General features: G+C 31.3%; 1 protein-coding gene across 1 annotated transcript; it reads right to left on the bottom strand.

Annotated features, from left to right (window-relative positions):
- Positions 1 to 16,470: 16,470 nt before the first annotated feature.
- Positions 16,471 to 53,249, bottom strand: LOC140440748 (uncharacterized). Its single transcript, XM_072531121.1, has 4 exons — positions 53,094 to 53,249; positions 32,975 to 33,249; positions 28,623 to 28,658; positions 16,471 to 16,900 (listed from the first exon to the last, which is right to left on the bottom strand). Exons 1-4 carry the CDS (start codon positions 53,167 to 53,169, stop codon positions 16,580 to 16,582), a joined length of 708 nt encoding a protein of 235 aa, XP_072387222.1. The 5' UTR covers positions 53,170 to 53,249; the 3' UTR covers positions 16,471 to 16,579.
- Positions 53,250 to 72,089: the final 18,840 nt, after the last annotated feature.

Raw genomic sequence — 72,089 nt, 5'->3', positions numbered from 1 at the left:
TCAAAGGAAAGGATAAATTCAAATACCTGGGGTTTATAATCACGAAAAAGGCAACAACAGAGGAAGAAATTACACAAAGATTAGGACAAACAAGAACAGCAATCCGACAACTTAACTCAGTATGGTGGGATAGACACCTAAATATGAAGACAAAAACGCAGATTTATAAAACATTAGTGCGAAGTATTATGACATACGGGGCTGAAAATTGGATCATAAACAAGAAAAACAGCAGTAAGATAGTAGCAACAGAGATGGAATGCCTGCGAAGATGCTGCAGAGTAACAAGAATGGATAGGAGTAATGACGAAATAAAGCAAAGAACATCAATAGAAACAGACATACTAACATATATAGAACAAAAAAGATTAAAGTGGTATGGACATGTAAGAAGAACTAGCGACAGCAGATGGATAAAGAGAATAACCGAATGGAGCCCCATAGGAAAGAGGAAAAGAGGACGACCCCGAAAATCCTGGAGGAACGAAGTAGATGACGCCATGAGTAAGAGAGGCCTAAACGATGGAGAATGGAACAACAGAGAGAGATAAAAACGGTTGAGCGAGGGAAGGCAGTAAATACTGTAGAATCCCTAAATATATATATAATCTATGAAATAATTTTCAGTATTTTTTATATTAATATGTGCTTTAAAAGCTAAAGATCTTAGAAACTTCCTCTGAACACTCTCCAATCCATCAATGAATACTTGATGAAATGGGGACCAAACAACAGAGCAGTATTCAAGACCTGAGCGTACCAGAGAACAATACAATAATTTGAATACAATAGGTGAGAGATCATGACTGTTACGATAAATAAAACCAAGATTACGAAATCAGGTTTCCTTAATTTTAAGAAAATGGCTTCTAAATGTCAATGCACAATCCAATAATACACCCAAATCTCTTATCTCAGTAACTGAATCCAAGAGTAGATCATTAAGAACATATCTATTAGCTATTAGATTATTTATACGACCAAATGAAATACAAGAATATTTAGTTGTATTTAAGCTTAAACCATTTTGTTTTGACAATAAAAATATATTATTTACATCATCTTGCAGGAGATCTCTATCCGATTTATTATGTATACAACGAAATAACTTAAGATCATCAGCAAATAATAGGAAGTGTGAGTTTTTGATAGCCTTACCAATATCGTTAATGAACAATTTAAAAAGCAAGGGACCACAATGAGAACCTTAAGGTACACCAGAATAACAATGGAATTCTTTTGAAATATAATTGTTAATCCGAACTTATTGTGTACGTCCCATCAGAAAACTTTTAATCCAATTCACAATGGTGTCACCAAAGCCAGATGCATGAAGTTTGTGGACCAAAAGATTATGATTAACCTGGTCAAAGGCCTTTGAGAAATCAGTGTAAACGCTGTCGACCTGAATTTTATTCCCAAATGCACCCAGCAAGTATTGTTGGTAATTGACAAGGTTTGTTACTGTTGACTTCCCGTTAGAAAATCCATGTTGTTCATCAATAATTATGTTTCTGCAAGCCAAGGTGAGATTTATCGATACCAATTTATCAAGAAGTTTCGGAATTGATGATTAAATAGTTATACCTCTATAATTGTTAACACACTCGCGATTGCCAGATTTATAGATAGGAGTAAGAAAACTATTTTTTCAATATTGTGGAAATACAGACGATGACAATGATAAATTGAAAATTTGTTGTAAAGCTTTACAAAGGAATAAAAATGCAGTTCTTAATAAGTGCTGCAGGTATACCATCAGGTCCTGAAGAATATGTAGTTTTTAAACTCATAATCCGCTCGAAAACATCAGTCAGACTAAACTTCAGAATCTGAAAATCCACACTATAGTCGAATTTAAAATAGGGATGTTCACTAATTTTTAAATATTGTTAAATTCAATGGATTATAACATATATAAAAACATAGCAAACATAAAATTGTTTAAAAATATGTATTTCTTAAGATAAATCAATTCTTAATTTCAATTCTGATGGAGGCTAGAAAAACGGCTCCTCGCAGCGAGGCTGCGGTGTGTGACGTCAGCAGTCGTATCGACAACTTATTTTGTATACGTATTTACGAAGTGTTACCAGTTCTTTAAGTATTTAATCACCGATAATGAAGCCAAATAAGTGGTGTTTTGTTCCTGGGTGTCTAAATACATCTAAAAACAATTCTGAGAAGATTTTTATTACAGTTCCAAACAATTTAACACCATATTCACATAAAATTGTCAAACCACAGGTTTTTATATCTGTACCTCGGAGGGATACAACACTATGTCCATTTTTTCAATTTTGACACTTTTACAGACTAATAATTAACTTTTATAACTTTATTATTTAAAGGAATAGAGTACGTGGCCCTAAATCATTTGCTGATAAAGAAAGTGACCTTTAAAAGAACACCAAGGCCATTTTTACTTAGAGGGATAAAACACCATTTATGGTGTGTTTACAGTGGTTTGTTACTAATAATAAGAACAATGAACCATAATTCTCGTAGGAGAAAGATTCTTGAAGTACCTACTAAAAAGTTCTGCGAATTCTTCTACTGCATTTACAGGTAAGCTACCTTTTTGCTCATTATTTTTAAATTATTAAAAAGCATAACCTCAAAAGGGTAATGTAGTGATTGGATACCAACCTTAGACTAGCAATATTATTAAATCTTTTACAACCAATATTATACGCCTTGTTTAATTTCAGAATCAAATTATACAACAAGCAATGATGTTTTAAATAAAGAGCATGTTATTAAAGATGCCTTGAGTTTTGATAACGAAGATCAGTCTGATATAGACAAAATTTGTGATAAACTATTCGTAGTGGAAATGAAATAAGATCTGCATTACTAAAATGGGCAGATACCGTCATTTCTTACAGTAACATAGAAAAAATCCTACTATGGTCTTACAAATGTTACGGCCAGAATAAAAATGTTACCATTTTTGTTTAAAAAGTAAGAAAGAGAAAAAACAACATTTCTATTCACACGCCCTGGGACTGGCAGCAGTTAGTCAGACAAACCTACGATTTTAAAAATTTAAGGTCTTTGTATGATGTCAAAACATCTTAAAATCCGCCTTTGATTAATAAAAAAGAGACATTAACAAACAACAAGTTCTTCTGTCAAACTGTGTTAAACTGCAAGTTAAATAAAACAGCATTGGAACTCTGTTTTTAAAAAGTAATTTTCATGACGAAAACCAGGAGATTGACCTTGTTAGGTTTCGAAGGCGACACCTTACATTGCCAAAAGATTTGCAACTGGTATCACAAAGTCCAATACTTATATCACAACAAAAGTATAACGATCTATTGGCATTACTGTCATATGTTACTACATTTTGCCATGATTTTTATCAAAACTTAAAGCATACCTACTAGTAATACTTATAGTGACTATCCAGAAGGAGACTTACTTGAGGATGACTGAGTGGTTTGTACCTAAAATGCCATTTTGGTTAAATACATAGATGTATTATTTGTATTTGTAAAGGTAAATTGTATGGTTAAATAAATTTTATCAGTAAAAGTCAAATAGGATTGTAGTTTTTATTGAATACCCCATACTAATTCTTACAGTACAATAACTTTATTAGATGGATACAACACCATGTCCGTTAAAAGGGTTAAAAAACACAGGAACAAATTTGTTTTTAATTATAACAAATGTATTATGTAAATAACAATAAACAGAATGTTCTATTAAAATATTGTTTTAATATATCAATAAATAGCTGCAGCAATAATACTTTTTGGTAAAGTAAAGTTTTAAAAATGAACATAGTGTTGATTCCTTCTGAGATACAGTATTTGCATTTATTTTTTTTCTAACTTGCATAATAACTGCCTTTTCTAGTTTTTCCCTCTCTTTGTAGCAAACACCACTTATTTGGCTTCATTATCACTGTATAAATACTTAAAAAACTGGTTACACTTCGTAAATACGTATACACAACAAGTTGTCGATACGACTGCTGACGTCACACACCGTAGCCTCGCTGCGAGGAGCCGTTTTTCTAGCCTCCATCAAAATTAAAATTAAGAATTGATGTATCTTAAAAATTATATATTTTTAAACAATTTCATGTTTACTATATTTTTATATATTTCATAATCTATTGAATTTAAATGAATTTAACTATATTTAAAAATTAGTGAACATTCCTATTAGGTACATTATACTCACTATTATTATATGCATATTATAGGCAATAAGATTAACTATTTCATCACCATTCTGAGCTATTACATCCCCACCTTTATTAGACATTACATTAGGATAAGCATTAGACCCACGTGTAGTACTAACATACCTCCAAAAAGAGTGGGGATTACTTGAAAGATTTGCTTGAATATTCTCTAAATAGTTCTTATAACATACTGCTTGTAATGATTTACATCTTTCCCTTAACATCGAAAATTCCTCATATGAGTTGCCTGAAGCTTTAAAATTCCTGTGAGCTATTTTTTTCTGTATGACAAGCTCAATTAATTCTCGCGAAAACCAAACTGGAATGTTTAATGATTTAAACCGTTTGATAGGAACAAACATATTGATGGCATCATATAAAATATGGTAAAAATTTTCTAGGCAGCAATTTATATCTAATTCATATAATAACTTGTTCCAAGAAATTGAAGCTAAATATTCATTTAAAACTTACATAATTACATTTTTTAAAATCATGATAGAAGACATCAAATTTAAGAAACCAATTTAAATTGGCCGCATGTAACAATATAGTATAAGCTGTTGCGAAGTATTCAATAGAATATCAGTTGAAATCGACACAACTGCATCCATCTGAGTACCGAAAACTAGATATGTGATGTACTATTGTGACACTTCATCACTTTTTTCCAAAACTAGTTCTAACATAATAATTATAAACTTGTTAATATTAAAAATCAATTATTACTAAATGAGAACGTGTTTACTCTTCAAATGGTAAAATGAGGCTCCAAAGATAGTAAATATAATTATTTTGAAGGCTGTATATAAAAATATATTGTTACATTGAAAATGAGATATATCAGGGAAGCTTTTGAATTAAATGGGGTTCTTTATGCTCCAGAGAACTAAAAATTTTATAGAGACTAATGTATGTGCACCCTTAAACAATACCCTCCAACATCCTGTAGTATCACGAAATTGTCGTCTTTCTCATATATTATTCATCAGCGACTTTATTAAGAACATCACTAAAACACTTGGAGTTAGACATGCCGGACGTAATGTTTTAAGACGCTCTCGCAACCGGAAATAAGTTTTCTTCTTTGTTCACTTCTTCTTTTCCGTTTTGAGGCGAGATGTGTTTAAAACTAAATAGAGGTCTGTAGAGACTTTAGGCTTTCTCGAAATTTGCAAGTCTCATGAAGCATGTTTATTCAAAAACTTGCTGAATTCGCGCCAACGAGAATTACAAATTTTGTCGGAGGTGGCATTAAAATATAAAAGGTAAAATATTTGCTGGTTTTCATGATGTTGTTTTACTTTATTTTATACAAATAATCTAGTAACTTCCGGTGTATACAAGAAGTAACAACAATATTACTATTTCTGTTTCAAGATTTTATAGTAAATCAGATATATATATATATATATATATATATATATATATATATATATATATATATATATATATATATATATATATATTTATATTATGACATGTTCTGTAATTATTTTAACATAATTTTATTTAAGTGTTCATGTATATGTGTTTTAAAGTGTTTTAAATATGTATATATGTTAAAGAACGTTTTTTTTTTTAAACAATTTTGGATAGTTTTCGCCATCATTTGTAGGGGTCAAATAAGTTGCTCATTTCATTTAATAAACATCACGAGAACTAACCTCAATTAATGTAAGATGCAAAACAATTCTTTTTCTGTATTTTGTACTAATTTTGTTTATTGTAGCACCCTGATGATGCAAATAAAGATTTGCGAAAGCTTGGTTTACTAAAAAGAGTACTTCTTTGTCCTATCTTCCGCTGCACACCCAAATATTTGAGTTTTTATTCTATTTGATCAGCGTTGATGATAAGCGTTTATCGCTTTTTCAGTATATATATATATATATATATATATATATATATATATATATATACAGATCACGACATTGTTTTATTGACCATATAACACAATGGCAATCGCTGAGACCTGTTACACGTTTCTACCTTTTTATTAATTTCACAGTAGGTACGAATTGTCGTAATTGTCACATTGCCATTAAAAATTTCAAACGAAGTTCTGAAAAAATAAACAAATAATTCATAAAATGCCTATTACGTTGTATACCGTCCAAGAAAAAGTGCAACTTGTAACATCATACTTTGAGGGTAATTTAATACGCAATGTAATTGATTTATTTATTGTTGCCTTCGAAAATAGACTCTTATCAAGTGATAAAACAGTTAAACATAACATTAAACATTTTTAAACTTCGGGATGTGTAAACAGTTGTAAAAAGTGTCATGTATTAGACCTGTCAATGAGAAGCGTCAAAACAGGGATATTGATATTTGTGCTTTTGTGGAAGCTAGTGAACCCTGCAATAGTGTACAAATTGCTAGGGAAGTTAACGTGAGAGCTTAAGCTGTCCAGCGAGTTCTCAAAAGGAATAAGTATCACTGTTTTAAGGTACAGCCAACACAAAAACTGTTTCTGGAAGATAACTTTAGGTGGATGGAGTTTTGTGAATTTATGTTAGATAAACAGAATTAAAATAAAAAAGTACACTTTTTAAAAATATTTAATTTTCTGACGAATCTATTCTGACTCTATCATTACATAAAAAAGACAATCCATCCGTTGCAAGGTAGTATTCTCTAAAAAATTAGTACCTCAGTGTTGCAGTGCGAACGCAGCACCTGCAAAACTTAAATGTTTGGAATGGGATGTTAGGTGACAATATAGTCGGTCCATTTTTTATCGATAGAAACCTAAACAGGCCCCAATATTTACAACTTTTACAGAATGAGATCATTCCGGCAGTTCGACGCCTTCCGTTAATTTTCAGGAGGTTTATTTCCAACAGGATGGGTGTTCGGCTCACAACTCTAGAGCAACTATTGACTTTCTCAATCAAACGTTTTCTGATCGAAGTATATATGGTACAACTAAATAACCTATTAGATCCTGTGACTTAGCGCCTAACGATTTCTTTTTTTGAGGTTTTCTTAAAGAAAACATTTATAGGCATCAGTTTGAAAGGGCCACAAACCTAGTCGATTTAAGGGCAGAAATACTTTATTTCTGTGCAAGTAGTACACCAGCCCTACTCCAAAATATAAGGAAACAATTTGTATGACAGATTTGGTTACTGTTTAGCACAAGGAGGTGAAATATTTGAGCGCTTAATTCATTAATCTGCTTTCCTAATTTTTTTTTTGTTAGGTATATTTTACGAAGTTTGGAGGTTCTTAATTAGGTAGTATTTTTTATGTTTAAGTTTGGAAGAATTGTATTGTTTTTTTTATTTATATAACAATGATTTTATTGTTATTATCTAAAAGTACAATCGATTCTTATTCTGGTTTTTTTTCTTCTTTCTGGTCTTATTGTTATTATCTTTGTCCATAAAATTTGTACAATTTTCAGAGACAATAACATATTACTTATTTACTTACTTAGGTATTTATTTGTATTGCTATTAAGGCTAAAAAATAACTAAAAAATTAGTTTAAGAGCATTATAATAAATATACTCTAGAGGTGGGATTCCAATAAATCTTAATTCATATGATCAACAAAACAATGTCGTTATCTGAATATATATATATATATATATATATATATATATATATATATATATATATATATATATATATATATATATATATGAATACAGGGTGGTCCTTAAGCAATTGTACAAAAAAAACATTTATGTATAAAATTTTAAAATTTTTGATACACACTTTAATGTAGCTGATAGAGGGCGCTCATATGCCACATATGTGGCATAGATTTTCGTTTATATTTTTTGTTCGTTAAGTTAGCGCTATTTGTATTAAAAAGTAATAAAAATACACTATTTCAACAAAAAAAAAAATATACTTATTAAAAATCTCAAAATTCAACAGTTTTTGAGATAATCGCATTTTACAAATCAATTGCATAACGCTGATTTATCGCAATTACTCCAAACAACGAATGAAAAATTGACAAAACCATCAACACATGAATTTTTTTTATTAAATAAAGGAAATAAATAAAGGAAAAGTAGAATACCTTAATATTTTTTTACCAGTAGGATAATTAATAAAGTGTTATAGAATTTGACAATTTAATTTTTATATTAAATTAAAGTCAAAATAAAATACATTTTATTTATAAACCAAATTAAGAAATACCCAGTTAAAATGAACAACATTAAACTTTTTGTCATATAAAGTGTTCGTTATGTCCAGCATTTTCTTCGATGCATTTATCAATTCGTTACATTCCATTTAAGATCGTCTCATAATAAATAGCATTAGTGGTTCAAAATAAACTTCTACATAATTTAATTATTTGGTGGCGACTGCTTATGGGATACTTGTTGACAGGCTTTTTCATTGCCTTCTATATACAAAAATCTAGCGGATTAAAATCTGGACTACGTGATGACAAAGAAAAATTACTACTAATTTACCAAGAATGTGTACGCCGTAGAAAACAAAGAACAAAGAACAAGAAATATGGCTGAGTAAATTTTAAACAAAAATTACCGGCGATATTGAGTACCAGTTACCCAGTTAGGCGCGTGAAATTTTTTTAAATAAAATTTGTATCAATTCGACGGTAAAAATTCGATATTTTTTGATCAAAATGTCCTATCGACAAGTGTGTAGCTTTCGTATTTAAATTTTGCATTTTGCCTGAAATAAAGTCAGTTTCTATAAATCTATTATAAATTAAACGTTGGATTAAACGTTTTTGCCATTTTTTATGCTTCTTCAATCAAATCATCACGTTGACATTTGAGCATCAATCAAATGTCAACGTCAAAATGTCAAACAACTTCTATTGATTGATCGCTACGGCATTTCTATTGCTAGAGCCGAATCTTTAAAAGTCAGAACATAAAATTTTGATTTTGAGTTTTGGCAACAAATATGAGGCATTTGAAATATGCCTAAGAAACGCCAAACTAAAACTTTCACATTAAAAAAGTAGAAGTTTTAACCGTTTTAGATCGTTTTGTAATGTGAAAGTTTAAATTCAGCGGATTTTAGGCATATTTCAAATGCCTCATATTATGTGTTGCAAGAACTTAAACGAAATTTCATGTTATAGATTTTGAAGATTATGCTCCAGCAATGAAAATTTCATATTGACCGATCAATGAAACTAATCAATTTTAATAATCTCATGAGAATCGTAAAAAATGGCAAAAATCGCGTAACGTTCATTAATTAACAGCTTTATTGAAACTGACTTTATTTTGATTTTTGTCTATAGAGTATACTTTGATTAAAAGATATCGAATTTTTACCGTTGGGTTGATACAAATTTTATTTAAAACATGTTCACGCGTGTAACACATTCAAAATTGCAAGCCGCTTCAAGCGGCTTTGTTGCTCCAAGAGAACGGTTTACCCTACAGAAAAAGTGCTAATAAACATTTTTGTTTAAAATTATTTAAACTACATTTATCATTTAATAGTTATTTAACCAACAAGTGTATTAATAAGGGCGATTAACAATTGAGATATATTAACGCGCGAGCGAAGCGAGTGCGTTAATGTTCGAGATTGTTAATCGCCATTTTAATTCACGAGTTCGTTACCAAACTTTTCCGTCGACCGTACTTTTCAGAAATAAAAATATCTTAGTTTAAATTTTTATTTACTTAACAATAAATAATGACATACAATTACAGACAGTACTTACAGCGGCTACTTCGTTTTAAATAATTTTTTAGTGGGAATATAAATGGGTATGTTTGGTTGCCTACACCACAGGTAACTGCCAATCTCAGAGCGTTAAATGTGGTTAAATTAATTTATACAAGCAATGCATGTTGTATTGCCTATAATGAAATCGTTCATTAATAGAAAATCATTCATTAATAGGGGTCATTAATCAATGATTTTGAGGGTGTTAAAATTAATCATAAATGGACGGTCGATGGAAAAATATTTTTTTCACGGCGTACTGATTCTTAGTAACTAAATGTTTTATGTCCCTTTCCCTAAGAGGGTAGTCGTTATGGGGAAGCCCGGGAGTAGGAGTGTTAAAATTTTTTACATCTTTTTTGGGGTCCCAAAATTGACATTCCCAGCAAAATTCTGCTTGTTATTTCCAGCAAAATTGATTTTATTTGATGTAATCTAATGATTACATCAAATAAAATCAAACAAAACATTTAGCAGCGCTAAAAACACAGGTTGTGGTATAACATAACTATTTTAAAGCTGTTTTATAAGAATACACTATTAATTAATAATCGTAAGGTTTTAAAGTTTAGAATCTACTGTAACTTTTTGTACAATTACTTAAGGACGACCCTGTATATTTCTCATCGACTTAAATACTGCCATAACCCCGAAAAACGCAATTTTACAGGAGATGCGAAACAAAGTTTGATATTTTCTTCTAATTGTTAATTTCGCGCTCTCACAACTTACCAATGCTAATTTTTTGCCTTCGGTTTTATTCAAGGCTGTTATACATTGCTTTATTGACAATGGGACAATGGCCTTAAAGAATTTGCTAAAAAATATATTTTTGTGGGTTATGACACTATTGTCCAATGTATTTTCCTCTAAAAATTGGTATAGAATATCAAGTTTATAATGTCAACTAAAAAATATTTTGCTTTTTATAATAAAATTTATTCTTTTAATAATTACAAAGAACAAACGACAAGATAAGAACGACTTAAGGAAACGACCATTTTACAATCTCCTCTAAGTTTTAAACATTTATTCGAAAACTGGCTCATAGGTCAAAGGTATTGCAGGTGCCTTAATTAAATCTCTTATATCTTTTATCTTATTAGCATCAATAGACATTCTTTTTTTATAGACTGGCAGTAAATTGAGAATTTTCGAGGGGACCTTATTGGCTCTTTGGCAAAAAGTAACTTCTTGCATTTCGTCCTCGTAGCTTGTGTTTAAGTGAAAAGAATTCCTTCGGGACTTCTCAAACCTCATCATTTTAATTTCAGTTATTTTGTGCTTTTGGCCTGATTGATCAATCTCAAAATTTGATCCCACTGCTTCTGAAGACTTTTGAAATCTAGAAAGTCTTTGTAAGACAGTTCATTAATAGTGAACTCTTTCCCTCGTTTTGTTAATGTCCTTAAAATTATGACATATTGTTGTGGTATGAAGATGGGTCCACTTCTCAAGGTCTTCTTAATTTGCTTTTCAATGACAGCATGAGCGGCGTTCCCCTCATTTTGTGTGTGACAAACAATCAAAAAATTATGGTTGATTGCCTTAACCTTAAGAGTTTTTACTGCATAAGTATACATTGATAATATGTACCTGTTCTTGTTTTGGCCACAACAATTAGTACGAAGTAATTTCTAAAGTATCATTATCTACCTTTTTTGACAACTTTGTGAAATAATTAAAAACACAAGTTGCTATTTCGTTAGCACCTCGCATACCCTCGCCTTGGCGCCAAAAGTAACAAGTTGTGTTTGAATTATTGATATTAGTTACAGTGAAATTGTAACAATTAAGTTTTGACTTATAGTAAAAAAGAGAAACATTGCCAATGGGACATGGCCTAACCTTTTGTAAGTAATAGCAGCAGACATAGCCTTCGCTTTGTTCTTGTCTATCTCTTTGGCAATCCTGCTCAGCACTTTTTCGTATTGATGGTTTTCATAATATTCTTAAATCTCTTGGTCATTTGGGTCATTTTTAAGGGCTTCACACAGACTACATTGGTCTTTTTTGGAATGAAGAAGGAAATGTTAAATTCATTTCGAAATATACGTGAAAAAGTAACCAAGGAGGCAGCTTCTTCCCCTTCTTTTTTTTTCATATAATAGTCACGGTAAATGTCAGCTAAGCTTTTGCCACCATCTATAAATTCTCGGGTAGACTTTGCCCTGTTATAGCGACTCTCGATTCTTGATATCTTCTTTATGAAATCACGTACAGAATCTTTAACTTTCGGGATAAAAGTTTTATGTTTGCCATGTCCACCCCTTCCTTCTGGCTGCAGAAAGCCCATATCGTTTGTTTGTATCGGGCGATCAACTTACAAACTCTAATTCTCACCCCTGCTACTTGAAAGTGAAAGGAATTGTTGGCACGCCTTGGGTTTTCCTTGTTGGTGAACCGGACTTTTGGGACAATTTGGTCCATGGAACTGGAAATATAGTTTCTTTGTGCTTGCAAGACCCCATATCTCAGTAATTTTGGAAAATATTCGGTCTATCGTTATGGCTAATGCAAGATGGACAATTAAATTTGCAGTTTTCTGGACATGGAGGTAGCATATTTCAGGCTTGTACAACTTTTTTGCTAGTTAGAGAAGAATATGCTTTCTCTTCGTTTCTCAACTTTTTAACAATGTCCCTCTTAAGTGGAGTTTTTTGCTTCTTTTTTGTACATTTCACAGGGAAGTCAACTATTAGTTTGACTTGAAGAGTCGGTGGTTGACCTTCTTTGACCAATCTCACTGTCGGGAATATAATTAGGGTCGGCCACTGAGTCGTCACTATCGAAATCAGACTTTTCAATACGATCGGCTTCAATTTGGGAAGTTGTTGGTAGATCCTTTTAAATTACTACACTTTGAGAGGGGTAAGGTAAGGCATTTTTCAAAATATCATCAGGTATACAGGATCTATTTAAGGTATCAGTCTCATTACGATTAGCCAGGTACTCATCGTTCTCTTGGACTATACTTTCCCCAGATTGGGGAAGAAAAGATGTGGAAGGCTTAAAATAACATTGAATAACAGCCGTAGTTTCGTTACAGTCATTGTTTTCAAACTTATCAATATGATTGGCTTTAATTTGGGAAGTTGTTGGCACACATTTTGAAAGAATAACACTTTTTGAGGGGAAGTACATTCTCCAAATTGGCATAAGTTACAAAATAACTATTTAAGGTATCAGTCTCGTTACGGTTCGTTGGGTACTTATCGTTTTTTTAAATTAGGCTCTCTCCCGATCGCAAACCTCATTTTCAATTTTTTTTTTGTGGTATGGCACTATTTCAGTCGATGAGCGATATATATATATATATATATATATATATATATATATATATATATATATATATATATATATATTGTTATGGATCAGTTTATCGATCAGAAATAGAATAAAGAGTTTTTTTATTATTTTAATATACCGCGGGCATATAAGTTAAAATACAACCCTGTACTTATTTGTAATAGACCATAAGAGAAAACATTGTTCCGTGAAAGACTGAGTGAATAGTGAAAGGACAATGGAACCCGTATAATTATATATTTAAGGAATAATTTTTGTAATTGTATTTTGCGGTGGACATTTTTCGAAAGTAAATAAGAATTAGATTTAGATATGAGATAACAAGAATTTGGAAACTTATTTCTGTTGAAAAAGGTAAAATTGTTAATGGTTTCTGAAAAGTAATTTGAGTGAAAGTAGTTTATTTGTTTTAAATATCATGTTGGTAATTTTCTAAATCGAAAATAAGTGGAAAAGATGAATGCTTATGATTGGTTAAAAAGGAATGGTGGAAATGAGAGAGTGGAGAAGGTTGTCTGGAGAGATTGAAAAGATTATTATGTTACCGGCAGACCAGAAGAGAAGACGTGTTTTCGTGTAGTTAATCTGAGTGCCAGTGTTTTCGTTTGATAGTGAAAAAGGTGAAAGCTGAGAGCAGATCAAAATCGAGAAGATTATTACCTCTTTTGAGTCTGCATAGTTCACGAGATATAATTGAGAAAGAAAGGAGAATTTGTGAGTAAAGAGTACCGGTCAAAAGAGGATTGGGCTTGTGTTTTTTCGGAGGAGTAGTTTGCTGGTATGCGGTTTGGATCGATGCTGAGAACGGGAAAGATTTGATGGTAGCCGGACATAACCAATCAAGGAAAGAACTGTGGTTTGATCGAGAGGAGACATCATTGGTGTAAAAAAATAAAGGTCAGTCAAATAATTTGAATGAAAGAAAAATCGAAGATATTCTAAAGATAAAATCAAATATAAGCATACGAACTAAGATTCCAAGTTTCAAAGAGTTATTTTTTTTGTGAATAAATTATATTTTTATATGGTCATTTTTTTTTAGTAGATATTACTATAAAACAGATCAATAGATAGTTTGTAATTATAATTAAATTTAGAGTATAGGAGTTTGTTGGGAAAGATAATTGCCCACAAAAGTTATTTATTAATATTCATCGTATTGCTTATTGAAAATAAATAATAATTTGTGTGCATATTTATGTTGTTTTAATGTTAGTTCTGTTTCCTGTTCTATCCCAATTATGAGCAACTAGGAGATACTGAACCCACTAGAAGAGATATATAAAGTAAACTGATTAAAGTAAAATTTAAAAGGTACCCTGAGAAATTTTAATAGTAATTGATTTGTATGACTCTGCATAAATTAGTGAATTAATTAATTAAATAATTGGAATAATTAAATTAGTGTTAATTAATAATAAAACATCATAAAGCAGATCACAACAATATATATATATATATATATATATATATATATATATATATATATATATATATATATATATATATATATATATGTATATATCTTTAAGGTATATGACCGTTTAATTTAATATAAAAAAATGTGCACTCGTAAGTGAATGGGATGTTTTCGGTCAATTTGGAGATAAAAAAGACAAGAGTTGTGCTACTTTACCTTTATTGAAGACGTTTCGCCTATTGTTCAATAAGCATCATCAGTTCATCTAAAAGAGTGTTATTAGCGATACATCTAATATGAAAAAACAATTAAGTAAATGATCTTACCTTTAAAAGATCTGTAGCATTACAATGTTGTTATTGCAAAGAAACATCAAAAAATTAATATAATAAATATAACAGCAAAAAATATAGAAACATAGAACGCTGGAAGATTCCCAATTTAACTAATTTGTTTTAAATTTCACTTTTGAAAACATTGATTGATTAAATCTATCAAAAAATATAATTGTCAATTTTGAATTGTTATATAAACAACGGCACGGCTAGGGTTCTTGACTGTTATGATCATATCATGAAAATGAAGTATTTGAAAGCTCGACTGTCAGAAATGACAATCAGCTGGTGAGATTGAAGGAAAAGTTTTATAGATGTCAACATAAATGTTATGATATAATAAAAGAAGTTGAAGAAGAAAACAATAATTAAAAGTAGAATACGGAGGAATCAATTTTGTAGTATTAGTGCATGGTAAATTTGGCTTAAGTTGCTGATATCAGTTCTCTTATTTAATGCATTAGGTTGTTTCAAAATATGACACATCTCCATAAATTGTCTCTTATTAAGGTTACGTTCTCTACAGAGAATTCTAACATCATCAAAATTAACAGTATGTTTGGTGTTGATTGCATGTTCTGCAAGGGCACAAGTATGTTTAGAAAGTTTAATGTCACTACGATGTGAAGTAAGGCGTCCTTTAAGGGAACGGCCAGTCTGACCAATATAACATGCATCACATTCAGAACAGGGTATGTGATAGACTACATTCACTTGCACCCTAGCCCTAGTACAGAACCCTAGCCGTACCGTTGTTTATATAACAATTCAAAATTGACAATTATATTTTTTGATAGATTTAATCAATCAATGTTTTCAAAAGTGAAATTTAAAACAAATTAGTTAAATTGGGAATCTTCCAGCGTTCTATGTTTCTATATTTTTTGCTGTTATATTTATTATATTAATTTTTTGATGTTTCTTTGCAATAACAACATTGTAATGCTACAGATCTTTTAAAGGTAAGATCATTTACTTAATTGTTTTTTCATATTAGATGTATCGCTAATAACACTCTTTTAGATGAACTGATGATGCTTATTGAACAATAGGCGAAACGTCTTCAATAAAGGTAAAGTAGCACAACTCTTGTCTTTTTTATCTCCAAATTGACCGAAAACATCCCATTCACTTACGAGTGCACATTTTTTTATATATGTATATATATATATATTCTTTTTTCTTTTTTCTTATATATATATATATATATATATATATATATATATATATATATATATATATATATGTATATATATATATATATATATATGTATATATATATATATATATATATATATATATATATATATATATATATATATATACATATATATAAGGGCAGCTGTAGCTACCTTCGTGGTTACTTGTATTTCGATATAATTTTTTTTTATTAAATTTAGTTAACTCGAAAGCAAGATATCGATATTGTCATTTTATTCGGTTTTCTTCTATATGCTTTTCAATAAATTTAAATATATCTCTTAGGCGTTAGTCAGAAAAAACAACTTGACATATATGAAATCAAGAATAGCTTTTATTGAATAAAACAACTGTGTCAAATTATATAATCATTAAAAAAAGCTGTTACTGTCAGTTATCTAAATTAAAGTGAACATTTAAATTATGGTTTAAGATGAGGTGGAGGCGGCAAAAACGGGGGTCGTCCATCTCCTTGCCTTAATCTCTCCTGCATTTTTTGACAGAATAGTTTGTCTTTAATTTTGTCTTCAGGGCAATTTAGTTGAATATTCTTAAATATACAAAAATCTGAGACCATTCCGTCAGATTTGCATTTACCGGTTGATTTGGTAGCATTCTTTATATCTGCTAGACAATCGGCTATAATTTTGTCTTGAACGTCAGCTAGATACTTAACATCCGCAAGCTGTGTTTGAATATATTTGCCATATTCTTCTGGCTTAATATTTCCGTCATCATCAATCTAAAATAAGAAATAAATATTATTTTCACTAAAAAAATATTAAAATTCAATTTGATAACTTTTTGATTTTAACGCTTAGTTAGTCCCGTGGATAACAAGCATGGAAAAATTGGAGTATGTCGTTAATGTTGCAGTTCAGTTGGATAATTATACATCCATGCATTGCTTCACCTTATAAAAAACAACTCTTAAACCAATCGCCGTTTTTCGGAGGGACAAATTTCATCTGTTAACCGACACAGTCGTGTCTCGGTTAGGGATAACTTCAAATACTCCATGGCCAACACTTTTGTGGTTGCTGTGTGTCGAAGAAGACATCGTTTTTGATAGCGGGTGCTATCATTCCATTAAAGTAAAATATAACCTACACGTTTGTTGTCAAAATGACATTGCTGCTATATCGTTTACTGGTATATGAATTTTGTTACGAATTTTTCTTGTGTGCTGAACTAAGTATTTCATATTGTGTCGTAATTTAAAGTTTTAAAAAAATATTTTACGTTAATATAAACATTTATTTTAGTCTATTGACTATATTATATACAATTATTTATTTTTGTTATCATTAGTTGATAAAGGTGTCTATATACAAGGTGGTCCAGAATTATGTACATTAATTTCTAGAGCTCATAGTACGTCCAAAAAATTTCATGTCACCACCTACCACATCCTATATTAATACAGGGTAGTTTTGGAGGATAAGTGGGGGTTATTGCGTCACATGTTTTTTAATTTTTACATATTTTAAAAAAATATTTTAAAAATTGTTTCATATTTTCACCAAAAAGGTGCTTTTGTAATATTTCTATAGATATCACCGTTTTCGATTTATTTAAACTCGAAGGTATACATGTATTTTATTGTAATCGTTAAATTTCTTAATATTCATCAAGTACCCTTTGGAATTGACACTTGTGTTAGCAACAACACTTTAATCTTAAGTAGTCTATTAATTGTCAGTGACGTTTAATAACAATTAAATTATTTTATCTACACTTTTATTGTACTCGACAGTGAAATTTGTTTAACACGTCTCTTTTGCTATATTCTTAAATTTGTTTGCCCGCCATATGGCACACTATTCAAATTCTGAGATGACAGACATACTTTTAGTATTAGGGGAATGTTCGGGAAATGCTGCTGCCGCTGTAAGACGCTACAGAGAAAAGTATCCGAACAGAAATATTCTCAATGCCAGGACTTTTGTAAGTACTGAACGACGACTGAGAGAAACCGGTTGTCTTCAAAGAAGGAATACAGATGCTGGTCGTCGTAGAGAAGCAAGAAATGTTCGCGTTGAACAGCAAATATTGGATGCTATAATAAATGACCCCACAATAAATACACGCAGGTTAGGATTAAGAACGAATATTTCCCATCAAAGTGTTTTAAGAGTTCTGCATGAAGAGAAATTACATCCTTACCACTATCGACAAGTGCAGGAATTGTTACCTGACGATATGCCACTTAGAGTTGATTTTTGTGAAGTATTGCAAAATAAAGTTCAAACTGCACCGAATTTTTCAAGCAACATTCTGTTTACAGACGAGGCCACATTTACAAGGTAAGGTATGTTCAATTCTAGAAATATACACTTCTGGGCTGAAGAAAATCCAAGGGCTACAATGGAAACTCACTTCCAACACACGTTCAAGATAAACGTTTGGGCAGCTACTTTAGGAAATAGTCTCATAGGATACCACTATTTTCTCGAAAATTTAAATGGTAACATGTATTACAATTTTCTAGACAATATTTTACATGATATTTTGGAAGATATTCCATTACAAAGAAACGAAGAAACATGTTTTTTATGCATGATGGTGCTACACCACATTATACAAGAATTTGTAGAAGGTGGTTACATGAATATTTCCCTGATAGGTGGATAGGCGATTCATTGGCCTGCTCGTAGTTGTGATCTTAATCCAATGGACTTTACAGTATGGAGTTATTTGAAACCAAAAGTGTATAACACTCCAATTAATACAGTAAATGAGTTAAGAGACAAAATTGAATAAGTATTTACCGATTTACAAAACGATCCAGTAACATTAAATGGATTAAGGCGTTCGCTAAATAAAAGAATTAGATTATGTATTCAACAAAATGGAGGACATTTTAAACAGTTGTTGTGAAATATTATTTTCGCCATTAATTAAATGTTAAGTATTAATTAAGTTTTCCATTAATTTGTAATATTATTACTAACACAAGTGTCAATTCCAAAGCATACTTGATGAATATTAAGAAATGTAACGATTACAATAAAATACATGTATTCCTTCGAGTTTAAATAAATTAAAAACGGTGATATCTATCGCACACTGGACACTGACGCAAGCCACTGAAAAACGAATCGAAGCCTTCGAGATGTGGATATACAGAAGGATACTAAAAATATCTTATGTGGACCATGTCACCAACGTTGAGGTCCTACAGCGCATTACAAAAGAAAAAGAAGTGCTTAATTTAATTGTAAGCTTGAGTACCTCGGCCACGTGATGCGGAACGGAAAAAATATCGAATTCTTCAACTTGTTATGCAGGGTAAAGTATTTGGCAGAAGAGGACCGGGACGCCGTCGTATCTCGTGGTTGAAAAATCTCCGACAATGGTTTGAGATGACCTCAGCGGAGCTGTTTCGCAGAGCAGTCAACAAAACCATGATAGCCTTGATGATCGCCAACATCCGGACCGGATAAGGCACTGAAGAAGAAGAAGATATCTATCGAAATATTACAAGAGCACCTTTTTTGCGTAGAAAAGTCTAAGGAAACAATTTTTAAAATATTTTTGTAAAATATGTAAAAATTAAAAAACATGTGACGCAATAACCCCCACTTACCCTCCAAAACTACCCTGTATTATTATAGGATGTGGTAGGTGGTGACATGAAATTAATTATCCTAATGTCTTATAATTACTCCCAAAATATGAACTCCGTATTCAAAATCGTTTGGAAGATATTTGAAAAAATAAGAATTTCAATTCACCCCTTTAAAGGGTTGTATCTCCCTTATTATTCAGTTTTATAAAAAAGTGTACATAAAGAAGTACCCTTATTTTTGGACGTACTATGAGCTCTAGAAATTAATGTACATAATTCTGGACCATCTTGTATGAGCCGTCTAGTTTTAAAACCAGACAAGTAACGTTTTTAAAATTGTTCAGGAAGAAGGAAAAACTTATAACTAGCTTGTTTTCTATTTATTTATTTTTTAAATATTTTATATAAATTGGTCAAAGATGATTACATCCTTAACTGTGTTTTTAATTTTTTCGACCAATAATTAGTTTTCGAAAAAAAAATAATAAATTTTGGATTACCTTGGTTTTTAAACCAACTTTAGTAATGCATCTGGTTTTGCAACCAATGTGGATCTATCTTGTTTTAAAACAAAGTGTAGCTGATTTAAATGGATTTGAAACTAAGTATCAAGAAAAGTTTTATGCATAGGTTTAAGCTATTTATAATATTAAATTATTATATTAAATTATTATATTGAATTATTATTTAAAAAAAAAAAATAAAATAAAAAATAATCACCTTATACGATACTTTTGTAATATTCAAGAGTGTCTAAAGACCTCCAATCTTCTCCGAAATGTTTTTCCAGTAACTTTCTCACATCTGTGGCTTTTAGCTCGGAAACTGTTCCTGTTTTTGTAGCAATAGGCCGAAAATACTTTATACCTTGAAAATTACTTCCCTTTTACAAAATTGCTTGTATTGGCAAAAATCTGGTCTTTAGTTAACGTCTCCTTTGATAAGAGCATCATTACCCTTAAAACTTAGTTTAAAGTAAAACTTTTCGAAGGATTGAAGTGGAAGTGCCACTGGGCAGGAGGTCGCACCACGTCGAAGTTTGATTTCCAATCATAGTTTAAGTCATACAGTGGAATCACAGTTCCATAGTGAGGAAAAACTTTAACGTATTCAGCTAGTTCAATGATCACTGGTTTTCTTCTGATCTCCTTCTTGATTCTACCAAATACCTCTATCGGATGGAAGAAAACTATAGCCCACTATGGTAAACACAAACTCGGCTCTTTAAAAAGTTGCAGGAGCTTTTTTCAACGGCCAAAACGCTACCGTACTCATCATAAACTAATTTTTATTTTGCCCTTCCAAATCCGTCGGAGACAAGGCGGATAGTTGTCACAGTTTTAGGAATGTTTAATTTCATTAGCCAATCAAAAACAGCAGATGCTATTTCATTTTCATTTTTTTCATGTTGGTCTTTTGTCCAGTTAAATTGTAGATGTAGAGTTGTCTTGAGTAATAAGCGCTTTGGTCTGGCACTTTAGATAAAACTTATTTTTTTTACAATCGAAGGACACCGTCAATAAATCGTCCCGTTTTTCTTTTAGAAGCTAATCCCAAGTTAAAATTTGTATTAAAAACATATCTAAAATACGATTCTTTTACCTGGTCCTTCTCTTGTGTCTCACCTTTGTAGAAGCGCCACATTTTCTTAATGTTCAGATCTGAAGTCAAATACTGGCGAGAAGTAGTTTTGGACATACAATAGTGGCTTTCAAGTATAATAAACTTTTTGATAAAAGTAATAGCTGATGCTCTTTCTCCTAAAAATAAAATGAGCTTCCGATTCCCGTCTCTTTTTTCTTGTGGTAGATCATCGGTGTTAAAGTTTCTGGTTAGAACATCCAGCAAACAATTGGGCTTGATTCTCAATGTATCTAAAAACACCTTTATACACACACGGACTCTTTTCTTTAAGGACTTTTTGTACACAAGGTAATTAGCACTTATCTTGTTTTGTTCTCTTGTATCGTTTAAGATTTTACAGAATTTTGGTTCAAACGTCTCTTACTACTTTAAAATAAACGAGTTTTAATATATTTTTAACTCGTTTGATTTTTTTATAGTTTTGTAAAATTGGCTATGAAAATATCTTTGGTTAGTGTATGTAAGTTATTGGCAGTGATATGCCTTTCCCTCCATTTCGTTATTGTAAGTCATTTTCTTCGGCAATCCATCTTAAACTTATCTGTACAAAATACCTTGTTGTAGTTGCCATACACATCGGTTTACGCCCAAGTTTCAAAAAACTTTTTTTTAAGTAGAATGTAGAATGTAGAATGTAGAAAATGGGGCGGCCAATAGAGCCTGATACACTGCGACCTTTGCAGATCTATTGTGTTTCCCCCTTATTTTAAAGCACTTCATCTAGCTTGGTCCTCTTAATGAGACTCAACAGCCTTGATAGTGGCCTTTTCATGAAGCCTGGTGCTTCCGGTTTTTCCTCTCCGAGTTCTAGAAACCGCATTCGTGCGAGACCTTCGCAATGGCACAGAACGTGTAGAGCGGTTTCCTCTTCTTCCAGACAGAAACGACAGGTGTCCTCTTCTGTCAGGCCTATGAGACTCAAGTGTCTATTGAGTCTACAGTGCCCAGTGAGCAGACCCACTATCATTCTGACAGTCCTGCGTCTGTGCGAAAGTAAGTCTGCTGTAAATTTAGCCGAATGTCCTTTGATGAACTGTTTGGCCTGCCTCTGTCCTGGTGAGTTGTTCCACCACTCAAGAGACTTCTGTTGCACCCATTTGTGTATGGCTGCCCTTTTTATCGTATTTGCGATTCCAAAGAAGGGTTCCGGACCAACCAGTGGCGTAGATGCGCCTTCTCGGGCCAATTCATTGGCCTTCTCGTTGCCACGATGACCCTTATGTCCCGGCACCCAGGCAAGTGTCAACATGTTTTGACTTCCCACCTGAGAGAGGACATCCAAACAGTTCCATACCAGCCATGAATCGACCTGTACCGAACTGAGAGCCTTTAGAGCCGCTTGACTATCCGAATAGATAACGATGGAGTCGTTATCTACATTTCGGCCGATTAGTTCCATAGCGCACCTGTGTATAGCAGCTAATTCGGCTTGAAATACGGTCGCGTATGTTCCTAGACATACCCGGACTTCCGTCCTTGGTTTTATGCCATATATTCCAGCCCCCGTACCTGTATCCGTTTTGGAGCCGTCCGTATACCATATTGAGTTTGCTGTTAGCGGCGGACCAGTTTCCCAGTCCTCTCTTTTTGGTATTGTAATTTGGAAATTTTTGTTAAAACTATACCTCGTAACCATTCGGTCTACAGGCATTCCTAGAACGGGGTCTGCCTTTATGTCCTGGTATAGCCTTAAGTTATCAGCTCCCTGCATCATACTTATTGGAGCTTGGCCTTGGATCAACCGATGTACTGTTGATCTGGCTTCACTATGTATGTATATATGCAGAGGTGGTAGGTTTAGCAGAACTTCTAGCGCGTCCGTTGGGGCTGTTCTCATGGCTCCTGTAACACTCAAGCATGCAAGCCTTTGTGTGCTACTGAGCAATCGAATCGCCCCGGACTGTTGCGTTTTGTTCCACCACGCCACTGAACCATAAGTTATCATGGGCCTTATAACCCTTGTGTACAACCAGAGGTTCATTTTAGGATTTAACCCCCAATTCTTTTTTTTTTTAAGTAACCGACGTTTTATTTCAGATAAAAATATGCTACCCATAATAATAAATTATTAATGCCATATAAATCGATTAAAAAAAACTTTAAAGCCTAAAAACGAATGAGGCTCCTTTTTCTCTCATTGACTTCAGGCCACGACCTTAATTTGCAACTGCATAGAACACAAAGTTTTCAAAGGAAATAAAAAGTACAGTCTTCAATAGCTTTACCTTTGCCTCTCTTCTAACTGCCAGGTTCTTATTTTTTCTTCCTGGCCAAGTCAGAACACTCTTCAGGTTGAGTTTTCATCAAAAAAAACCGAATAAAACAAAACAAAGCTACAGAACAAATAAAAATAATACGAAAATACGTCTTATCTCGATAATAGCAACAATGCAACAATAACCATATAACGGAAAGCTAAGCGACGTTTGCGACCCATCTCTGCGCTGCGGCTAAAATCCCTCCCTTGAGCGGATCTACCTGGTTTTGTTGCAAACTTTGAGACTTACCTAGTTTTGAAACGAACCTTTTACTTTAGCTAATTTATTCGAATAGGATTTACATTGTTTTGAACATTCTTGACACACATATGGATCCGTATTTTAGCTCAAACCAGGATGCACCTGGTTTTGAAACTAGACGGCTCATATATTGTTGATAATATTGTTTGGCTTATTTTGGCCTTTGGACATAGGCCTCCTCCAAATCAATCCAGTGTCTTCTATTTTGCGCCACTTGCTTCCAGTTGTGTCCTTCGATCTTCTTAATATCATCAGCCCATCTCATTTGTGGTCTTCCTCTGCTTCTCTTTCCTAACCATGGCCTCCACTGTTGTATTTCGTGGTTCCATCTCTTATCCTTCAGTCGGGCATTGTGTCCTGCAAAGCTCCGTCTTAATTTGGCAGCATGTTCTCCTGCGTCTTTTACTTTCGTTTTGCTTCTAATCCATTTGTTTGTTTTTTTGTCTATAAGTCTCACCCCGAGCATTGATCTTTCCATCGCTCTTTGTACTTTTACTATTTTATCCATATTGGACTTGGTGAGTGTCCACGTCTGTAAACCATACGTGAGTATAGGGAGGATATACTGATCGTAAATTCTGGTTTTCAAATAGTGCTTTTCAAGATCCAACTCAGTTTTCCAAATCCTGCCCACGCTAACCTTATTCTTCTGGTAATTTCTGCAGTTTGATTTCTTTGTTAATTTTCATTATCTGTCCCAGGTAGATGTATTCGCTTACTGTTTCTAAATTTATGTCGTTCAATGTTATTTCTATAATGTTCGGTGTATTTGTCAATATTTTTGTTTTATCCAAGTTCATCTTAAGACCTACTTTTTCCGAAGCTTGATATAGTTGCGTCATCATGGTCTGTAGTTCTTCGAAACTTGTAGGGAATATTACAATGTCATCAGCGTATCTTAAAGGACTCAGTTTTCTTTTATTAACATTTACTCCCTTATCTGCCCAGTTAATGTCTTTGAACACGTCTTGTGTGATATAGATATACAAAATTGGTATCATATTATTTAATTTCTAAGCAGCTGTAAATTTAAGTTAACTCGCTCAGTCATTCACTTTTCGTAAATCAGTTATAATGCGTATTTTAACTGATATGTATAATCTTCTGTATGTATGTTATTTGTTCATTCTGTTTGTTTGTTTATTTGTTTATTTACTTGATTTAAATATAGTTTATTTATAGTTCTCTTACTTCTATTTTCACTATAATACCAGCGACTTCTAGATCGACGATAGAAATTCTCCCTTTATGGCCTAAATTATTATATATAGCTCATTGTATGTACAAAAAGCAACAGTAGATAGAGAACCACCTTTCACGCAATAATACAAAACTGGTTTCATTTTGATAAATATTGCCCTGGCCTGTTCTATTCTTATACGAACCTCTTACTTATTATCCCAGTTTTCATTAAACTTGCAATTTAGGTATTTGTCAGATTGAATCACTTTTACTAATTGACATTTACTTCCAATGTACTTATGACGTTTTATGATGGAGAGACCACTAACAGCTTTGTTTTTACCACGTTTAAGTTAAGCCAACTTAAGTTTGGAAATCAATTTGATTAAGCAACTCCAGAGCCTTTGCTGTTACAACTGTATCGTAGGCATTCTTTGTGTTGTTTATATTTTTACCATTTATGATGAGGCCTTCTTAATAGTTGTTATAGCCTGCATTTGATATTAGTTTTTTACTGTAGACGTTAAATAACAGCGGATATAGTTAGTTTTCACTAACACCACTTTCAATTTTTGGATATTTATTATTTTAATGGCATCGCCGATATTATTACCGATTACAAAACATTTCATATATCCTTTTGTAAATATTGTTATGACGTAAATTATATCATTAAGGATGTCACCAGGTGTAGTTACAATATAATGATCTCTGTAATGAAAATGTATATATAATTTGATATCACAAGTTTCACGTCAAAAATTGAGTAATCATAATAACAATTATAATATTTATCAACATCAATATAAAAAACATCCTGTTTGGAAATTTTTATTATATATTTTTATGGTTAGATGCATTCGTTGTAATTAAGATTTAATGAACACCGACTAATATTTTGCTAATACAAAAATTATGTTAATTATTTTAATTAACTCTTCTCCGGCAGGGCATTTTACTCACGTAAATGGTAAACACTTTTCTTTTAATTATTCTGTGAATATTTCGAACATTTTTGGAGTAAAAATATCAAATTAATTTTGCGTTCTGTCTTTTATTTCCAGTCACATGTGAAGATGGAAGGTGGACATTCTTAATTTATGACTGTATATTTTTTACATTAGTATCTTTTATGTATCTTATTTAACATTGTTTTATTGATTCGTGTCTTTGTCCTGCTATATATATATGTCGACCGAAACGTAAATAACAATTTATTGTAATGGTGTATCGAGTATGCGGTCTGTTATTTAAAAAAAAAAACTCTTTTTTCCTTTATTTTTCTATATTTCGCTGATTTTTTGTCAGCTTCATCAGGAGACAACTAAAATATGGTTAAAATTTGTATAAATAAAAGGTGAGAATAAACAATGCATTACTTACAGATTTAGAGTTTAAAATATTTGAAAATGTTCTTGTACATAATATGTTCAAAACAGTACTGACAATATTGGTTAAAAGCACCTAGGTCACTAGTAATTAAATATAAAAACAAACAAAAATAACCAAGAAACAATTAAAACACAATAAAATTACACACTAAAAATATACAGGGTGATTTAAAATATAATTGTAAACAAAAAAATAATTTTAACGTACTAAGAATATTACAGTAGATATTGCTCAACTGTCCCGTGTCTGCCTTGTAATTTACTGCATATTTTTCTCTATTAATATGACACATTTCTAAAAACAATCTTTTTTTGTAATTATTCTCTTGTCGTAGAACCCTGACATTTGAATAGTCAAATTGATGCCCAGTTTTTAGGTAATGGTCAACTGCCGCACATGTATTCTTCTTTTTTGTGCAGTCACTTTTGTGCTATGTGACCCTTTGCTTTAGCCATTGAGAAGTTTTTCAAACATAACAGCTCTGGCTGTAATTATGGCTCAACTGTATTAATTTGGTGTCCATAAGAACTGAACAAAACAAAATATTGACAGATTGGTATCAAAAGCCAACACACTCTGGAAGATATTTAAACTTTTTTTCAAATCATCCTACTCCTCAAAAGTTTAATACAGTGATTGCAATAAAGAATAGGGTAGGGCATATTAGTGATATTCATAAACAGAAACTTAAATTTGCTGTTAAACATCTTTGAAAATAATGGATACCCAAAAAATCCATTAAATCCTTAACATCCTTAAAAAAATGATATTTAACTCATCATTACTCAACATTTTTGACGGTCCCACTAATATCGGACCAGTGCAAACAATCCAATATAAAAAACTACCATTAATAAAACAATTAACACCTTCTGTGACTAGTTTGTTTAAACAATTTACCAACATTAAAATTGTCCAATATAATTTATTAGAAAACCGACAACTGTTCTCTAAAATAAAAGACAAGACACCAACTGCAAATAAATCTAATGTTATCTACAAACTGCCTTGTTTGGATTGCCAGAGCTGTTATGTTGGCCAAACTTCTCATTGGGTACAACAAAGGGGCACACAGCACAAAAGTGACTGCACAAAAAAGAAGAATACATGTGCGGCAGTTGACCATTACTTATAAACTGGGCATCAATTTGACTACTCAAGTGTCAGGCTTCTACAGCAAGAGAATAATTACAAAAAAGATTGTTTTTAAAAATGTGTCATATTAATAGAGAAAAAAATGCAGCAAATTACAAGGCAGACACGGGACAGTTGAGCAATATCTACTGTAATATTTTTAGTATGTTAAAATAATTTTTCTGTTTACAATTATATTTTAAATCAGTCAGTATATTTTTAATGTGCAATTTTATTGTGTTTTAATTGTTTCTTGGTTGTTTTTGTTTGCTTTTTATATTTAATTACTAGTGACCTAGGTGCTTTTAACCAATATTGTCAGTACTGTTTTGAACATATTATGTACAAGAACATTTTTAAATATTTTAAATCTGTAAGTATTGTTTATTCTCACCTTTTATTTATACAAATTATAACCATATTTTAGTTGTCTCCTGATGAAGCTGACAAAAAATCAGCGAAATATAGAGAAATAAAAGAAAAAACATTTTTTTTCAAATAACAGATCGCATACCCGATACACCATTAATATATATATATATATATATATATATATATATATATATATATATATATATATATATATATATATATTATATATATATATATATATACATATATATATATACACCATTAATATATATATATATATATACATACATATATATATATACGTATATGGAAGAATGGATCAGTTCCATGGTACAGAGCTAATCTCTCGATATGAATTACCTTCGGTTTACTTCTGGCTAAAAACTAGATGCCGTAGATTAGATTGTTTAGTTTCTGCGAAAAAGTGAATATAAGGCTTTCCCAGTTTTGTTGAAGTTTCGGAAAAAGTCCATTCGTAAGTGTGGGATTTTATATTCAGACTGGGTTACTCCTTTCGAAAGTTATGTTGTTTCAAATTCATGATGTCAACGTATACAAAAAATGCACGTATTTAAGCGATTTATTTATATACTAAAAGTAAATGAGTAAATAGGCTGTTAAAAACTATTCTATATAAAAGGAATACTTACATAATTGTTTTTCTGGCCTTCACATTGAAAAACACACTAAAAACATATAAATATAAATAAATATTTGTGTATAATTAGTAAGCAAAATATTTATAAAATTCCTATTTATTAAAAGAGAATTACAGATAATATTTTATACCAGATGCAAATAATATGGCGCCTCTTATGTCCCCAAGTCACTCGGACTGATAAAAATTCGAACTTGGAACCTCCAAATAAGTTGACATTTTAGAGACATTATTTGGTCCTTCCGAGTTGTGAATTTATGTCAACTTAAGTAACTTAAGAGGTGGGTACACCGAAATAACAGTTATATTACTCTATTAATTCCGATTCAATTGCGAAAGGTTTGACTAATTTGTTTTCCAACGCCATAATATTAACTTTTAATTAATTCATATATATATATATATATATATAATATATATATATATATATATATATAATATATATATATATATATATATATATATATATATATATATATATAGACATATAAGAACCAGAAAGTTAAGCCACAAAAAATAACCATATACAAAACCCTTATACAACCAGTGTTGACATATGGGTCGGAGACATGGACCATCTCCAAGGCAGATAAAAACCTCCTGCTTATATTTGAACGAAGGATCCTGAGAAGAATATTCCGTGGCATCTGTGAAAATGGGACTAACAAGGGATACTACGTAAGGACGTAGTATCCCTTGTAAAAATAGGAAGACTAAGATGAGCAGGACATCTGGCAAGATCACAGCAGAACAACCCTCCTAGAGGAACCCTTATGTCACACCCTGTGGGAAGAAAAATAGGCGCAGCAAACTGGCAACAGTTGGCAATGGATAGAACTGACTGGCGTAATAGACTTAGGAAGGTCGAGGGTCTTTTATAGGGCTGTAGCACCAATGTATATATATATATATATATATATATATATATATATATATATATATATATATATATATATTTATATATTATATACGGTTGCCATGACACAATCTGACGAAATCTGGGATTTTTGTGGGGTCCAAGAGCATTTATTTCTGAGTTATGAGAATAAAATAGATATGAACTTAAGAAAGTGTGTAAAAGATGCCTGTTCTCTACTTTATAGAAAATGTAGGGAAATAAGTGATTCTGTCAAGTACATACATAAATAAAAATATATCAAGAGAATATAAGGGAAAAAGCAGAGAGCAAACCTGGCCGCGAACTCTGTCTTTATCCCAAATAGACTTTAATGACCCCAATCAAGATCCTACACGTGAAACTATATCACAGTAAGACTTGTAGGCTTGACGTTACCTTAATATAAACCAACCACGCCTAAAATATTTTTTTATACCTACAGGGTGAGTCTTGAGAAACTGTACATACTTCGCGTATGGAGGCCTCTATTTGAAATTAGAAATGACTACTAAAAGTATCTGCTTTCCATATTTAATAATATACAGGGTGAGTTGTGAACTTTGACTATATTCTCTTCATCATAAATTTTGAACGGTAAGTTCGACGTCTTTCATGTTTAAATCAGATGTTACACTACTATCACCTAATACAGTGTGGTCCAACCTCAGGCACGCGGGCCGCATGCGGCCCGAGACTCGTTAAACTGCGGCCCCCGCAAACAAATTTCAAAAATATTGTCATTGGTAACTTTTACCTATTCCAATCCTGTCTAACTTTCCGTAATCTTAAAAAAGTAGTTAACCTTGAACACCCACTGCCGATGACCGGGCAGTTAGCTTCAGTCAGCTGCATGTGTCGTGTTGAATTAACAGTGGCGAAAAAATTGATTGTTAAATTCAGAATTAGTGCCAAAAAATGCAAAATTTTCGAAGAGAATCGTACGTTCGAAGAAAAATGGAAAAATCAATATTTCTTCATCGAATTAAAAGGCAAACCTCAGTGAATTATTTGTTGTTAAGTACTCGCGGTATCAGAAGAATACAATATTAGTAGGCATTATGAAACCCAGCACAAAACAAAATACGACAAATATCAAGGTGAAGCTCGCAATACTCTTGTAAAAGGACTTAAAGCTAAATTGAATAAACAAAAATTTCTATATTTAAAACCGACATCTGTTCAATCATCAAGCTTAGCAGCATCATATGAAGAATGTTTAGAGCTTGTCAAAAGTAAAAAAGCATTTAAAGATGGAGAAATGAACAAGCGGTGTGCCTTTGGATATGAAAAGATGGCCAAAAATTTTGAATGTGTTTCAGTTTCACATCAAACTGTATCTAGAAGAGTTGATGAGATGAATACTCATGTATTTAAAAAAATGGTCGACACAGTTCGTGATTGTTTGTATTACTCACTACTATGCATCAGTGAAGATTTTTGTGTAACTGAGGAACTTCTAAAACTGCACCACATGGAAGACGGAACCAAAGATATAAATATATTTGAAGCAGATAATGACGCTGTGAAAAATATAGGCGGTTCAAAAGTGCTATTGCGTTTGCACCGGCGGAGTAAAAGCAATGACGGAACGCATAACGGGATTGGCTGGACTTTTGCAAGAAAATGGTGTTAACTGTGTTATATATTATTTCATTGCATTATCCATCAAGAGGCTCTCTGCGGAAAGATAAAATCAACGATACTACGAAAGCTGTAGTGCAGTTAGTAAAAACTTAAGAGGAGAAAACAAAGCTCAGCTACACTGAAAATTTATTTTTGTCTTTTACTGAATATAAGGACGTCCCCTTACATTTAGATATACGCTGGTTGAGTGCAAGTAAATGCCTTGGAAATTTTTTTCTTGAAGAAGAGAGATCTTACTGTTTTTTGAAACGGATTTTGTTATTAACACGGACGAACTTATAACAAAGCTTAAGAACAAAACATTTCTTCATGAACTGGCATTTCTAACAGACATTACCTCTTACTTGAACATATTAAACCTACAACTCCAGGGGAAAAATAAGACAGCATCACAGTTGGCTGGTCAAATTGAGACATTTTGCAAAAAACTTGATCTTTTTAAGAACTACATGAAAATAAACGACCTCACATACTGTTCAGCGTGTTTTAAAATAAATTAAGAAGAAACCATGGTCGATTTCTCGAGGTTTGCAAAAGTTCTTACAGAAATAAAAAGAGAATTCGATGAATGATTTTCGGAATTTAATACACTAAAACCCGATCTTGAGCTTTTTAATAATCCAATGGGAGTAAACATCCAGAACCAATTAGCAAAATACTAATTAGAGCTGTGCGAACTACAGTCCAATTCGTTTTTTCAAGTAAAGAAAAATGAAGACATTAGTACCTTTTGGAAGTTTTCAAGGATCGTTTTCCTAAACTTAGTAACCTTGCGTTGAAACTATATTCAATGTTTGGTAGTACGTATATATGTGAAAGTACATTTTGTGCTTTGAAGCATATTAAATTTAAAACACGTAATCGCATGGAAAACGATTCTCTGGAAGCGTGTATTAGACCCACTACGACTAGTATAGATATAAATGTGCAACAGTTAGTATAGGATAAAACTATGCCTCATATATCTCATTGATTTTTTATTTTATGTTAAATTTTTAACACAAAATAATACATTCAAGAACAGTAGTGGGCCCATCGGACCCGAGTTGCCCGGTTACGTAAGTAAAATGTGTTGCCCGGATAAGGGTTAAAGCCAGAGCTGAATATTTTTAGTTTGAATAAAAGATTGAACTTACCGTTTAAAAGTTATGATAAATAAAAATTTTAATCAAAATTAACAACACCCTCTATATTATTAAACAATAGAAGCAATGAGACTTTTTATTGGTCATTTTTTATTTCCCATAGATGCCTCCATAAGAGATAGGAGTATGTATAGTTCCTAATGACTCACCCTGTATAATAAGTCTAATGTGATAAGTGATAAGAAAAAATTAATCCCATAAAGACGTGAAAAGTATCTTTTAATTGTTTTGCTACTTTCAATATCGACCAGATAATATATTATATTATCCCACAAAAAAAACTGGACTAGAATATTTTAGGCTAACGGTCTTTATTGATTTCAAATATATATTTTTCTTTTCTATATTTCTAGTTACTTTTATTGGTATTAAAAATATTTTAGGTATACTTCAAAACCTCAAAAAAGTAGTAGCGGAAGGATTAAAGGAAAACAAAACAAATACAACAATAATAACATTAATTTGTAACATAGCTTTATAAAACAAGTAAAAGACTTCCCAAATATTAAAAAGCAATGAAATATATTACTTGCTATTAGAATTTGGAAAGTTAATGAAACATAAAAAAACGAAACGTTTAGTTATTAGCATTTCACACTTTCCACAATAAAAGTGAAGATATTAAATTAGAATATACCAAATAATTATTGGTCTTACCATAAGATTATTTTTTCGTTCTTCCATGCTTTTGCAGTCAAACGGATCTAAAGGGATACTATTCGGATTGTTATCTTTTCCCATAATTTCTTTAAAACAGGCGGATCTAGATTCTTTTTTATCGTCATGGAGTTTGTGAATTAATTCTTCTCCGCAACACAATGGGTGTTTCCTTGGTGGGCATTTTTCGTCCGTTGGTGCTTCTCTTCGTGTTCTTAGACTGGGAACGTATAATTCTCTTTCAATGTTATCTACGTCATCGGCTATTATTCGATCTGTAATAAAAATAGAAATTAAGATACTAGAAATAGCTATTAAGATTAAAGTAGATTGTCACGACTCACGATTAGTTTATCGTGAGATATATTTGCTATAAAATATTATGTTATTGAATTAAATTAATATAGATTATTTTTATTATTATTAAAGAAAGTTAAGTACTAGTCTAGAGAATTCGAACGACAAACTCAAATAATAATAATCTACATGGAAACTAAATTCCTATAGTTGGCTGTATACCATGTATCACAAATGATTTATTTAAAAATTCCTTTATAAAAGGTATATTAATAAAAAAATAACCCTATCGGGCTACATCACAGAACGTTTTTGGAATAACTATTCCATCATCAGTGCTATTCTGAAAAGTATAACCACTTTAATTAAATCAAACGTGAGATTTTGACCAAGGTAATTATAAAAAGTGTGGTTAATACCTACTGGATGTACATGTTTGGAGCTACTAAATACACGGGTAAAAACCCTTTAAAAGTTATACGATTAACTTTGATTTACATTTTTAAAAATTAAAATTTAGGATGTTAAAGTTACAATAGGAATTGACTACATGGCAACGTAAGAATCCACTGAGGTTGCTAGTCCTTAGAAGCAGTATCTGTGAGAAATTGTTGATAGCATCTAATTAAAATGACATATTAAGACGGAAATCTGAACAAAGCTTCAATGTAACTGGAAGTATGTGTCTAAATGTGACAGTAGGCAGCAATATGTAAAATTAAATATGTTAAAATTTGATTGATAATAACAGAAGCAACCACCAATATGTTATAATTTAAAGTACGATTTATCTGAAATTTTGTTGGAAATTTGTAAAATGGGTATTATTCTAGGTGGACTAAATGGTTGTTAAAGTTGTGAATATAGATAGGCAACCGACTACACACATATCTAAATTTATTGATGGAGAACTAACATTTTTTATAGATGGCGCTATGTTTTTTATAATATGTGTAGTAAGTTGGATTTTTTTATTTTGTTATTATAGGGGAAAATATTAATTGGTTTGTTTCAGTATGTTGTTGATATGGAATGTAAACAAAGTGAATGTTGAAATGTATTGCTGGTATATTACTTAACTTATAACTTAAGAAGAAAAGGAAAAGTTTATGAACATTTTACTTGCGGCATATATAATAAATGCATACCATAGCTGCACTCTTCTCTTTTAAAACGCAATTTGACTTTTGTCGGTGGGAAACTATGATCAAAAGATATCGAATTTTTACCGTTGAATTAATACACATTTTATTTAAAATTAACTCGCGTAACATTCAAAATCACCGATGGCTTCAAGTGTGGTTTCTAAGAGAACAATTTATTCTATCCAAAAATTGCTAATAAACATTTTTGTCTAAAATAATCTTGGCTTCATTTGAAACATTTTTTATACGGCAAACAGATTTTTGGTAAATCGATTTTTTTTTCTCTACGAAAGGTGATAAACTTTTTTGCATCTTTTTTGGGGTCCTAAAATTAATATGCTTAGCAAAATTCAGCTTGTTTGTATGATTTTTAGAGATCACATCTCTGACGACTTGACATGTTTTTAACCAGTTTTACATAATCAATCTGTTAAAAATACTTTTAATATTAATTAATGTTGAGTATTTTTTGGGCGAGTTCGAACTATATGTACTCTGACTTTGACATTTATTTGACAATCAGAATAATATACAGTGAGTCACAGCTTAAATGATGTAGTAGCTATTAATAAAAACAAGCGTGTGTCAGTGGCTCAATATTTATTAGAAAATAATTACATACTGAAATTAAATTACTAACTACTATACTTTTAAGTAGTATAAACTATTTTTTGGATTTCAAATATACCATACTTATATAACAATAAATATTTAATTATTTTATCTATGATTTTGATATCACAGCTATAATGATGCAAACTTTTAAACATGAAAGTTAATAAAAAAAAACTCTACCCATTGAAAAATGATTACTAATGTTTTGTAGGACCTCCTTCATTGTCAATGTAGTCGTTTAGGCATTGATTCTGCCAACTCTCTGGTGTACTCTGGGGGAATTGAGTTCAAAGCTGTAGTAATTTTTACTTTTTATTCATTTCTATTTGAGTTTGACGCACTATTTACTTTATTTTTTAATTTCTTCTTCTTATTCTTCCTTATAAACAATTTTGCTTGTTCATTGGTAGACTAATACCTCTATGGAAGGTTTTTACTCCTTTTTTTGCACGGTCGTCCGATACTTCTGCCGATTGCTGTTTTGACGACACGTATCTCCTCCATTCTGCTTATGTGGTTATTCTATTCTTTTTTTTATTTTTTATCCATTTATTTATACACTGTACGTGTCTTTTGTTGTATTTGCTTCTAATGTCTTCACTTCTTTTTCGATCTCTCAGAATATTTCCTGTAATTCTTCTCAGTACTCTCTCTCTGCCGTTGCCAGTAGCCTTTGTGTTGTGGCTGTGTCGGGTCTTATTTCTGGTCTTGTTTTTTTTTTAGAAACAGGATTTTTCAACTTCAACCACTAATATTCAATTATATTTAAATATGGTGACTGGGCTGGTGTTTTAATGACATTTTGGTAATTTTAAAGCAACCAAGTACGAACCTGATATGACGTGTGTTTTGGATCGTCGTCCTGATAAAACCGGTAATTGTTATTAATACCTAATTTTTGAGCACTAGCGGCGAGATACTGCCTTAGTAATTCCGAGTACATGTATTGGTTCATATTCCCTTCAATAAAATGCATGTTACCTACTCCTGCAGATGACCTACACCTCTGCTTTACCGTAGCTTTTATATTTTTTAATTTTAGTTCTTCATTCGGCTTTTTCCACACCGATATTTTTCAATCGGATCCAAACAAGTTTATTTTGGTTTCATCAGCAAATATTACTAAACTCCAAAAGTTCAAATCTTTGTTAATATGTTCCTTAACGAATAGCAATCTAATACGCATATTTCTTTGGCTAATAAAATGTTTATTTCTAGCAGTTCGACAATGTAGGTTATTCTTTCGTGATATCCGTCTAATTGCTTCGGCGTTACATTGTTTTCTAAACTGTCTTTTTGCCTCATCTCGCAATTTTTGTGTACTTTTTGTAGGATTATTTATTTTGCTATTTCTCTGTTTTCTCTATTTTCTCTATTTTCATTTCGGTAACATTCAATAATGTGCTGAACTATTGATAAACATTTATTTTCCATTTTGGATATGTCTCTTTGGCTGTATCCATTTCTATGATGAGTACTCATTAAATTTCTTTCTCCAATCGTAGTTCGGCGACCCATTCCTAAATAATTTTGTGTATAATATATAATAATAAAGTTGTGTAATGCTTTATTTTATCTGCATCATTTTAGCTCTGACATCAAAATCATACATAAAATAGTATAATATTTATTGTTATTTAGGTATAATATTTTTGAAACCCAAAAAATAGCTTATGCTATTTTCGAAGACTTACAGTAATTCAATTTCAGTATGTAATTTGTTTCTAATAAATATTGAGCCGCTGACACAGCTTAGTTTAAGTGAGTAGCGACTGCATCATTTAAGTTGCGACTGTATAATTTATTTTATTAATTTTTAACAGGTTGACTGCGTTCCCAAAATATGTCAACCAAAGAACAGTTCGTTGCCGGTCCTCCGGGACCGGTGGCTTGACGCGAACACGGTGCGTTACCGACCGTCAGGGACCGGTAGTGAAATAATTAGTTTTCACATTTTTACAGTTTTATAATATAAATTATACGAGTTTTAAGATCAGTTATTAACAGTAAAAACATTTGAAAATTTACTATTGGAATTCGTTTTTTGATCAGGTTTCCTGTTAGGAATATTTTAAAGTATCAAGACAGCTTACTATTTTTTACAGACTTAAATTAAAAGATCAAAACTTCTTAATATTTTATTAGTGTAAGATATTTGAAAACAAAAAAACATGTAAACTAAATAATATTTATGTCCTTAGTTATTAAACAAAAAAAAAAACATAAGTTTCGGGAAAATAAAAGATTTTTCGTAGTTATTAAAAAAAAACAATCAAGTTTCAGAAAAACAGATTATTTTTTATGAATGTTATTAAAGCAAGATAAACACATTCCTGGTTGTCCAGGACATTCATTGCAGTAACTTGTTACTTTTGTCACCATATTACTTGCCTGTTTGCTTGAATGTGTGTCTCTTTAATTATGATAGCATCCTTGGCATTGTCTTCTCCTTTTCTTTCCAGGTCCTGATGGTTTAATAAAAGTATGTGATACTCTTTTGGGAGTAGTGGTGTTTTCGTGTGCAGCTGTAGTAACAAGTAACTCCTGCGCCAATCTTCTTCTAAATTCCAATATAGATAATGTTGTGGAACAACTAATCTTGTTATAAACAATCCAGGCATTTACAATAGATGTTCCAAGCAAAAATTCAAAGGATAGTTTACGGTACCACTTTAAACTTTTTCTTAAAACGGAATGATAAGAACTCATCTGATCACTAAAGTCTACTCCTTTTTTTGATTGATTGTAATCAATAATTGCCTTTGGTTTCAAACTCACGTTGCCAATTTCGCTTTCCTGTTGATTCTAAAGTAGTTGTATTGGTTGGATCAGTGCTTAACATCAGAACTGGCCGTTTGTTCATCCATTTTATAATACGTAAGGAGTTGTTCTGTGTACCCCAAATTTCTCCCTTCTTCATTTTTTTAGGTACCGTTTTGGAAATACCTCTTCTGTTGGACCTCAGAGTTTCACAATAAATTATTTCTTTTTAAATAATGCTTTGGCTAAAGGTAAACTCGCGTAATAATTATCAGCATACAAGTATCGGTAGTAGCCATTTTCGAATTCAACATGTTCAAAAAGATCATACACTATCTGCTCACTCTTAGCAGTATTTGCATTGGTAGTCTTATTTTACCACGATAAACGATTATGTTGTTAGTGTAACCATCCACTGTACATAACTTATATAATTTAATTCCATCATCATCATCACTGGTGCTACAGCTCTAGTTGAGCCTTGACCTTCCCCAGTCTATTTCGCCAGTCGTTTCTGTTCATCGCCAACCGTTGCCAATTTGCCGCGCCGATTTTCCTTGCGTCCTCGTCCACACCGTCCCTCCATCTCAGTCGTGGTCTGCCTCTACTCCTATTTCCCACTGGGACCGATAATAGAGTTCGTCTGGGTGGGTAATTTTCATTTGCTCTTGACACATGTCCAGCCCATCTAAGCCTACCTATTTTTATGAAGGATATTACATCTCTACCATTTACTATTTTTTTATACTTCTCGTACAATTCGAAATTATATCGCCTTCTCCAAATACCATTCTTACAGAATGCGCCCATTATTCTTCTTAGTATCTTCCTTTCGAAGACGAGCAGAAGATTTGCGTCTGTTTTGGAGATGGTCCATGTTTCTGACCCATATGTCAGCACTGGTAGGATGAGTGTTCTATATATTATTAGTTTGGTTTTCTGGCTTAAATTTCTGTTTTTTAGCTGCTTACTTAGTCCAAAATAACATTTGTTTGCTAGCAGTACCCTCCGTTTTACTTCTTCAGATGTGTCATTATCGTTTGTTATGACAGAACCCAAATATGTAAACTTCTTTACTACCTCAAAATTATATTGGTCTATACTGAAGTTTTCTTTGGCGTTTCTAGCTCTATCTCTGTTATTTGGAATAGATGCTAACATTTTGGTTTTTTCCTCGTTTATTTTAAGGCCCATATTTTGTGCGGCTGTCAAGAAGGTGGAAGTCATCTCTTTAAGTCCTCGTGTAAATTTAATTCCATACGGGTGTGTTTTATTTGGCAGATTTTGCTTTATGTGCAATCTTCCTTGATAAGGTACTATACTTTCATCGACTACCAAAATCCGTCCTGGAGTTAATGCAGCTTGAAAATTTTTATTCAGTACTTTTAAAATTTCCCCTAACTTATAGAGCCGATCATCTTTATTACACTGCTGATTATTATAAAAATGAATGCAACGCATCAGTAAAAGGAACCGGTCTCGTCTCATGGTTGTCGTAATAAACTCATTCCTAAAGATGGGATCTTTCGACCAATATAAATTTATTGCGGTACCATCAACTAATCCCATAACTATACATATTAAAAAAAAACGTTTCAGTTCGGCTATATCGCAGTCAACCAAGTAACGTAAACGTGATTTTGATCGATGTATATTTAACAACATTTCCCGAGCAAATATATTTATTTCAGTGACAATATTCTGTAAAAGATCATCGGTTACAAATAACTTGTAAGCGTCTATAGAATTTTTTATTTCGTTAACGTTAAAATTTAATATAGGCATATCTTGATATTGATTCAACTCACCAGTGTCATTGTCACTCTCACCTATATCATGCCACTCGTTTTCATCATCATTTTCAGAGTCTGGCATTTTTTCGTTATCAATTTTTGTCGCATTATCATCGTCGAATAAATCACTCTCACTTACATAACTGTACGATTTATCTAAAGAAAGAACATAATTTTTGTCGATTACAGAATCGTCCGAATCAAAAGGATCGTCCCGTTCATATTAACTGTCACTATTTGGCATCTCTGCAAGCACATGGTCTCTTAAATCAGTTGGACTTTGGCGCGAATTTACAATACTTGGGTTATCTTCGTCATATTTTTTTATTTTCAACTGAAGTACTCGGTTCGTTACATTCAGTTTTTCACAGTTTTTATTTTGTTTGTATCGGCTGTTTGAGCTAAAACCAAAATCTTTTTAACGCGAGATGACATTTTTAGACTAGTAAAACCACGTAAAACACTGACGTAAACACACCTGCTATTGAAATACAAACGATACTAAATGTCGATTGACTGCGCAAGCATGCAGATATATAAATATGCACCGGTCCCGCAGGACCGATTTCGCACCCGAGTAACAAATTGTAATCTCTGTGCGTTACCGGCCCCCAAAGCCCTGTACATTTTTTTCTTTTAGAAATGTTTAGAATCTTAAAACAAGTATAATGCTGTTTTTAGCATTTAAAACAAACAAATATTAACGAGGATATGCCTTTTGCAATTTTTAAAAGTTTGCAGTTTTCACACGCCGCACTTTAATAATAACGAACACTGGTCCCAGGGGACCGGTAACGCAGTCAACCTGTTAATAAATACAATTTAGTGAAATATAATTTATGCTTTCAGAGTTTCTGATTTATTCAACTCACCCTTTTCTGTTCTATCGGTCTCTGTGGATACCTGTTTCTTTTCGCGCTTAAGGGATGTCAATAGAGTTATTATTTTTCGCTTACAGTCTTCTGGTGGCATATAGGATATAGTCTCACTTATTTTACGCCATCACCTCTAAGTTTTTTTCGGAAAGGGTCACTGTCTTTCGGGTCTCAGATATAGTCAATAAGATATGTGCCATCAAGAAAAACTTGGGTTCACGCGGAAAAAAAAAATCACTAAATTTAAAATAGGAACAAGTCACTCAATCTCGATACGACGACACGAACAGACAATATCGCTGCAAACACCGTCCAAATTAAACTGCGAATATTCTTTGTAAAAGCAAGCAATTTGATTAAACTCAGCTTGTAAGACTTATTTATGTCCTAGAATAACGTTCGAGTGTAACAATGGTAACAATTCATTTGAGCGAGGTGTATTATTTCGTGTTTAATCAGGAATCACTTCACCGCGCTCTAATGCTCCATAGCACTTTGGTGCGCGATAGGGGCATACTGTCAGCCAAATGCTCTTTATGTGGTTTTGCTGGATAATAGAACTCTAACATGGTTCCCTAACCGATGCAAAATTCAGGCTACCGTAAGACTCTTGATTCATGTTGTCCTGAAACTGAAATTGCTTGTTTGGGCCTCAAGCCTCCGCTCTGGGCTACGTCCAGTTTAGAAACTTGATACATAAGTGTTTTCGCCATAAGTGACAGGCATTTATGATTTTTGTTAATTTTTTTAGTGGCTGGCGTCGGTTTTTGTTAGTACTTTTTTAATTTTTTTGGTGGTCGAAGCCGGTTTTTATGGTTTTTGTTTTTTTTTGTAGGACCTAAAAGAAAAATCTTATTAGTGGGACCTACACAGTGGTTATTTGCACTGATAGAGCTTCGAACTATGCTCTGGTTTTTTATTTATGTTTTCTCTTTGGGGTAAAATTTTATTTTTATTCAAGTATTTGTTGTTTTGGACATTTGTGCTTTCATCGATGAAACGCCTCACATCTTATTATTTCTCGTCGTAAGAGTAAGTATTCTTTGTGTTTGTCCCAAAAACCGACAGGTCATGGTTCCTGACGAATGACGCTTAACTTAACGCTATCCACCTTAACGCTGCGGACTTTAAGTAGAGAACCTTAAACAGTCAACCATGACTATAAGGCTTTATATTGTAGCGGAAATCTCTTTTCGGAGACTATCGGGTGACTCTTAAATGGCGGCACAAACTTTGCTATGTGTTATTTGTTATGCGGCTTTGCTATATTTGCCCTAATATTTGTTATTCGGCAACGAATATCAAAAACACTACTTCTTACTTGTGCCGGCGGGCAAAACATGCCAAATATTTGCGTAATGCGGGTTTGGCAAAACCAAATTAACTTGGGCGCATTGACGGTCGCTGCAATGTAATTTTACTTAAATGGAGTTTACCAATACTTGGTGTATCATGACATTAAGGCTGTATCGGGCCTTGCGTTACCTTTTCTCATTATATTTTCATTTGTTCATTCCATTGTACAGTAGGAAGAAAAGAAAACGTAATAGGTACGATACTTGTACATAAACAAACAAATTTTTTAAATTAATGGTTTAAGAATAACGAGAACTAAAATAAACTTAGGTTACAAAAAACAGCGAGACAACCACCAGTATGAACGAAGTGTGGGCAGTCGACATATACATTCGGCGTGCATTCAGCTTATTCTTGTCCTTTGAAGTGTGTCAAGAAATTAACAAGTAAACGGCTAGGCATATTTGCTATTCAAGTATTTGCTTATGCGTAAAAACAAAGCAAATAATTGATGAAATGTACCTCCACACTTCGTCTTACGCGACCAAATATGGCGCATAACACATAGGGAATTGTGGTGCCGTCATAAAGCGTATGGTATTCGTGCTTAACATCTGTACAATTTGTTACAGGGTTCCGGAACCCTAGAATGGGTATCATGAATAAATGGAACATACACAATAAGCCAATTGGCCGTAGAACGACCGGTTTTCAATAGGGGCTTCCAAAAACAAATACCATTAAAATAGTGTTAGAGAAAATATTTAAATTAATAGAAAATTAAACTGCTAAAATTAAATTTATTTACACTGTTTTCTCTTTATGTAATTAGAAACAACAAAAATAGCTGCCTGAAAATTTTATAGCGATTTTTATCTTAAATAAGAAATGTTTTATGTTGGCAGCACAATTTGTTCTTCCCGCTTAGGTGCTGTTTCAGTTTTCGCTTTAAAATATTTATGGCTTCATTTATTCATAACAAAAATGGCCCTTCATGGATATCTAGGGTTGTATGGATTTACTTTTACGGACTTAGCGAGTTTTAAATATTCAAAATTAAATCGGTTTCTTACGTTCTCAAAAGCCCCTTCCTGACTATTCAGTCTTTTCGTTTAAAATTATAAGCTCGAGGAAAGACGTTAAAAATAGCTTTTTACATATATAGTATGATATAATTGTTTTTTTTTTGTACGTTATACTATTTAAAACACAAGCGATACAGTTTGGCTATAGGTATACAGTATGTTAAATTATATAGCTAAAAATATGTTAAATAAAATAAAAAGATAAATAATTATTGATTTTTATAATATAATAACATTTTTTCCATAGCTAATGTTAAAGTGTTGCTATAACAACTGTTTTGAGGAGTAGATAAAGTATCACTTTAACCGCAAGGGTAGATAAAGTGACACTTTAACAGCAAGAGTGGATAAAATGTTTTAACTTTTTTTTATTCAATAAAATTTACAAATTCATTACAACACATTAAGGATTAAAAACAACTGAAATTTTACAATTAAGATTATTAGAAATATCTATTTTTGGAGCATCACAATTTGTACTCGTTTGCTTAAACACTTGATTCGAGATACTGGATTGATTTTCTGATCCGCCAAGTATACACTTGGATACAGCAATCTTATTGCTTATTGACTCTTCAATGTAAGATTCTGTAAGAGATGACGATTTCCATCTACATAAACGTTTAACTTTTACTAGATCAGCTCCAGAATTTGCGAACATAGTAGCTGAAGAACGACGGAAACAATGGCCCGTGTACATTTCTGAATGTGCAAGTTTCAAAAAATCTGCAATATTCTTGGGGATATTATATATAGTGTTAATTCCCACCGGTTGAGTAGTGCACTTTTGCTGTCGGTAATTTACAAAAAACTTACTATAAGGTACGTTTTTGCGGCGCAAGGCAATATACTTTCTCACAATTTCCAAGAAACTCAGTCCACTTTTCTTGTCAGTAATACAAAACGACCTATCCTGCTTGGTTTTAGTATCAGATAATGAAACGATTATCACCGATTTTTTGTCGTCCACGTTAAACAATTCTAACTTGTACAATTCATCGGACCTAGTCGCTCCATGCACACCAAAAATAGCAATAACCTTCATCAACAAATAGACGTCATCAGGAGCTTCTGTCAGAAATTTAATAATATCATCTGACTCCAGGATTTTGGACTTTTTAGCTTTGTATCCTTCACTCAGGTTTTTTAGTAAGGTGGTTAACTTGCTGAATTTATAAATGTCACAATTTTCAATTACCAACAACGTACGCTTCAGCATCGAATAATACGACCATAATGACGATGGCATCGCTTTCTTCGACTTTTCAGAAAAATACGCCAGAAGTATTTTTTTACTCACGCCATTAATATTAAGCATTAGCTGTGAAAAAGTGAAAAAGCATCAAGCTTTTTCACTTTACAAAAGACTGGTATTCTTTCTCGTACATCATCCTAGATGTTTGTGGCCACAATAAACTTTCTGCTTCCAACGCTGCATTTTCTACATCTGATGGCAGGTTTTCCTTTTCTTGTATCAATTCTTTTCCGTCCATTTCGTATTTATCCGCTTTGTACACCTAAAGGTGGGTACACATATGCGAGCCGAACGGTATACGTACCGTACGCGTACAGATTCTTGAAAAATATTCTACATCGTACTGATCGCATACTTATCTCGATCCATGGAAAGCGACAAACCCACAATGAACACAAACGTGCGAAATGATTCATTTTATTTATAATTTGGGTACTGATTTATGTTCCTGTTTTTGCTTGTTTAACAAAAATAAAAATATGTACAATAATCAGTTTACTGTTTTCTCACGTCAGGAAGGAACACGTCATTCACACAATGTCGATTTGATGACACAATAAAAATGTTCGCTGCGTCTAGTAAGCGCCGTCCAAACTGAAAGACGAGCTTCCTTTGAAGTCGTGGAATCAACCGCAACAATTTGGTTCGCGACGAGTCACGATGAAACAGTACGCAAGCGGTTTTTTCTGCCGTACACATTAACGAATATAGCGTTCACAAACGGTTCGCGAACAGTTCTGCTCGCATATGTGTACCCGCCTTAACGCAACAATATTCTTCGCAAAAACCAAAACGTGACATTTGTTTGACATTTGTTGACAGAGTAATTCATATTCCTAGCAACGGAGCAACACAATTGCGATTTTTGTGCTAAAAATTACAATTTTCTTTGAAATTCTATTTGTCATCTGAACTTGAAGTCTTGCTATAGAAAAAAATGTTGTATTGCACACGACGATAAAATCGCATTATCTTCTCGCATTATCTCTAAAAAAACGCTCTTGAAGATAAAGTACAATTTTATCGTCTTGTACAATAAATAACTATATGTTGGACGTAAAAAATATTTTTTTAGCGATTATCTAATAAATTATCAAGAAAGTGCCTAAAATCACATTTTTTTTACAAAAAAAACATCAAAATGTTTTACAAAAATAACTGTTACAAGCCATTTGTTATATCCTGTTAAATTGTTAAATTTACATTGTAAATACAGTTATTGTAAAATTCTTAGTGAAATATATCATACAGTATTGTAGTGATAGTACATTGTCCATCAAAGAAATAAGATCTGTGAGTACATATTTTATTATTATTAAAGTATTATGCAATCACAGTATCTCAGAAACACAGTACATAAATTACACCAACCATTTAACAAACCTATTTTTGCCATCAAAGGTAATTACCAAAATCTAAAGTGGAATAGCTCTGTAGTTAGGATAATCAAATATTAATTAAAAATGGAATTTGATGTTACAAAGAATACTGATGCATTATCAAAATCTACTTCACAACCATATTTATCTTACTCAGCTGCAGCCAGTAAACAAGAACATATTATTAATTCAAACTACAAGCAATAGTTTTTAATTTTCTAAATAATATCAAATTAGAAGAATACTACAAGTAAAAGACTCTTAATATCCAATGTACCTCTTACTATCCCTCATAAGATAATAGAAAAAGAACTTTTATTTTTAGGAGTTAAAACCAACTTCATCAATGTCATTTTTGCGAATAGGAACCACCAATCCAAAATACAAACATGCACTTAGCTTTCGTCGATATACTTACTTATCTCCACCCACAATCTCTATTCCCGATTCCATTGTAATATCGTATGACGAAATTAACAATCGAATTTGATTAACACTAGACAATGTATGTTTTCATTGCAAACAACATGCACACAATTTCAGTAGTTTGCTCACTCATTGTAAATAGCTCTGTTACAACTGTTCTAACTACTATATTTTCAAACAGCAATGAATCTACCATAGTATCTTTGGCAGAAGAACGTCATCTTTAACACACTTAACGACGAACGATATATCAACTATATTAGTACAATATTAATAACATCTAAAACGAATATATTTACCTAAACCAACCCCATCACCTCACAAAAGTATAACTTAACACCCTTTATCTTCAGACTACGAAATAATTCTAGCTCTCTTAATGAAAATAAAAAGTATTCAGCACCACTTTGGATATGTCAAAGAATTTGACATATCCAAAGAGAAAAATACATCAAAATCGTACTCCAAACGAAATATATTTGAAGCAATTACACCTTCGATTGAGACATCAGCCGGTGACAATGGATTTTCAAAGCCAACTAAGAAACAAAAAAATATAAATGTAACAACAAAACACTGAAAACTTTGTTTTCAAAACTTCCACAACATTTATTATAAAATCTTTACACTACAGCTGTTTTGACCGATTGCCTTACTCAAGTGACCTTTTTTTTGCATGCGTTTCCACTTTATAGTCTTTAATGAAACAGATTGAGGAGGGGAGAACTGTTTGTCTCTAGTTGGTCATTCAGAATTATATCTGTGTTTTTTAATTTGTTAATTTCCATAGATTCTAACAAGAATAGCTTAAGGCCTTTATTTTGAATTTGAATAATTTGAAATTTGTCATTAAAAGCATGATTATACTTAGAAGGTAAAGTGCGTATGTAAAATCTGTTTTTCTATTATTGAAAGCCCTTTTATGTTCTGCTATTCGTTTAATAATTTTTCTACCAGTTTGAACGATGTAAGTTTTTGGGCAGTCGTCACATTTAAGTTTGTATTCGCTCCGTGCGTAACAATGGTAGGGGTACCTTGAAACGATGGCAGCGTTCGTAGAGGCGAAATATGACAAAATTGGACCTATCTTTTTACGCATAAATTTGATCAAAAATGGGTGCAAATATATGTTGCCTTATTTAATTGTGCTAATAATAGGAAAAATAGTGAGTGTAGTTTTTATAGGTTTCCAAAGATTACATATAAATTAGAGAAAAGAAAAAGACGGATTCGTGCTATTAATAATAAAAAGTAAATATCACATAGTTTCATTTTTATGTAATTGAAATAGAAAAAATGTAAATAATTTACCTTAAATGATATTTCATAAGGCTTCAAGCGGCAGCTGCAGCCTGCCTGATGACTTTAGCTTTTATATCACAACTTTTACTATTATTTTTTTTAATTACATGATCTTCCACGTGAAAGACTTGATTTTCTAGTACTAGATTTTTCCGTTTCTTTTCCGTTTGGGGTTGAAAAGATAAATTATGATGAATTTTTAGAAACCCAGTTTTTAATACTACATTTATTTTGTACATTAACTGAAAAAATATAATTAAAAAACTTATTACTACTAATTGTCATTTCGTATGTATTTAACACATGTTTAACCTCAAATTGGGAGGTCCAAAACTGTCATAATATGAAGGCGGTAGATGTCGCGTCAGTCACGCACGGAGCAAATACACCACTGTGTAAGTGCCTTTTATTTTGGCTATTATTGTTTTTAATATATTTGCCTAGGTTGTTATTTGTTCTAAAAGCTGGTGTTATTCCTTTATTTTTTATATGTTTGGCTATTTTTGTTCATATTTTACCTGTATATGTAATTGAGCAGAAGCTACTTGGTTTTTTCCTTGGTGGTGAAAATACTAATTTCAGGGCTTTCTAGTTTTTGTTTTTTCAGGGGTAGTTTTTGATATAAAAGTTTATTAATTGTTTGTTCGTTGTATCCATTGTTCACTGCTATTTGCTTAATGATATTTAATTCTGTCTCAAAGTTGTATTTTGACATCGGAATTTCTGTAAATCTATTTAACATACTATGATAGGCTGCCAGTTTATGTTATGTGGGATGGGATGAAGAATTGTGTATAGTCGTGACAGTATGGGTAGGATTATGAAATTTGGAGAAGTCATGTTTGTTTTTAAGTATGATAGTTTTTAAATCTAAAAAATTTATGGATTGATTTTGTTCTGTTTCTATTGTAAATTCATATGACTATGAAGTGAATTAATGTACGATAAAAATTGGTCGAGTTGCCTGTTAGTTCCTGTAAAACATACGAGTACGTCGTCTACGTATCTCTACCAATGTAAAAACTGTTTGAATATGGGATGTTTTGAAATCTTTGTCTCTAGATGTTTCATAAAAATATCTGATAGCAATGGGCTTAGAGGATTGCCTATTATAAGTCGCGCCCCCTGTTATTTGTATATATTTGATTATTAAATTCAAAGTAGTCATAGTATATGCAAATTTCAAGAAGATGTAAAATTTCAGATGTAATAATTGGATTTGTACTATTTTGGTCCAAAAGGTTTTTACCAGAATAAAAGTTTCTGTAAGGATAATACTAGGAAAAAGATTTTTTGCGTCAAATAAAATTATTCTGGAGTCGTTAAGTAATTAAAAATGTTGTATTTTATTAAGTAGTTCTATTGTATTTTTGATGATAAATTTAGGTGAAAATTTAGTGTGTTCTAAAATAATGTTAAAAATAACAGTTATTTTGAAAGTTTATATGACGGAGCTGTATAAAAAGAAACAACAGGCCTTATTGGGTGATCCGGTTTGTGCAGTTTAATAAAAGAGTATAATTTAGGAGCCTGCGGGTTCATGACATTTAGGTATTTTTTTCTGTTGGGTTTACTATTGATTTTGAATTTTCTAACGCTAGCTTAAAATTTTTTTTAATACTTTTCTGTCGAATCTTTGTGTAACGTTTCAATATTTTGATTATTTAAAAACTTTATTGTTTTGCTATTATATTCTATTTTATCTACAGCAATAGTAGTCTTACCTTTGTCTGCTTTTGTTAACACTATGTTGTTTTCTATTGATTTATTTTTATTTGAAATGGCTGTTTTATTAAAAATAAATCATAACATCGGCCAAACTGGTAAAAATTTTAATAAACGAATAGCAGAACATAAAAGGGCTTTCAATAATTAAAAAACAGATTCTACATACGCACTTCACCTTCTAGAGTACAATCATTCTTTTAATGACAAAATTTTAAATTCTTCACATACAAAATAAAGGCCTTAAGCTATCCTTGTTAGAATCTATGGAAATTAACAAATTAAAAAACACAGATATAATTCTGAATGACCAACTAGAGACAAACAGTTCTTCCCTCCTCAACCTATTTTATTAATGAATATAAAGTGTAAACGCATGCTAAAAATAGATCACTTGAGAAAGGCAATCAGCCGAAACAGCTGTAGAGTTAAGATTTTATAATAAATGTTGTAGAAGTTTTGAAAACAAAGTTTCCAGTATTTTATTGTTACAAAAAAAGAATTTCCATCAATTATAAACAAAGATAAAGATAGCAGATTTAAAAAAAAAATCGATTCCGAATAACAAATATTAAACTTCGAGGAAACAGTTAAATTATTTACATCTCCAGAAACATCCAAGGAGTTAAAGATGTTATCAGTGTCACAAATAAATATATCTCGGGTACTCAAGCATTTATATAACTCTTATCCAAAAGTCATTTATACATATAAATCCAGCGTCCATTAAAATTAAAATGTACAAAGTTAAAAAAGATACTAAAGAAACAGTTAAGAAAATTCAATTATGAGGATGCAAAACTTCATACGAATACATCGAGTCAGTTATCCCATTAGCTTAACATTTAATCAAAAACAAAATAAACATTCAATTTATAACAATGGAATATAAAGGGGTTTTATACCCATTATGAGATGCTAACAGTTTTAATCAATTTCAGTTTTAGTAACCTGCCATTATTTGTCTTCAAGAAACAAATTTTAAAGACCAAAATTGCCACAAATCTAACTTTTTAGCTTTTTATAAAAATAAAAACAAATAGGAAAAAGCAAGTGGCGGAGTAGTCATTTATGTTAATAACACCCTTGAAACGCAAACGATTTCTCTTAGAACAAACATCGAAGTTGTAGCCGTCTCAGTTAAAGAATTTCAAGTGTATGCTGTATTCATGTTCCTTTAAAGGCAATTGTCACCATAACTAATTTAAAAGCACTCATCTCACAAATATCTATGCCAAGCTAATGATAAATTTCAATAGTAGCAACCAAATGTAGTTTTTAGGCAACAAATTTTATTACCAAATGCAGAATAATCGAAGACTTGTTAAGAACAAAAAATTTAAATGTAAATTTAAATTTCTATTCAAATATGGTTAAATATTGTCTTTCCAACCTACTGAAGCAACTCAATAATTAGCATTCTGAAGCTATTTTCTTGTGGCATTTTAAATTAATTACTATTTAAATGGAAATAAGCCACAATTAAAGGTTAAAATACGTTTATTGACGTTTCAATTTCCACTTCGGAAATCGTTCTCAAAATACAATTTTTTTTAAATAATTAGCATGAAAAAAATAGTTAACAAAAGATTGCTGTGGATGCTAGAAGAAAATCATCTCCTGGTTAACGAGCAGAGTGGATTGTGCCAAACCAAACTACTAATGATAATCTCATTGAATTACTGAAATTTGGAGGACCCTTAAGCTAGCGGGGACAAATAAGCGGAATCTAATTTAACCCATGTAATATTTTTTCACCCATTTTTCACTAATTTCTTACCACCCTAATAATTTTTCACCACCAACCCACCCTTAAGGACAGCGATTTTGCTGGCTTATGGTTATAACTAGTAGAATTCTAAAAAAACAAATATTTATGATATACCACAGTACTCTGCTAGTTTTTATGAATTTATAACCACCTTAGTAATTTTTCAGCCGTTAACTACTCCTTATGGAAAGTCAATAATTCTGTTAGATTAAAATTTAAGGGGAATTTTTTTTTTCAAATTCATTCTCTTCTACTTATAACTAAAATAAAAAAGTTTTGTTTAAATGTTTACTTAACTTTTAACACCCTGATAATCTTGCACCCCTAAACCAATCTTATTTGGAAACGTTCCTGCTAGCTTAATATTCGAGCCAGCGGAATTAAAAAAAAAATATTTTTGAAATACCAGTGTTCTGCTAGGTTTTTACGAGTTTATTACCACCCTAGTAATTTTTCACCCTCAACTAACCCATGTAGAAAGTCAACAATTCTTAGGTTAAAATTTTAGGTGATGAAAAATGTATTTTTACAATTTTACTGTACTCTATCAATCAATAATTCTGTTAGGTTAAAATTTATGGCGAAATTTCTTTTTATATTCCACTGTACTCTGCTTATAATTAAAATAAAAAAGTGTTCTGGTAAGTTTTTGCTACATTTTCTGAACCCTGATAATTTTCCACCACTAAAGCAATTTTATTTGAAAATGTTCCCCCTAGCTAAAAATTCGAACCAGCGGAATTAAAAAAAAAAATATTTTTGAAGTATCACAGTATTTTGATAGGTTTTTACAAATTTATTACCACCCTATTAATTTTTCACTTCTTAACCACTCCTTGTGGGAAGTCAATATTAAGCTATTAAGCGGAAGCTCGAATATTAAGCTAGCTAATTCAAATAAAAATTTTGAAATACCACATGATTCTGCTCGATTTTTACTAATGTTTCGCCTCTCAACTAACCCGTGGTAGCTTAGGTTAAAATAAAAAAAAGTAATCTTTAAATACCACTGTGTGCTGCAAAACTTTTTCAATTCATTTACCATGTTCGCAATTGTTTACCCCTCTACGAGAAGCAAATAATTTTGCTAGGTTAAATTTTGGATTCATTGAGCCTCATGCTCTTCAATTTGATCATGGATGAAATCATCAAAACCGTTAACAAAGAAAAAGGATACAGAATTGACAATAAAAAAATCAAAGTACTTTGTTACGCAGACAAAGCAAAATTGATAGCCCAAGATGAAGATAGTCTACAAACACTAGTCCACAGATTTAATATAAGAGCAAAAGAATTTAATATGACAATCTCATCTCAGAAAACTAAAACAATATAGTAGTCAGCAAAGAACCAACCAGAAGTAAAATAGAAATTTATGACATTAATATTAAACAAGTAATGGAAATAAATTACCCGGAAATTACACTGTCTAGCTAGGGAAACCTGGACAAAGAAGTAAAAGATCAAGTATAAAAAGCAAAGAGACTGACAGGATGCTCTACTAACACTACATGGCGAAACAGACACATTAACACTGAGATGAAATCAAAAATTTATAAAGCCAGTGTAAGATCAATAATAATATATGCCTAAGAAACAAGACCCGATACAGCCACAACGCTAAGGCTCCTGGAAACGGCAGAGATGAGAGTACTGAGACGAATTACAGGAAATACGCTGAGAAATCGAAAGAGAAGTGAAGACATTAGAAGAAAATGTAACGTACAATGTATAAATGAAAAGACACAAAATAGAAAAAAAGAATGGAATAACCACATTAGCAGAATGAAGGACACCCGTGTCATCAAAATAGCAAGAGATAAGTCATTAATTAGCAGAACCTTTCATCGAGGTATTAATCTGCCAATGAACTAGCAAAATTGCTTATAAAGAGGAAGAAGAAAGAAGAAGAAGAACAAGGTATGATGAATTTAAAGAAGATAATATTTTGACTGACATGCCACTTTCGGTTATTCCGGAAGTGAACAGCAACTTTTTTATTTTAAATTGAACACCTTGTATATTATTGCAATTCTGCATAATATTTTAGATAAAATTTGCATAAAGTATCATTGATTAAAACTTTATATTTTTTAAGTTATTCATCTTTTTTTTTAATTTTGACAGATGGAGACAATACACTTTATACACATCAAAACTTGTAACATTAAATGTGAGGTTGTATAATATGAGAAAATTCAAGTAGTTCGACGACAGATCCAGTCAAAAGGACACAGAACTAGTTTATGATGTAAAAATTAAAATGATAATAATAAAATTTTTAAAACTGGTGGTACACCGAGATTAAAAAAATAGTAATAAATCAAATAAAATGTCTAACGTGTAACTACAATAATATTAAATTTAAGTAATAATGAAATTAGCAGTGGCTTACTGTAATCGGGATTGTTGAATTCGTATGCATTTACAGCTAAAATTAGCACAGCATACACTGCAGCGAAGTTATACATTACGGTTCACAATTATCACCTTAAACTAAATAATATATTTATATTCTGCTAGTTTATATAATAACTCACACATAACTGGGCGTCCTGCTTCGGTAAACATTAAACATAGCATAGGCAAATCGGTTTTGTACCATGGGGAAGTACCATACCAAAAGTAGATATCTTTATTATAAATTTATAATGTGTTTACGTCAGAGCAAAGCATAAATACACGGACTAAAGAATAATATTCTCGTTATATGAGAATTTATTTTTTTTAATTAGAAATAAACTATTTTTTTGTCACAAGGATTAAAAAATTAATGGGAATCCTAGAATTCATTAAAAACAAAATTTTTATTTTTAAAGCATTGTTAAAATGACCACTAAAGACTAACATCGTCATCTTGACGTTTTTGAGTCTGTCAAAATGTCAAGTTTTTTACTCAAATTCGTATATTCAAAAAAACATTTTATAAAAGCTTTTATCCTAGCGTTATTCTTCGTGAAAGCATCTATCTCATCAAGCGACAAACGCCGATGGTTGATCCTGATGGCTCAAGGAATGAGAGGGTCTCTAATACTTCAACTTTAAATAGATATTTCTCAACACCTTATATTAAAGATTTTACTCTGGGGTTGATTATGATACTGAATAATTTAGAAAATAATAATAATAGAAACAATGATCATTGTTTTAAAATAAATGTGGCTCGCAGATCAGCTTTAAGCACAATTAACAGCCTTTTTTTTTCAAAAATTCTGTTCTTTATGTAACCAGTCCTACGTTGGTCAAACTTCTTAACTTTTAAAGCCCAGGATCACTTTTCATAAAAGTAATTCACGCCTTTATCCAGACCGTTATGTATTATTATGCATTTCATGGACTTTTATAGATCCACAATTTTTCATCACGAAAATAATAAATTTAATCAGGAATTTACTTAAATATCTTACATTTTCCTTATGATTTATCTATCAATATTAAAAGTGATATTAAGAATCTTAATGATATGTATCATCTCTTACTCAGAACAGATACAAGCCTTATATCAAATTAACATGACTTAAACTTGACTAAGAACACATAGTTGGAACCAATAAAAATAACTACAAGGTGGAATACACTGACAAGAACTAATGATACTTTTAACGATACCTTTCACTCACCCGCAAAGGACTACCGGTACGTCCATATGTAGGCTAAATTAGTTTTCACTACCTATTCTTTGAGCATGAGTTCAGTATAATACCGAACTTTATAAAACAATGACATTTTCAAACTATGTGATTTTGATTGCAGATTTTTCCAATATTCATAAATTTACTTATACTATATTTTATACATATTATAATATATTTATATATATATTATAATATGTATAAAATATAGTATAAGTAAATTTATGAATATTGGAAATATATATATATATATATATATATATATAAGAAAAAAGAAAATATCTATATATATATATATATATATATATATATATATATATATATATATATAGATATGGAATCATGGATATCATGGGATGTATTTGCAGAACTGTTGCAACTAGTATTTGACACTAATTTCTTGGTCTTTGATGACAAATATTATCTTTAAATATTTGGCACACCTATGGGTTCCTCAATCTCTCCTATTCTAGTTAACTTTGTACTGGATGATTTGGTATCTGACCGTTTGATTGATTCTTTGATTTTCAAATCCCTTTTATTAAGAGGTATGTGGATGATTTATTATTAGCCTTACCCCCAGACAAGATTCAGGCCACCTTGTCTATCTTTAATGAGTTTGATCCTCACTTACAGTTCACTGCTGAACTTGAGGACCCCGTCACCAATAGTATTCCCTTCTTAGACATGCGTGTCATTAGAATGGGAGATAACACCTTAACCACAAGTTGGTATAGGAAACCGATGGCCTCTAATAGGTTTCTCAACTACCATTCTTGTCATCCTTTCAAATATAAACTAAACTTAATCAAAGCTTTAAGCTGTCGGCTAAATAGATTGACACATCCGATTAATCGAAGGGAATCACTTCTATTACTAAGAAGTATTCTGATTGAGAACTCCTATCCATCCTCTCTCATTAATAAATACTTTTACTTACAAAGCTATGGCTCCTCTTTAGATGACATACCCAATGGTGACCAACTTAGAATAATATCAAATAATTCAATTAATAGGATTGTTCTTCCTGATACTGATCTTGGGACTCCTACTACCCACTATTCATCATTTTCCTCAAGTTACTGAGAAAATTATTAAACTGTATAAACAGAATAACATTCCTGTGAAAATTGCTGTTAAGAATGCTAAGACTGTTAGAAATTTGTTTTCAAAAAATAAAACACCATTGTTCTTTTTGTAACAAGTTAATACCATTTATCACATACCTTGTGCTGAGTGTGACTCATGTTACATCGGTCAGACTGGGAGATCATTGAAAGGTCGCCTTACTTCACATCGTAGCGACATCAATTTATCTAAACATACTTGTGCTCTTGCCCAGCATGCTATCAATACCAAGCATAAGATAGACTTTATTGAAGTTAAGATTCTTGGCACAGAACGCAATCTCGTCAAAAGACAGTTTTTGGAAATGTGTTCAATACTTAAACAACCTAATGCTCTTAATAAAAGAACATACATTAGTAACTTGAGTCAAATATATCATGCTTTAATGTTGCAGAATTATGCTTAATAAGCTATTTACTTTATCTTTGTCCTTTAAGGTGTACCGGTTTACCATATTTTCTTATTAAATAATTTAAATACATTTAAAAATATTAAAATAAATTTAAATAAAATAAAAAACAAAGAAATATTTCTTACTTATATTAACTTACACTTAACCAACTTTTGACATAGTCACTCGTTGCATATACACACATATATATATATATATATATATATATATATATATATATATATATATAGTTTGAGTTTAGTTCTTGAACCTTAATATATATTTTTTTAGTGGATTTTCTTGGGCTTAGGTTCATAAAAAAATTTGATTTGATATTAAGGCAAAAGATCGCATGTTGTATATGAAATTCCCTGCTCGAATTGTGATGGAAGTTATATTGGACAAACCAGTCAGCTACTTAACTCAAGAATACGTTCCCACAAATATGACAAAAAAAACTCAACCGCCCTCACAAAACATGAAAACGAAAAAAAACATAAATTTGATTTTGAGAAAACCAAGATCCTAAAAAGTGAACCCAACAGGAAAAAGAGAGAGCTTCTAGAGTCTATACAAATAAAAAAAAATAATAATGCAATAAATGATAAAAAAGATGTCAAAAATTTGAACAAAATATATTTTAACTTAATTTAAAAACACATAAAAAGACAATCTCAGAACGCCTATGATGTTAAAATAACTGGTTGTTTAAACGATAAACTAACTTCAATAAACAACACATTAGATCTAAAATATATTTTACATGTAGTGACTTAGTGGGTATGTCCTATGTTTTTAATATTATTTTAATTGTGACGTCTACTTGTTAGTAACAAATTTTTACATGCTTGGTAAGTCAAATGTTTAACTTTTAAATCGTATTATGTCTATCATAAAATGTTTTTTAGTCAATATTACTTCTTGAAAAAGGCATGGATTTCCTGCCGAAACGTCGAAAAAATATATGAAAATGCCTTAGTATCAAATCAAATTTTTTTATGAACCTAAGCCCAAGAAAATCCACTAAAAATATATATATATATATATATATATATATATATATAAACATATAAAATAAATCTTAAATATAAAATAGAATATAAGAAATATTTCTTACTTATATAAACTTACACTTATGCAACTTACATTACTTTTGGCATAGTCAGGTGTTGCATATACACGAATTTGTATTAATTGTTTTTAATTAAATAGTTTAATACAGATATATAATTGACGTGATTCATAGGACTGGAACATAGGAACCTTGGACTGTTGGAAATTATAATTGATCTTCACCTGTGGCTGATTAACCAGTCACAACGTTGACGATTTATATATGAGTATTTGGAGTGACCTAACTTGTTTGTTCGTTTTTTCGTAACCGATCACTGGGGGGAAATTTGGTGTTAGTATCCACCTTTCCTTTTATTTATTGGTTCCTTACAAGCAGGTTGTCACCCAAACTCATCTTATCATTTAAATAAACCGCTCTATTATTAGGGTTGGTATTTCACCTTGTTGTTCTGTCATAAATAATGACCTCAAGGTTTACTGTCTTTTCACCTTGTTGGCGCGTTTGTCTTAATATAACACCATTTTACCGGCAGTATTCAAGAAGCCAGGAGTGGTAATTTCATTATACATTAAATTATTAAATTTCAATATTAACTACTTTAATAATGCTACCTAAAGTTAAAATTAAATCATAACTATTGCTATATTGTTGGAAGTGCATCTCTGATTTTCTTAGTTCTTCATACTCTTTTTCAATGTTTTTTTTACTTATACATGTATGAAAAACCACAAATTCTTTTTGCTGTGCTTAGTTTGAACAAATTGTTAACTGTATTTAGTTCAATTTATTGTTTATACATCGTAATCATATAATTTCCATTTACTTAAAACGTCTTTACAATTTTAATATCACTGACTGCTACATATCTTTTTAAGGTAACACATGTAACAACTTTTCCATACTTGTGTGGTTTTTTCATATTGTTCTTTTTAGATGAACTGATGATGCTTTCTGATTAAGAAAGCGAAACGTCTTCAATAAATAGATGAAGTAGCCATCATCTTTGTCTTTTTTCTCCACCTTTTGACCGAAAGAATCCACCACTTTTCCGAGTGATCCTTAATATATATATATATATATATATATATATATATATATATATATATATATATACATCTAGCGGTTAATGTAAGCTCCGTTCTAAAACGGTATTATACTAACTCCAGTAGAATATACACCGTGTATTTTATTATCTAAGTAGCGCTTTATGTAGACTCCGACCAACACGTAGGATTAAGTGGACTCCACAAAAGTATAAACCATTTTTGGGATCCGTATTTACGATATTGCATATACTTCTAAACTCCTGCGATGTTGCCAATAATTGTATTAGTAGTAGATTTTCAAATTTTACAGCAGATACCTTCTGGAACTTGAAATTTATTTAAATATCCATCAATTTAATCATGGAGGAATTTAAGGACTATTTGGCTAATTTATGTAGTTAAATATAAATTGTCAACCGCCATATACCTTTATTTTACTTTTTAGTTTTAATAAGCAAGGCGGTAATTTATATTACTTTTATATATTTTCAAACATTAGAAAGTGTGTATTATAAACTTGGAAAAGCGAAAATCTCCGTTTTTATTAATTAGTATTTTTTATTAAAATGCATTGGCACTAAAACATTTAGTACATACATGTACATATATCAAATAGAGTAATCGTGTAACAGTTTCTGAAATTAGAAGCCCCTTCGGTATGATTATAAAGTTTGTTACCACAAAAAATCTACTAGCATACACAGAGATGAGAGAGACCTACACAGAAGAAGATTTATTTTTAGCGAATGACAGGGCCATTTATGTAGCCAACCATTGGAAATACAAAATTTAAAGCTGTTGGTGTTCCGGACACGGAAAGTAAAGTAAGTACAAAAAGGGGTAAAAGTAAAATGAAAAAAAAAAACTAAAATACTTATATAACATGTAGACCTGAAAGTGCGCCGGAGGGTTTGAAATAAGAATTTACCTAAGGAATGAAATAAGAATTTACCTAATATAAAACAGATCTGAAAGAGAATAAAAAACAGATCAAAGAATTAATAGAGATTAAGTACATCCTTAAGTAACATATCTCAAATCCGCCTGCAGTTTTTTTGGGTAGATTGAGTAGCTCGACAGAACTGTTGCCGGTTCCAAGCCCAAATAAAGGAGGAGGGGGTCTACAGCCAGTTTAGCACCCTACTGATAGACTTTAAAACCATACAGCTCATAGAAACAGAATTATGCCTCGGGACAGGAATGATTTCATTACGACGACTAACGGGAGAAAGAGGACAACAAATTTGTGGTAAACGAGAAATACACTTCGCATCGGTGCTTTGAACGTAAAGTCTCTACAAGAGAGCAGAAAATTACAAAAGAGCTTGTAGAAAAAAAAATATAGACATGTGTGCGTTAAAAGATACAAAGAAAAAAGGAAAAGGGTCAAATTATTATAGATGACCATCTCATGATTTACAGTGGTGTTGCCAAAGAAACCAGAGCCAAAGAAGGAGTCGCTCTGTTAGTACACAAAAATTTTTTACACCAAATATAAAAATAGTAAGTGTAAAAATTATACTGGATGTTAAACCTCTGCATGTGGTAGCAATTCACTTCCAGAGAACAACAAAAATACCACCACAAGGGAAAACTTCTAGGAACACCTTCAGACTGTAATAAACGAGACCCCAAATGATAAATATATAATCATTATGGGTGATTTTAACGCCCGTGTTGGCAATGATTTAGTTCCAGCGATAAAACAGCGATATAACGAAAATATCAGAAATGAAAACGGAAACCTTCTAACGGACCTCTGCAGCAAAAACCAGATACGTAATAATAATACATTTTTCCCTCACAAAGAACAATACAAATACATTTTTGAAAACAGTAGAGGACAAAGATCTATTATAGACTATATTCTGTTGAATAGATAGCACTAACATCAGCAGAAATAGGAAGCGATCACAAATTGGTATTGTGCCGAATGAAAACACATATATGTGATAACAAAACACCGAAATACACCACAAAGATAAAAGTCGAAAGCTTACAGGATGACTCGACAAGATACCTATTCCAGAAAAGAAGAACCGAGAAAAACAGAAATACATATATCACAGAAAGTGATGGAGTCGAAGAAAGCTGAACAATACTTAAGTCTAATATCTTAGCCTCGGCCAAGAAAGTTCTCGGTAAAAGAAATATAAGTAAAGTGAAGGAAAAATGTAAAGAAAACAAAAAAGCTTACCTGAAATACATGTCAACCAAAACACAAGAGGCATAACATAATTACAAGACAATTAGAAACGTAACACATGCACTTATAAGAAAAATAAAAAATGGTCACTGGGAACGTTTTTCGAAAGAAATGGAACATAATTTTTCTCGTCTGCAAAAGGAAATATAGCGCTTCATCAGACGTCAAAGAACGGAGGTAAAGTAACTAATAGAACTAAAATACATAAAAAATGATACGTGGATTGACTACCTAAAAAAGCTATATACAGGAGAAGAACAAACGACGCTAGAACCGGAAACATCAGAAATTACAACATAAAAAGAACTTAATATAAATGTACAGGAAGTTTGGAAAATACTTGAAAACCTGAGGAACAGAAAAGCAGCAGGTCAAGACGAGATACCAAACGAATACTGAAATATTGTGGAGCAGCAATGACAGAACAATTAACAATATTAATTAATAAAATTATAAAACACAATAAAATGCCGGAAGAATGGAGAAGGAGCAAACTAACTCTACTATATAAAAAAGGAGATAAAAACAGACAAAAAACTACAGAAGTATAAACTTGTTAAATACTACGCTAAAACTTACAACTAAAATTTTACAAGTGCTAATTAATCACAATATAAGTTTAGCAGATGAACAACCGGGTTTTTTAAGTGGTAGATCGTGTACAGATGCAAAATTCGTTATAAAGCAAATTACTGAGAAATCACTGAAGTATAATAGACTAGCATTTCTGTGTCTGATTGACCTAAAGAAAGCGTTTGACAGAGTAAGACTGAAAGATGTAATCCATCTTCTGTATAATAGAGAAGCTCTCCTAAATATTATAAAAACTATCGAAAACATCGACCAAAACAACAAAATTGAAGTCAGAATAGAGGGACAACTTACAGAACCTATAGAAATAGGCAGCAGAATAAGACAAGGGGATTCGTTGAGATTGAGCCCCATGCTCTTCAATTTGATCATGGATCAAATCATCAAAAGCGTTAACAAACGAAGAGGATACAGAATGGGAAACAAAGAAATTAAAATACTCCGTTACGCAGATGACGCAATATTAATAGCCCAAGATGAAGATAGTCTGCAAAGATTGGTCCACAAATTTAACATAAGAGCAAAAGAATTTAATATGACAATCTCATCTCAGAAAACTAAAACCATAGTAGTCAGCAAAGGACCACAGATGTAAAATAGAAATTGATGGCATTAGCAGAAACAAGACCCGACACAGCCACAACGCAAAGAATAATGGACGCGGCAGAGATGAGAGTACTGAGAAGAATTACAGGAAATACTCTGAGAAATCGAAAAGAAAATGTAACGTATAGTGTATATATGAATGGATACAAAATAGAAAAAAAGAATGGAATAACCACATAGGTAATGGAAATAAAATACCTGGCATTATGAATTTATTATGACAATTTCATCTCAGAAAACTAAAACAATAGTAGTCAGCAAAGAACCAACTAGATGTAAAATAAAAATTGATGGCATCAGTATTGAACAAATAATGAAAATAATATACTTGAACTTTATTTTACTGTAGTTTTGAAATTTTAAACTTTCTAGTGGGTATCTTTATGTCTTTATTACCAATTGTTATTAACATGCGTTTACACAAAGTTATAACGTTGTGTATTATAAAAGTATTCTATTTCTTTTTATCGTAGTAAGTCATTACTCCAGACAAAATATTTTGGTGTCTTATGGTATTGGTAACTTGATTCTGTAATAAAATTCATGGCAGACGACAAGCGGTTTCATAACCACTAAACATATCTATTTCTTTATTGTTTCCGTATATGTGTTACAGTTATGATATTATGTTCGGTCTAATTGTTTTAAAAACTTTGTCGCTTGTATAAGCTTTAACTTTAATAATAATTTTATAGACCTTAATCATTTAGAAGTAAATGTATATATAATTTTTTTTCTGTCACTTGGTTTAAATATGGTTATTATTATATATATGAGCAGAAAATAACACTTATTTCAGTTCGTACGATTTGTGGTAATTTATTTAATGTTAATTCTGGAATTTCACGTTTATACTCAGTTTCTGTTGTTCCGCTTATTTATCTGAGAGATGTTACTTTTTTTTCTTGTTATTATTTCTCTTTATAAGCAATTTTACTTGTTCATTGGTGGAATAATACCTCTATGGAAGATTATCACTTCATTTTTTGCGCGATCGTCCGATACTTCTTCTGCCGATTCGTGACTTATCTCTTCCAATTTTGACGTCACGGGTCTCCTCCATTCTGCTTATGTAATTATTCCATTCTTTTTTTCTATTTTGTGTAAATTCATTTATACACTTTACGTTACATTTTCTTCTAATGTCTTCACTTCTCTTTTGATTTCTCAGCGTATTTCCTATAATTGTTCTCAGTACTCTCATCTCTGCCGTTTCCATTATTCTTTGCGTTGTGGCTGTGCCGGGTCTTGTTTCTGAAGCATATGTCATTATTTGTCTTACACTGGCTTTATAAATTGATATCATCTCAGTGTTAATGTGTCTGTTTAGCCATATAGTGTTATTAAGGCATCCTGCCAGTCTATTTGCTTTTAGTACTTGATCTCTCATTTCTTTGTCCAGGTCTCTATTAAGTTTTTTCTAATTCCACACTAATAGTCTCCTATTTGATAGTTCACCTATTCACTCAATCGTTATAGGTTTATTAGAAAAAAATCTGTATATCCTAATAATTAATATATAGCTTATACCGCTATAGTTTGTGCACTACATTTTATCATCCCTTTTGTGTATGGGTATGCTTTTCAGCAAGTTGGTACTTGCTCTTACTTTTAAATTGACAGGTTAGCTGTTTAACTGCCTATACTGAACTTTCTTCTTCATATTGCAAATATATATAAAAATTAATAAAAACCACTCTGACATACCATTGACTGAAATATTGGAGACCCTATATTATTCAATCAATGGAAATACTAAGATCACACGGGGGGAATATTATGGGTTATTTCTGGTTTCGTCATAATTTACACTAGTAAGTAAGTAAGTTCGTGTAACCTTCTGGCCAAGGTCTAGTGTTAGGGTTTTCAGGTCGCGCAAGCGCCCCTAACATGACTTAACGACTACTTTCGTAGCCGGGACCGACGGCTTTACGTACCCTCCGAAGCACGGTGGCAGCGCAGTTAAATTAGAAATTGAAAATTTTGTCGGTGCCAGGATTCAAACCCGGGCCCTCCAGCTTGTTAAACCAGTAACACAGCCACTGAGCTACGGCTGCCACATAATTTACACTGAAAATACTAACAAGAGAGTGCTCTCACTTCCACATGTTAAAATTGATATATAGTACCAACAGATGCTAGTTATATACCATCAGTACTAATAAAATGGAAACTATTAAATTAATATCAATTTCATTTAATCAAACGTACTAACCTTAAACATGGTCATTTAAGGAAACACCTCAAAAATATTGACAAAAAATTAAAAATAGCTTAAGCGTTATACAAGTAACAGAGCAGCAAAGCTCACATCATGAGAATATTGCCTCGTACTTTTATATAGCAATTTGTTCTCACAATTTTATAGTTTTTTGAAAAATGAACTCCGATTAGAAGATTAAAACGTCAAACAAAATGTAAAAACCTATTCATATTTTGTGATACAAAATCTTCAATTTCGATATTGAATATTCTTAATAAATGTATAATCTAATATTTAAGCCTGTTTATGTTTTACAGACTTGGAAAACACTAAACAGACAAATATTTATTCCTTTATGTACTAGGTTCTAAAAAAAGTGTACCTACTCAAAACAAATAAATATTATCTACCAAGTGTTTTATTCCAGTTTCATATGAAAGCACCAGATATTAGATATGTATTATAAATTTCGTCATAGGTGCAAATTTGAGATAAAAACCAAATGATAGAGCATATAGTGAAATATAAATATCTTAGAATACCTGTATCGAGCGAGGATAAGATAAGGTTATTGATGAGGAAAAAAAGACCTATCGCTGAGGAAGTGAAAAAGTAATTGGCAAACGCAAATGAAATATGCATTACAATCTATCATGATACACATATATTCGTACTGCAGAAACAAGACAATTAATAAACACGTTAAGGGAATCTTAATAATAAGCAAAATTTAACTTTTAATACACAGAAGAAATAATGATATGCAGAAGAAACACAAATTAAAAAACGTTATCCACTTATTGTACGCAAGAGAGATACCTCTAGGAAAAATCAAAACGACCGAAAATATATACCAAAATAACACAATAAAAGTAAAAGTAGAAGAAGAACCAACCGACCCTAATAAAGCTGACAATGGGATAAGGCAGGGATATTTCCTGAGTCCTCTATTGTTCAACCTGATTATGGATGAAATAATAAAAAAGTAAGAACTAAAAAAAGATACCAAATGGAAGAAAAACAAATTAACATTGCTGTGCAAACGACGCAATACTACTCTTTCAAAATGAAGATGATTTACAACGTGTGCTGCACCAATTTCATATAACTGCCAGAAAATTTAACATGTTAATTTCCCCAAAAGAGACAAAATTCATGGTTACAACAGCAAATTTACTAAGATGTTAATTGGAGCTGAAAGGTCAGATAATAGAACAAGTGATGGAGTTTAAATATCTAGCCATCACATTATCTAGCTACGGAAAGCTCGAAACTGAAGTGGAAGATCCAGTGAATAGAGCAAACAGAGCCGCAGGCTGACTAAATGAAACAATATGAAGCAATAAAACTATCGGGAAAGAAACGAAAAGCAGAATTTACAAAACAGTCATCAGACCAATGACATACGCGGCAGAAACAAGACCTGACACAGAGAGGACAAAAAGGATATTAGAAACAGCAGAGATGAAAACACTTAGAAAAATTGGTAAGCCACTATGGGACAGAGCTAGAAGTACAGATATACGACGTAGATGCAAGATGGAGAAGATCAAGAACTGGTTAAGAAATAGAAGAGTAGAATGGAACGATCATATAAGCCGAATGACAACAAATAGAGTAGTAAAGATGGCAAGAGACGGTCAACCCGTAGGAAGACGATCAGTAGGAAGATCACGAAAACGATGGAACGGCAACTTACTGGAGGCACATTGAAAAATGACAGTCATGTCTATATAAATAGAAGAAGAAGAAGAAGAAGATACACAGGATAAACATTAAAATTGCTGCAAGAAAGATAAAATAAATCAGTCATATTAATGTAGAATAGTAGAGGAAAGAGTATTTGTCATAGCTTTGGACAAGCGCCCAATTAAAAAAAGAACACAGGTCGTTCAAAAAAGACGGAACTCTAAAAAGAAAATAGAATAGATTTAAAAAAATAAAAGCATAAACATGTCTTTTCCTACTTTTTTAATATTGAAAATACGTAAATAGAACATTGAATTAAAATGTAATCTTTGATAATCTCTGATAAACCCATCACCTGAACAGTGGCATCTATATATGTAGTTGAAATTGTTTACACTTATTTTAACTGTTTATTTTGTTATTATCTAGATATGAGTTGCGACCGATATCACAAACTTATTTATTTTTCACAAAGAGGCTCTTTAATACCTAAAATTATTACTATACAAATCTGATTCGAAATATCGTCAAAAAGTAATACACGGCATGTAAAATTTAAATTTTTAATAAAAAGTAAAAGATTAGGCATTACTTATGGGATTCAAAGAACGCGCGTTAAGGAAGATTGAAGTACTAATAAGATCACCGCAATCGGGCATACCCCGGGTAATGATTAATTAATTAATCGGCTAATTCTTCAGTCACCCCTTTAATATGATTTTGTCAAATTGGTCCTTTTTAGAACCAACTATTCTAATAACATATGTCTATAACTGTTAAGGGTATATCTAGAGATCAAGAAACTTTACTTTACTTAAACTTATCAGACATATGAGCTAAACACGAATGTAACTTATCTCTAGTGCAGGAAACACATATAGGGTCTAACCTAGGGTATTTGATATATAGCTGATCGCTGAAAACCAGATCATAGATATAGACATGCTATTTCTGTCGCAAAAGAAGCAAAGAATAACTTAAAGTAAGAAAGGAAAAAACCAGTCAGCCGAGAGAACCTTTTAACGATGTTGAGCTTGGATCCACCATCTACATATTTAATGAAAAATAATACAACTACCGACATTGAGGATCTGAGCACAAAGCTTATTACAAAACCTGGACCAAAAACACTCTACAATGGCTTATCCGCATGATGAACAACTGTATTCAAATTATGGAGATAGCCAAACTTTAGAGACAAGCCAAAGTTGTTACCTTGCTTAAACTTGGCAAAAAAAAAAGACGGGTACGAAAAATATCCGGTATCAGGGGTGGTATTTTTCAACCAATTTAAGACACCTTAAATTACAGAATATTTCTCCAAAAACTATATGATATCCCCTTAGATAACAAGCTCACTTACATTGTCTGCGTATGCCAACATAAGAGAATATTTTTTGTATCACTCACTGGTAAGAGTAGCAGATGAAGAACGGTCTCGCTTGGGGTAGCATAAAGGCACCTACACTGTATAACATTTACACAAACAAACGATCCATACCGGTAGATACTAGGACTTCTATTATATAGACGAGACACCTATTATTGCACAATAAAAATAAACTATGAATAAATTTTCAGCCAAAACCCCTGAAAAACTCGTGGGTGCTCCTTCAATTTCCTCAACATAGACGTTTTCACAAAACTGAACATCCAATCTTGTCATAAAATCATTGTACTGTAGACTTCCTATAAATTCCTTGAAAATAGTTTGTATCACACCGGGTCAGTCATAGATTATTGTTTAAAACTAAAAGGTAAATTGAGGACCAGAAATAATATTCTTCGCAAGCTTGTCAGCTAAAAATGAGGCGCACGTCCTTCCGCCCTTAAGACATAGACGCTTGTACTATATGCTTCTGCTGCCAAATATACCTTGTTAGACAAATTAACCATTCTTTCTTTTTGTGCACACTACTACCCATTTTAACACAAAAATATCTATTGTAGCACTTAACCATATTTATTTTGAGATAACCTTCTATCGAGATATCACATGTAGTACACAAATAAGACCAGAACTAAAATATTAAAAAAGTTTTATACAATATATTGCAGAAGATTGAATAAAATAAAAGTAGTTTTTATTAATCAGATGCTTACATAAAATGTACAAAGACACTCACGTAAACAAAATATATTACGAAATTTCTGTAATTAAAAAAAACATCAAGTCCGGCATTGAACTAATAAAATTATATTAAATGAAAAAACAACATCTTTAAAAATACAGAAAAAATAAAATTTTCTATGCAAGCGAACATTCCATTCAATAATAAGCCCAAATCCTTTTGTATCTTCATACCTGTTTTTTAAAGAACCAGTTACATTTTAGTACGTAGTTATACCAGGTAATATGATATCCTCTGTTACACAGTGTTATGCGTATGACATTCCACTGTCTACAAACAGTAGATAAAAATAAGGAGCCCATATAAACCGTTCAGGGTATATGTTGAAAATATACGGTATAATCGCACAGTTGCCAAACTCTCAGAGCTTAGTTAAACCGATAAACGTATGGTTCAAATATACAATGAAGAAGATCTGAACGACCCCTATAATATATACACGTGAACTAAGCGATATACATTTATGATACAGGGGTAATTACGGGCTCCAAAAAATTTTGATAAATTATTAAACTCTACATGCTGATGAATCGACTGAACCAATATTACGGAATTGTCAAGTGAGCTCCGTATATCGGTATCCACTTGACCACGGAGCTCAATTGAACCTGAATTTTAACATGGGCGGAGTTCACTTAATGCCGTAGATATATATATATATATATATATATATATATATATATATATATATATATATATATATATATATATATATATATATATATATATATATATATATATATATTGTTATGATGTATTGTTTGTTTGAATGATGAGCAATGAGTATTTTTAATAATATAATATATATAGGGTTTTTATCGCGGTTCTCAAAGAATTAGTTTGTAAGTACTTTTTTAAATTATCTTTATTAGATCTACTATGAAACACACATATATATCTAAACTAGCTAATGTAAATTTAAAATAAACTATCTTTAAATTGAAATTCTTATGAAACTAATTAAATTCTATAGACAATGTAAAATTTAAACAAACCATCTTCAAAATTGAAATTGTTATGACACTAACTAAATTATATTAACAAAATTTTTGTACCTTTCTGTCACTGAATGCCTAAATGAACTGTTTTCTACTATATAGATTATAATCACCACTCAAATGTCTTCTTCTCAGCTTCGGTTATCCTTGTTTTTATGAAATTACTTTATCCAATTATCAGCTTCCACCAATTTAAGATATTTTTCTTCACAGCATTTATAAACCACCAAACAAACCAGCAAACAGCATTTATATTTATTCTTCTTTTCAATATATCAATATCCAATCACCAAAATATCATTTAATTTTAATATTCAATTAATACTTTTTCCATTATCATCATTTATACATAACATAATTTTTAATCTTCAATAATATTTTCTTTATACTGTTTCTTAATATTGATTTAACTCACTATATTGAACAATTGTAACTGATTGACTGCTTCTAACTAATTTTCATACTAAAAAACTCATAACTGATTGACTAACTGGATGGACTTTCTTACTAAACTTTCTGACTGACTGACTTGCTGAATCCAAATCACCGGGTATTTATATCTTTTTGGATGTTCCAGAACCATCTGGTAAGAAATCATGTTCCATTTGTTCTATTAAATACATGTCTGAATTTTCTGGAACAAACCATTTCGCAAACAAGGCCATCTCCGGTGATCTAGAGAATTCCATACTTTTCTATTATTAATTTTGTTGACATTTAGGCTTTTCAGATCAGAATATACACTTAAATCATTAACTTAACATTCTAATTTAATAAACTACACATTTTATTATTATAACCCCACTTATATTCGTAATAATTCTTAATTTCTATCTGTCACTTCGAGAGTATGTATATCTGGTTGCTTAATCACATGGCTCACTTAAATATATTTACAACATTAAAATACAACTTTTTACAATTATTATATGCTAATTTCTTAAAAATGCCCCCACATAAATAATTTTTATAAAATTCTCTAGTATATAACTTATAAAATGACCAAATACTTTTTATATCTAAAATTATCTAGTATATAACTTATAAATTATTTTCTTTAAACACCAATCATATCAATACCCCAAAATACTATTTAAAATAAATAATTTACTTATTATTTTTTTAAATATTAATTTTCTTGTCCACTAATTTAATTTCTTATTTAAAATTTGTTCTATTAAGTACACCTCTGTTCGCTGTCTATGTCAAACTGTCATGTCAAATATAACAATGGAGGCTATAATATGAGAAAATAAACATATATAATCTAATCATCTATTATTGTGTTATATTTATTTATAGACAAAACCTAGGAATTATTTCCATTCAACAGGCTTTCATCCATATAAATTGGTAAGTTTTACACTTTATTATATTAGAAAGACATTTATAAAATCAATTTTGTATCTAACCCCAATTTATGATTTTTAGGGTACAAAATAATTTCCATATGTACAAGACTACAAGTATGATGTCAAATTGATTCACAATAATGAAATCTACCATTTATTTAACAAATCAAGTCTATTGAATAAAATGGATATATCAGTAACAGTTGTTATTATTAATGTTAAAAGTATAGAAAACATTATTCATTCTCTTCATAATACTTAAAGATGTCGTTGATATGGAACATGCCTCTTAGTCTGTTCTCTGCATCTATTAACACATAACTATTTAGTCCATTCTGATTTTCAATTCTGTATGGACCTTCAAACATTGGTTGTAATTTCTTACAACGGTTTTCTTTAACATTACTTTTTCTAAGTGAACGAATTAACACTTTATCTCCCTTTTGAAATGTGATTGGTTTTTTTATTTTTCGATTTTGTCTTCTGATATATTTTTCAGCTTTCCTCCTAATTCGGTTATTCACTTTCTGCATTACTTGTTCTAACATATCCTGATTATATTCACTAATCCATTTTCTGTTTCCTATATGGCCAAACATTAAATATTCTGGTACTTCCTCTGTATTTAAATTATGTGTATTATTTAAAAATATTCTACTTGTGGTATATGTTGCTGCCACGTTTCATGTTGATTCTGGCACACTATTCTTAAATATTTTATAACTTCTTTAATATATCTTTCTGTAGGATTTGCGTGAGGATGTCTGATACTTGTAAAATGACTGTTGATTCCCTTTTTCTCACAAAATGCTCGAAATTTTTGGTTGTTAAAATATGTAGCATTATCTATTATGCAATTTCTAAATGGTCCTATTTCTTCGAAAAATTGATTAATATATAATTTCAATGTTTTAACATTTGTTCTTGAGCAGGGATATAGTTTAATAAATTTTGTATATAAATCAACTATCACTAGTATACGCTTTTTTCCTGTTGGACTTGGAACTAAATTTGAAATAAAATCCATGGACACTGTATTTAGTTTTTCATATACAACGTTAGATCTATATGTGTTCTGGTTTTTGAAATTCTTTTCTTTGTTTATTTGACATATTTGGCATTGGGTAGTAATTTCTTTTGCTATACTTATGTCATTCTTTGCAAAATAATTGTCCCTAAATAGCATCCATAGCTTTCTTGAACCAATATGCATGTAATTATTATGTAAATTTTTCAATATTTTCCTTGCTAAAGTTCTAGTTATTACATATACTTCTATGCCATTTATTATTTTATAATAAACTCCATCTTTCTTAAGGACTTTTTGTTTTTCACTCAAATTAATCTGATCTCTTATAATTTCTTCTTTAGAATATAATCCAGTGCTTTCTACTAATTGATTTAATCCAATTTTGATTGTTAGCTGCCCTTTTTGTGATGTATTTTCTAACCTTGATAAAGCATCTGCCACTATATTGGATTTTCCAGAAATGTATTTGATTTCAAAGGAGTATTCACTCAATATTAGACTCCACCGATATATTCTACTGTTTCCATATTTGTTATTTAATATAGATGTTAAAGCTTGGTGATCTGTTTCTATTGTAAATTCATTACCCAACAAATAAAATCTTAATTTTGTGACACAATGTATAACACGTTATATATATATATATATATATATATATATATATATATATATATATATATATATATATATATATATATATATATAACGGAGCTTTGAGGATTATTGGGATACGCAGCGGTAAAATGGTGTAACAAAATTTTTTAAATTGACAAATTATATAAAGTGACACATAAGAAAAAGACAAAATTAAAAAACTATTTTTTAATTTTGTCAAATTTTATAAATCAAAATTTGTCTTATAGTAAATTTATTTTCATTCATAGTGACCTATGATATCTATTATGTAACTCTATACTCATTAAGATCGAAGATGCTATCTAGTGCTTTTTTTGTAGTCGCTTTGTTTGTTGTTATATCTTAATATAATCGTTATCCCCTTCCCATTCATTTGTATATCGCATGTTAAAATTGTATCAGTTGTTTATTTTGTTTTCAGTCAGAGGCCTTCTTAAAGTCAATAAATCAAAAATGTTTGACTTAAGTAAATTTTTTAGTAGATTTGTTTTCATCCGTAGTGCCCTATATCTCGTATGTAATTATACGTTCATTAATAATCAAGATATTGTGCAGTGCCTTTTGGTAGTCGCCTTGCTTGTTTTTTAACTTAATATAATCGTTATCCCCTCCTCTTTCATTTAATGAAATTGCGACTGTGCCAACAATTTATGTATTGATGACGGTCGCAAAAATC

The sequence above is a fragment of the Diabrotica undecimpunctata genome, chromosome 5, assembly GCF_040954645.1.
Source record: "Diabrotica undecimpunctata isolate CICGRU chromosome 5, icDiaUnde3, whole genome shotgun sequence".
NCBI classification, from domain to species: Eukaryota; Metazoa; Arthropoda; class Insecta; order Coleoptera; family Chrysomelidae; genus Diabrotica; species Diabrotica undecimpunctata.
The sequence above is the reverse complement of the archived record's forward strand: the minus strand, read 5'-3'. Positions and strand labels throughout refer to the sequence as shown.

What these genes read in the sequence shown, in the direction of transcription:
- LOC140440748 (XM_072531121.1), bottom strand. Translation starts at nt 53,169, where the DNA reads ATGTATAACTTCGCTGCAGTGTATGCTGTGCTAATTTTAGCTGTAAAT. An exon ending in ATTCAACAATCCCGATTACA is followed by an intron (nt 33,250 to 53,093) that starts GTAAGCCACTGC and finishes TTTTTATTACAG; the next exon opens with ATCGAATAATAGCCGATGAC. An exon ending in AACGAAAAAATAATCTTATG is followed by an intron (nt 28,659 to 32,974) that starts GTAAGACCAATA and finishes ATATGTTTTTAG; the next exon opens with TGTGTTTTTCAATGTGAAGG.